The 72,089-nt window shown below is 44.5% G+C and overlaps 2 protein-coding genes across 7 annotated transcripts in view; both read right to left on the minus strand.

Annotated features, from left to right (window-relative positions):
- Positions 1–25,500: 25,500 nt before the first annotated feature.
- NXPE3 (neurexophilin and PC-esterase domain family member 3) lies at positions 25,501–54,108 on the minus strand. 5 transcript variants are annotated; one of them, XM_077821269.1, is made up of 8 exons: positions 53,993–54,007; positions 51,823–51,874; positions 50,683–50,883; positions 49,490–49,709; positions 38,840–39,600; positions 37,622–37,695; positions 30,152–30,358; positions 25,501–28,621 (listed from the first exon to the last, which is right to left on the minus strand). In XM_077821269.1, exons 4-8 carry the CDS (start codon positions 49,580–49,582, stop codon positions 28,071–28,073), a joined length of 1,686 nt encoding a protein of 561 aa, XP_077677395.1. In that variant the 5' UTR covers positions 49,583–49,709; positions 50,683–50,883; positions 51,823–51,874; positions 53,993–54,007; the 3' UTR covers positions 25,501–28,070. The 5 variants fall into 5 exon arrangements, with proteins under 5 accessions (XP_077677395.1, XP_077677380.1, XP_077677403.1 ...); XM_077821254.1 differs by lacking the exon at positions 51,823–51,874 and having other exon boundaries at positions 53,993–54,108; XM_077821277.1 differs by lacking the exons at positions 51,823–51,874; positions 53,993–54,007 and adding an exon at positions 52,082–52,326.
- Positions 54,109–62,641: 8,533 nt separating this feature from the next.
- CEP97 (centrosomal protein 97) overlaps positions 62,642–72,089 on the minus strand; it is a 19,266-nt gene continuing 9,818 nt past the window's right edge. For both annotated transcript variants that reach the window (XM_077821239.1, XM_077821246.1), the window contains exons 8-11: positions 71,933–72,066; positions 70,567–71,344; positions 68,638–68,713; positions 62,642–67,770 (exon numbers count right to left, since the gene is read on the minus strand). In XM_077821239.1, coding sequence (XP_077677365.1) covers positions 67,045–67,770; positions 68,638–68,713; positions 70,567–71,344; positions 71,933–72,066 — 1,714 coding nt within the window. In that variant the 3' untranslated portion in view covers positions 62,642–67,044. The remainder of the gene's footprint in view (positions 67,771–68,637; positions 68,714–70,566; positions 71,345–71,932; positions 72,067–72,089) is intronic.

Raw genomic sequence — 72,089 nt, forward strand, 5'->3', positions numbered from 1 at the left:
CACATGACCACATTTCACATAGAAGTTACAAACTTATCAGGAGTGAGAGGTGCATAGCTAATCTATGTACCTATTTTACATGTCTTTTTCTATGAGAAAGTAACAGAGACCTAATATTTGCTTGTTTCTGATTCCATTGATTTTTTTCTTTAAAAGATCCAAACCTATTTTGAGCCAGTCTCCTCTTTCTGTAAAGTAACTGCCACTTTGTACTGTTCTTTACTAAGTCAAAGGCAAAACTGAGACACAATGGGAACAGAAAACCAGAGAAAAGCCAAGAGACAAAAGGAGAAAAGTTTAAAAAAAAAAAAGTGTCGGGGGGGACTGAAATGGAAGAAAAGATGGATGGTAAGAGACAGCTAAGACAAAAATACGTTCTTACTATTGACAAGAGACACCTCCCTGAGGAAAGATGATTCAAGCAGACAAATGTGACAGAAGAGATTGGAGGTATGACTCAGCCAGCTGAAGGCAGAAAAACTGGGGGTGGAAGGGACAGGGAAGAATAGAGATAAAGAAGACAGGGTGGCAGGAGGAGAAAGGAGCCCTGAACTCCACCTACTTCCGACATTCCACACTTCCGACAAATTCAGCTACTTTCTTTAGCATCATTGCTTCATCTCCCCTATTGAATTCTGAATCACCTGCCCAGTTTTTGGTCCGAGGATCCAGTCCTCGACATTCTGCTGTGCTCCCTGTTTTATGGGCTAGTTAACTTGAAACAGACTATCATGCTGTGGTATTGGAGCATTGTTCATGCACTTCCCACAGCCAGATCATGTCACTAATAACTGGTCTGCCCCCTGCTCTACCAGGTATAGATGTACGGGAGCGGTGGATAGACAAGCTGCAGTGCAGGATCAGGCAAAGCAGAGAAGCATTTCACTGAACTGGTCAGACAATACAAGATGGGTTGATCAGACAATTCAGAAGCTGTGAATGAGTGACAGGGGATGGATCACTTGATGATTACCTGTTCTGTTCATTCCCTCTGGGACACCTGGCACTGGCCACTGTCAGAAGATGGACCTTTGGTCTGACCCAGTAGGGCCATTTTTATGATGCAGATTGATAGGCAAAGGACCAAGTCATGAGGGTGTTGGATGAAACATGCTTTTTAGGGCTAAGAAGGAGGAAAAAGAACAGAAGGTGGAAAGAAAGGGCAAGGAGGAATGCACATGGGGTGGATGAATCATGGAGCAGTGAGGGCTCCTCCTATCCTGGACACACCACGCTGTTGGGGTAGCCTCTGAGACCTGTTCAACTGCGTTTCCCAAGAGCTCGATTCGACTCAAGTCTCATTACTCAGGTTCCTTTATACTGCGTACAGCAAAGCTATGCTGAGTTGATCAGACTCAGGCATAGGGGATGGGTACGCGGTATACCACACATCCAAAGTTACACAGAAGCCCCCTTCCTTTATACACATTTACACTTACATTATATTCACTATACATTGCATCACATTTTGGGACTGGCTTGGTTACTTTGCAGGAACCAATTCCCTTACAGCATGCTCTGTCCATGTTTCACTTTACTCTTTACCTCAACTTTATGATCCCAACTTCTCTTATCCCTTGTTACCTTGTTCTTAGGAAATGGTTCCTGGTTGTTCCTCTTCTTATTTCAGCTAGCTCAGAAATTTTGTGTCTTTCAGTTTACTGACCTATTTACTTATCTTAGCACAAAAATTCTGTTTTCAGCCTGCTCATCTAGTTACCTCTCTAATCCTGTCTTCCAAGAAATGAGACCTTCCCCACATTTAATTACTCATGTCAAGTCAGGCATATACACACTACCTGTTAAACCACTTTCCCACGTGTTGGAAGAATTTTGAGTTGCTTTCTTTGCCCTGAGGAAGTAACCTTCCCCCTGCTTACCTTAGGCTACATTGGCCCTGGGGTGGGAGAGACAGGGCAGAGAGAGGAAGGATGTGCCAGTGGTTAGAGTGCTAGCCTAGGACTTGAATGAACTGGGTTCATGTACCACATACTTCTTGTATGGCCATAGGCAAGTCACTTTGCTTCTCTATGCCTTGCTTCCTCTCCGTGAAATGGTGCTGCTAAACATCCTGTGGCTCAAAAAAATGCTTAACCATTTTGCCCTCAGAATGGGCCAGATTCAACAAAATCCCAGATGAGGATAATCCTGGATAACTTCTACCAGGATTTGACCCCAGCCCCATGTCAAATGACACAATGGGAACACAATACTACACCCCTCCAAATCTAGTCACATGTTTCTACAATGCAGCCTTCACTGCAGTATCTAGGCCCTGCATTTTTTTAAAAAATTAACAAAGTGTAAATAGTCTCACCATTTATTCATTAAGGTTTTACCTCTAAAAAGAAGCTTCCCAGCAGAGGGTGCCTACCCAAAACTCTGGGTATTCTTGACATACATTTAAAAACACAACCACAGAGGCTTTACAAAACATAAGTCAGCCCAGCACAACCTTTTTTCCCCTCCCACTCTGCTATGCATCATAGGGTATGTCTTCACGGCAGAGTTAGCCTAGACTCTTTCTCAGGCGTTGTCTTTAACATCAATCCTCTCCCCCACACAGAGCCCTCTTGCCTGAATTTGGTGGTGCTTTCAAGCCAAGTTCGCTGGCCAGGCGGGGGATGCAGGTTAGAATTTGGGTGCCACTTTCACTTGGGCTCGTAAACTCGCCCACTTTTCACTGAGGGCACAGACTGACTCACTCAAGCACTGATTATCTTCAAATGCCTTCCCACAATTCCCCCAAGTGTCTAGAGCAGTGGTTCTCAAACCTTTTTTCCACGGACACTTGAAAATTGCTGAGAGTCTCGGCGGACCACTTAATGATCTTTCCAAATGTTGTTTGTACCGTTAGCTAACTATTGTAAAGCGCTTTGCATAAAAGCGCTATATATATAAAAAAAACTTAAGTAAGTTTTTTTGTTCTATAAATAAAAGCACACAGCTTCGTATTTTAGTATCAGTAGTCTTACCTTTCTAATGCTATGGATGTGCCCTCTCTCTCCCGCCGCGGCAGCCCCTGAGCAGGGGCTGGGAAAGAGGGGGGGTCTCTCCCCCACCACAGCAGCCACAGAGCTGGGGCTGGGAAGGAGGGCCATCTCTCCCCGGCAGCTGCAGCTCTGGAGCTGGGGAAAGTCGCATCTTACTTTTTCTCTGCTCATCCCAAATTCCCCCCACCCCTTCTTCTCACCTCACTGCCCCCTCCCACCTACCTACTATTCCCCCAAGGCCACTACCTCACCTTACATGTGCGTCTTCTCCAGGGTCCAGGCACCTAATTAGTGGAGACACATCTGTGCAGCTCCACTAATTAGGTGGGTGGTCTTTCATTCTTTCGTGTGCGGCTGCCCAGGCCCGCACCTTAGAGGGAACTGTCCACGGACCACATGAACGGAGCTCGCAGACCACTGGTGGTCCACGGACCACAGTGTGAGAACCTCTGGTCTAGAAGGACAAAGAAATTCTCCCACAATTCACTGGAAAAGAATCATAGTATAAATCAGCTTACTGCACTGCGGCACACAGAACCATGGGATGTGCTCTCTGCAGTCCTGGCAAGCAGCAGTTCACTTGGGTGAAGGCAGTAACACGGGTAGGGCTTTGCAGCATAGCTGCTCTCACCTGGGCTAGGCTAACCTAGGTGCCAATCACCTGAGTTAGCCCACAGAGATCGCCATTCAGCAAGGTATTTAAACACGTGCCTAATTTTAAGCACATGTTGTCCCCAATAAAGTCAGTGGGGCTGCTCACATGCTAAAAAATAGGAAAATACCTTGCTGAATTGGCACCTTAATCACCACTCATGTGACCAAAACAACCGACGTCCCACCTCACTTTCCCGCCAGCCAGAAATCCCACTCTTAACTGCATCACCTCTGTCAATTCCTGCTTAAATACATAGGCTATTTAGCCATTTGGCCAGAAAATGGATAAATTCAGGCTACGTTGGCTCTGGGGTGGGAGAGGCAGGGCAGAGAGAGGAAGGATGTACCTGTGGTTAGGGTGCTAGCCTAGGATTTGAAAGTCCTGGGTTCATCTACCACATACTTCTTGCATGACCATGGGCAAGTCACTTGGCTTCCCTATGCCTCACTTCCTCTCCGTGAAATTGGGATAATAGCTCTTCCCTCCCCCACAGGGTGTAGTGAGGAGAAATACATGAGGCACTCATACTACTGTGGTGATGGGTCCATGTAAGCACCAGAGATACAAGAGCATTCCCAAGGAAAAAGTCTGACAGCAGCTGGCACTAACTGAAAAAGTTTGGCAAATTGTGCCACCTCCCACGCTGGTTATGAGAAAGTGTTTGAGGGAGTCGTTTAATAAATGATTCTCTACCCCTCACCTCTGCAGACATGTGAAACCCTGGTTCACAGATTAAATGTGAACACTTCTGTAAGCCACCCTTGTAAAATATTGTTGTATCAGCCCTGCCATGGAGGAAGGTGTATCTGAGGTAGGGGAGTGGGATAGACCGGGGCAGATATGTGCTTCATATTTTAAGGCATTTGGTAAAAAAAAAATGTTTTGGGGGTGCCATTTCCCACAGGGACACCCTGTTTCATCCAGTCACTAACAGCGTTGCCCAAATCAATCAAGGGCTGCTCTTGTCCTGTGGCACAGAGCAGGGCCTTGGTCTCAGACATTTGCAATCTTCTCCGTCCTCTGCACCCTTTCCCTGTCCCATCTTTCCAACACATTTGAAGGGCCTCTTGCTCTGCAGCTCTTTTAAGCTAAGGGTACGTCTACAGTGCAAAATTATTTCGAAATTATTCTATTCGAATTTTGGGAAGCAATTTTAGACATTCAGTCTTGTGTGCCCCCACTAAAGCACGTGAATTTGGTAGAGTCCGTCCACAGTACCGAGGCCAGCATCAAATGTAGGAGCGGTGCACTGTGAGTAGGTATCCCACAGTTCCCACAGTCCCTGCCTCCCATTGGAATTCTGGGTTCAGCTCCCAGTGCAAGATGGGGCAAAAACATTCTCGTGGGTGTTTCTGGGTGTGTGTCATCAGTCGCTCCTCCCTCCATGATAGCTATGGCAGACAATCGTTTCGTGCCTTTTTGGCATGCAGATGCCATACTGCTTTCAGCAGACGGTGCAGTACAGTGCACCGCTTCTCTCCTGGTACTATGAATCCACCTCGCATTTCCTCTCATCTTTCTATGTAAACTCTATGTAAGCAGTGTCAGGATGAGCTCCACCCTGACATCTGGTGGTGAGGTGTGGCAAGTTGTGGAAAAGAACTTCAGGGGCCGATGTCATTTGCATAGGCACACCCACCACGCCTAGAATGAGACCATAGCTGCTCAAATGGTCACTTTGGCTGCTGTGGGATCCCCAGCGTCTCTGTTATTGGGGCAGGAAGAATAAATTGTTATTACCCTGATTATGGGAACTGTGCTTGGAACTGTACGTGGCCTTTTGTTATGATGGAGGGATTCACCATCAACTAAGTAGCACTCGCTAGGCAAGGGTCATGGGTTCCAAAACTGTGTGAATAGAGAGAGAGGCTGGGGACAAGTATGAATACTTGGTGGCATGGGCCCCTTGCTAAGGGCCTTACATGCTAATTGCACTTCCTCCTCTCTCCACTGTGGAATATCAGAGCTAATTTTGATTTCCTTAGAAGTCTAGTTATAGGCTGCTGAGCTCACTTTGGGCTGACAGTGCACCAGCACTGGGGCTCCCCTACTACAAGCTGAATTCACCTAAGAGCTGAAATCACTGAGTGTTGTGTTAAGTAGTGGGGGAGCCTGAAGATATATTGTGGAGCAGTTTGCGGCACGGCTGGTGAAGCAGTTCAACGCGGAGCAGTGTGTGGATGGCAGGAGCTGCTTGTGGGTCGTGGAGCTGAGCGAAGGAGTTCGTGGGGCAGCTGGTGGAGCGGAGCGCAGTGGAGCGAAGGAGTTCGTGGGGCGGCTGGCGGAGCGGGGCGGAGCGGAGCGCAGCGGAGCGAAGGAGTTCGTGGGGTGGCTGGCGGAGCGCAGCGGAGCGAAGGAGTTTGTGGGGCGGCTGGCGGAGCGGAGCGCCGCTATGGGGCGGTCAGCTTCAGATCATGTAAGGTGCCTTTTATCCCCGTCCCATTTCCACCCAGGTTGGGAGGTAAAGCTCCGCAGATAAACTTTCGAACTCTGGGGCTGCCCTGACCAGGGACAGAGACTTTTGGGGCATTGGACTTTTGGGACTTTGGGTGATTTGGGGTTGCTGGACTCAAGAACCAAAGGGAAAAGGGCATGCCCCAATTTGCCTGGGGTGGGTTTTTTTTTTGCTCATGGGTTGTGTTATGAATCCTGTTGGTGGTGTTTCCCCAACATAATGCCACATTGTTTCTCTCTGTTATTAAAAGGCTTTTGCTACACTCAGGCTATGTGCTTGCGAGAGGGGAAGTATTGCCTCTTGGAGGCGCCCAGCGGGGGTGGTATATATTTGTCCCAGGTCACTGGGTGGGGGCTCGAGCCGGTTTGCATTGTGTTATTGGAATGGATCCCCTAGATATTGAACCCGGCCCTTGTTGCTGCCAACTCTGACGGGCAGAAGGGTTACATCTATAAGTATCTACTCTTTCTCTTCCTCATCGACTGCTTCCGCCGCCAACTCTGCTCTCCCGCTCTTGCCGCACTACCAAGCTGTTCCATGTTGTCTGTCCTGGGCTCCCGCCTCTGTGAAAGCTACAGAAGACAACCATTTCCCACCTTTTTTCAGCTATCATGAACTGAACAGCACCTCTTCAGCTGCCACTCTGCTCTCCTACATTTCGCACCCTTTTTCCAGGATTACCTGTGCAGGCCACAGCGCAGCAAGCATGGAGGCCGCTCAGATCTCCACTGCAGTTTTGATTATTGTAAATACCTTGTGCATTATCCAGCAGTATGTGCAGTACCTGCAAAACCAGGCGAGGAAGCAACGACAGAGCAATTACTATACTGATGAGGACATGGACACAGACGTTCCTAGAAGCATGGCATGTGGCGCTTGGGAGATCATGGTGGCGTTGTGCCAGGTTCATGCTGTGGAACACTGATTCTGGGCCCAGGAAACAAGCACAGACTGATGGGACCGCATAGTGTTGCAGGTATGGGATCATTCCCAGTGGCTGCAAAACTTTCATATGCATAGGGCCACTTTCATGGAACTTCGTGACTTGCTGTCCCCTACCCTGAAGCACAGACACCAAAATGAGAGCAGCCCTCACAGTTGAGAAGCGAGTGGCCATAGCCCTGTGGAAGCTTGCAACGTCAGACAGCTACCAGTCAATCGGGAATCAATTTGGAGTGGGCAGATCTACTGTGGGGGCTGCTGTGCTTCAAGTAGCCAATGCAATCATTGACCAGCTGCTATCAAAGGTAGTGACTTTGGGAAATGTGCAGACCATTGTCGATGGTTTAATTCACTGGGGTTCCCTAACTGCGGCGGGGCAATAGACGGAACGCATATCCCTATCTTGGCCCCGGAACACCGGGGCGGCCAGTACATAAACCACAAGGGGTACTTTTCAATAGTGCTGCAAGCACTGGTGGATCACAAGGGACATTTCACTGACATCAATGTGGGATGGCTGGGAAAGGTGCATGATGCTCGCATCTTCAGGAACTCTGGTCTGTTTGAACAGCTGCAGGAAGGGACTTACTTCCCAGACCAGAAAATAACTGTTGGGGATGTTTGAAATGCCTATAGTTATCCTCGGGGACCCAGCCTATCCCTTAATGCCATGGCTCATGAAGCCATACACAGGCACCCTGGACAGTAGTAAGGAGCAGTTCAACTATAGGCTGAGCAAGTACGGAATGGTGATAGAATGTGCTTTTGGATGTTTGAAAGCACGCTGGCGCAGTTTACGGACTCGGTTAGATCTCAGTACAAGCAATATTCCAATTGTAATTGCTGCTTGTTGTCTGCACCACAATATATGTGAGAGTAAGGGGGAGACATTTATGGCGGGGAGGGAGGTTGAGGCAACTCGCCTGGCAGCCAGTTTCGCACAGCTAGACAACAGGGAGATTAGAAGAGCACAGCAGGGCGCGCTGCACATCAGAGAAGCTTTGAAAGCCAGTTTCATGACTGGCCAGGGTACGGTGTCACAGTTGTGTTTGTTTCTCTTGAAGTTACACGCCCCCTATATATATGAAAGGAAATAAAGTCACAATTGTTTAAAAACCTGTTCTTTATTATTTGTTAGATTCATAGATTCTAAGGTCAGAAGGGACCATTATGATCATCTAGTCCGACCTCCTGCACAACGCAGGCCACAGAATCTCACCCACCCACTCCTGCAAAAAACCTCTCACCTATGTCTGAGCTATTGAAGTCCTCAAATTGTGGTTTAAAGACTTCAAGGAGCAGAGAATCCTCTAGCAAGTGACCTGTGCCCCATGCTACAGAGGAAGGCGAAAAACCTCCAGGGCCTCTTCCAATGATTTGTTGCACAACACACTGAGAGAAATCAGAAGGCAGACCGGGGGAGTGGGAGGGTATTGGGTTAGGGGGGTGGAGGAGGAGGGAAGGACAAGTCCAGAAACCAAATCAAAATTTCAGATACGCCAGCTTTCTGCTGCTTGTGCAATCCTCTGGGGTTGAGTGTATGGGTCCCTGTAGCCTCCCCCTACCCTCTCCCCCGTCTTCTTGAGTGTCTGGGTGAGGAGGATATGGAACTTGGGGAGGAGGGAGGGCGATTATACAAGTGCTGCAGCAGCAGTCTGTGGTCTTGCTGTCTTTCCCACATTAGATCCACCAGACAGCAGAGCATGTCAGTTTGCTCCCCCATGAGCTTGACCATAGTATCCTGTCTGCTCTCATCGCACACGTCCCTCCTCTCTTCGTGTTCATGTAATGTTTTACACGACTCCGCCATTTTTTGCCTCCACGCATTCAACTGGGCCCTATCAGTGCGGGAGGACTGCATGAGCTCGGCGAACATGTCGTCCTGAGTTCGTTTTTTCCGCCTTCTAATCCGGACCAGCCTCTTGGATGGAGTAGATAGGGGCTGCGTTGAAACATTTGCTCCTGCTGCTGGTGTTGGATCATATTAAAGAAGTTCTGTATTAAAATCACAAATGAGTTTGATTCCCCATAGTTTAAATTCCAGGGTATTACTAATAGTAGGTCTCTTGGGTTTTGGTACTGTTTCTCTCCCTCTATGTGTGAAACTTGCAAGCTGCTAATTGTGTTAGTACATTCTAAGACAGAGTCTGTTCTCAAAACAAAACAACTACTCACACAGAGAGAGACTCAAAGCAATACTCTCTAACAACAGAAACAGCACCCAGAGACTCCCCGCCCTTTTGTTGTATTCATCTCGCTTTGTTAACAATTGTGATTAAAATGGAGATGGAGGATGTATGTGGATGGATACTTGGTGTGGATAATAACTGAATGATCAGGGAGGTGCCAGCCTAAGAATCCAGTGTCCATTGGCTGAAGAAGGCATCAAGTGGAAATAACCAGAGGACCCCCGGAGGGCAGACTGGAATCCACCCAACAGCCTCACGGATGGGAGAAGCAAAGAACAAGATAACACGGAGCCGTCAGGAATGTGCCATCTGCTGATTGATTCAACAACAGCATGATGAAGCAATTCCCATAGACTGGCATAGGAAGAAATTCCTATAAAAATGGACTCTAGAAAGTGAGAACTTTGGGGTCTGATTCTGTAAACCAACTTCCAGGAGCATCAGATGAGCATCTGACAAGGCCCTGCTCCCTCCTCATGTGCAGGCCCACCTGGCCAGTGGCTTGGCATGAGCAACTCTAAGGCTGGTAACCATGATAACAACCTTGCAGAACCTGTGTGTGTGTGTGTATGAATGAGTGAATGTGTGAATAAATATGAAATTGAATGGAATGTTATATCTATAACTAATTGCTTACTACGATTCTTTCTGTATTCACAATAAATGGGGCATTTTGCCTTTTCCCCTTTAATAAGATCCTGCTGGTTTTTATTTTATTGGTATAACACGGGAGGAGAAAAAGGGAGGGCTGTATTTTAAAAGATACATTTTAGAGAGCCAAGGGGGCACTCTTTCTCAGTGACACAGGCAATTCATAGTATACAGCACATGTTCTTTCTGTACAAGGTCGCGTTTTGCCTCTTATACTGAAGTGCCTGCCACTTTGATGTGAGTAAACCATCACACGCGGCTGGGCAACAGCATTCAGCTTGCAGGCAGCCATGGTAAGCCCTACGGGCACGTGGGGTTCTGCTTCTTCTGCATTCATTTCAATGCTTTCAAACTGCCGGACCCCCTTTCCCATAGCAAGCAATGCCTGGTGGGTTTGCCATATAAAAGGAGGGCCTGCATGCTCTCTGGGATGATCACTTCACACAACACCCCCTCCCTGCACCCACCACGTGGCTCCAATGAGGTTCAGAGCAGGGATGAGCCCTTTAAACTAAACGCCAACAGCCCAGAGCTGCTGCTTCCCCCACCCCCTACCGCATGGCTCCTATCAGGCTCTGACTCACCAGAAGTGCCTTCTCTAGGGTCATGGTCCGGGAGCCTGCCTTGGGAGTTGGGGGAGGCTATTAGCTCCAGCGTTAAGAATAGTTCCTGGCTAGGGGGGAAAACGGATTCCCCACTTGCCGCCTATGCACTGTCCTCCTCCTCCAATAACTCATCCTCCTCGCTCCGTGCAACTCCCCCATTGCAGGTGGCCATGGACAGTGGTGGGGTAGTGGTGGCGTCACCCCCCGTAATTGCATGCAGCTCACGGTAGAAGCGGCATGTATGGGGCTGTAACCCAGAGCGCCCATTCACCTCCCTGGCTGTTTGGTAAGACACAGAGCAGTGTCGTACAAAAATTAAGGAGCTCAGGCAACCTTGATTTTTGTACAACACTGCTCTGTGTCCCTGGAGGAGCCTCTTTCAGTCATGGCCCTGGAGACTTTAGCATACGTATTTGCGTTTCTTTTTTTGGAACGTAGTTCTGCCATAACAGATTCGTCTCCCCAGCATGCAATGAGATCCAGTACCTCCCGTCTGGATCACGCTGGAGCTCATCTGCAAATCCGGGACTGCGTGGTCTCTTGTGATGGTGGACTCTGCATGGTCGCCTGTGATGGTGGACTGTGCTGATGGTCACCTGTGCTGATGGTAACCAAACAGGAAATGAAATTCAAAAGTTCCTGGGGCTTTTACCGCCTACCTGGCTAGTGCATCGGAGTTGAGAGTGTTGTCCAGAGCGGTCACAAGGGAGCATTCTGGGATAGCTCCCGGAGGCCAATAACGTCGAATTGCGTCCACAGTACCTGTAACCCGGAACTGCGATCTCGATTTTAGCGCTACTCCCATTGCTGAGGTGGAGTACAGAAATTGGATTAAAGAGCCCTTTAAATTGAAAAAAACAGTTTGGTCATGTGGACGGAATCCGTTTTATTTCGAATTAACTCGGCTAATTCCGAAATAACCACATACTGTAGACCAGGCCTAAGTCAGGAACTGCTGGTGCTGAGAGCCCTTCTGCATAAGAAAAGGAGTACTTGTGGCACCTTAGAGACTAACCAATTTATTTGAGCATGAGCTTTCGTGAGCTACAGCTCACGCTCATGCTCAAATAAATTGGTTAGTCTCTAAGGTGCCACAAGTACTCCTTTTCTTTTTGCGAATACAGACTAACACGGCTGTTACTCTGAAACCTGTCCTTCTGCATAAGCTGGTATCTACTTGCTTCAGCTTCCTGGGCAAGAGCCAGGTCTTAGGGAGGCTGGTTGCTGCCTGTCACCTAGTGACTGCTGGGAGGCACTGCAGACAGCAGCAGTTCTGTGGGAGCTCCAAGCACAGCATCCCCAGCACTGCAGAATACAGCAACCCACCTGCTTACAGGGCAGAACAGCTAGGACCATATTCTGCCTTCCCTATCTTCTTCAGACTGGCTGCCTACAATATGGCAACCGCAAGCAGGCTTTAAGCTGGAGGTGTACGTTTTTAAAGCCTTCAATCCTGGAGTCCTATGTTCTATTCAAAGCCCTCTGAGGCTGCATCCCAACTGGTATTCACATTTAGACACCAGGCATCATATGAGAGTGCTGGCACTTGAATGTGAGCATTACGTTTACACCCTGCAGACAGATCCCCCCACTTACCAATAACAAAAACTAAACTGTAAAAACACTTTTCCCAAGCTGTCTTTTCCATTTTAATCTACAGGCGCATTCTGCAAGATGTCTACACAACACAGTGTTTTAAATAAATTACTTTCCAGGAACAGGAAATATGACACACTTACTTACAGAGAGGCTATAAGAACACAAAAGAAAAGTATGTGGAGTTACAGCAAACAAGATAAATTAAAAGGAAAGTAGGAGTTTTAATAATGTGTAAGATTACACTTCTAGCATTAAGAAAAATATACTTCTCTGGTATATTTTTGGTGTCTGAGGTATTATTTTGCTCATATCTAACAAACAGGAAATAGCTGAGCTCTTCTTGTTTGTATTCTTTGTAAGCTTTTCCATAACATATGTATTTTAAACCCATTTAAACCAAGCAACCTTTTTTTCCACCAGTGGGCAGCCATGAGGTATCTCACTGCTACCATCCAACAGATGAGCAACAGACTTAGAAGTATCCTAACAAATAGGCTAGAAATATATACAAACTACACTTTTAAAAGTACTAAACAGGGTTGTGGTTTTATTTTAGTGCAGTGGCCTTGTTTATAAACAAAATTAAGTACATAGTGTGGCTCAATTAAAGGGGACATAACTTTATTCTCTAAACTCTTTGAAGTTACTACATCATAAACAAAAAGACAAATACCTTCCTAGGCAAAACAAAAACAACAAAAACTTTTAAATAAAACTGAGGCTTCAAATAATTTACAGTATAATTTTGCATATAGAGGGTAATGAGTCGTACATCACCCCGAGTGCTTGAAGATGTTATTGCTGAAGATGAGTGCTGCAGACATTTTTTTAAAACCCTACAAAATGGTTATTATAATCTAATAAGGGAAGGATGTCAGAGTGCAGTATAGTGGTTTGAACTAGAGCTGGTTGAAAACGTGAGTGGGGGGGGAGGGAAAGAGTTAACTTAGCTTATGCAGTAACTGGAGTTCTTTGAGATGTGGCCCCCTATGGGTGCTCCACTGCTGGTATGCTTACACTTTTGATTGGAGATTTTTGATAGTAGTGCCTGTTTGACCCATGCATGCACCCTACACATCCTCATGCCCTGCATTGAGGCTATATAGGGCTCTGTGGGCAAACCGTCCCCTTCTCCACTGCAGAGAGTCTCACAGAGGAAACACCAAAGCAGAGGGGAAGGAGGGCGGGTAGTGGAGCACCCATCGAGGGACACATTCTGAAGAACGCCACAAGATGGATACCCCACAAGATGGGTAACCTCTCCTTCCTCAAGTAGTGTCACTATGCATGTTCCATTTCAGAAGTCTCCCGAACAGCATATTCAACAGGAGAAGGAAGCTTTGGACCCAAGTCCAATACTGGAGACAAGACTGCGTTCCCAACGGCAGCATTTGATCGAGAAGAATGAACCACCGCGTAGTGCTTGGATAATGTATGTGGGGAAGACCAAGTTGCTATAGAGGTAGAAAGAGACCTTGTGGAATGGGCCAGTACCCTAGGAGGAAGATGTAAACTGGAGATTCATAGCAAGAAATAGTACATTCAGAAATCCGCCTAGAGTGCCACTGGGTGGAGACTGTGGACCCTTTGGACCTGTTAGTGATTAACATTAACAGTCTTGCAAATTTTCTGAATAACCTGATTCCATCCAACTTAAAGGCTAGTGCCCTTGTAACATCCAGGGTATGGAAGGCAGCACTTTCCCATGTCTGATGTGGTTTGGGGAAGAAAATTGAGAGATGGATGACCTGATTAAAATGAAATTCAGATAATACCTCAGGTAAAAATTTTGTATCCAGACATAATGAGACTTTGTCCTTGAAGAATACTGTAAAGGGGATGGGGGTGTCTGCCATTACAGCACCTAGTTCCCCAACTCTTCTACCAAAAGTGATGGTCACCAATAAGGGCTGTTTTCATGGATAGGTGAAGGAGGGAATACGTGGCCGTCAGTTTGAAAAGGGGAGTTCATAAGACATCTGAGTACAAAGTTTAAATCCCATACGGGGTGGGTTCTCTGATGTGAGGGAAATGATTTCTCAGTTCTTTAATGAATCTCACTGTGGTGGGATGAGCAAATACTGAGAATCCCTCAACCCGGGAATGAAAGGCTGTTATAGATACCAAGTGGACCCTGATGGAACTCCTGGTTAAGGCTAAGATTTTGTCACGGATACTTTTAGTAAAAATCATGGACAGGTCACGGGCAATAACGAAAAATTCACAGAAGCCTGTGACCAGTCCCTGACTTTCTCTAAAAATACCCGTGACAAAATGAGGAGCCTGCGCAGCTGCAGGCTGGGAGCTCCAGGGGCCCCCCACCACCTATGGAGACTTGGGAGCTCCAGGGTCCCCCTCTGCTGGTGTCTCCGAGCTGCGGGGGTCCACCCTGCCTCCCGCGGGCTGCTGTTTGCTCCGGGGATCCCCCCTACTGCCTGCAGAGGCGGAGAGCTGCGGGGTGTGAAGCATGACCAGCAAGGGTTAAGCGTCCTCCAGGATGAATGACTCAAATTCAAACATTAAGACATCAAGGGAAATAATGTTTGTGTTTTTGTATATTTACATATGTATGAGTAGGGTGGACAGTGTAATCAACAGTCCCTGTCTATGCTGTATTCCGTTAATTCAGAGATCAAAAGAACATCGTATCATTTCAATGAATTGTAAACACAGGATCTCTCTGTATTCATCTCTCTTTGAAATGTACAGCCAATCATCTGCGAATGATGGAAAACAGGCAATTGCCTTATGCTAATTCATGTCACTAATTACCAGTGATGGGCCTACTTCAAAGTTGCCCTGATTGCATATTGTTCACCTAAGGACTCCGATCTGTCAAAGAAGACTTGGAATTGTATAAGAGATCCTTGGGTCCTGATCCTGTCATCTCAGATGTGCTTAAGCAACATCGGGGACGTTTGAGGTGCAAGATGAGATCCCACTTAAGCTGGTACACCCTGGATATGGTATTGGACATTGGACTATAACCTATGGACTAAATTCTAAACGAACTCTTTGCAATTATTAAGATCACCATCTCTGTTATGTTTCAGAGTAACAGCCGTGTTAGTCTGTATTCGCAAAAAGAAAAGGAGTACTTGTGGCACCTTAGAGACTAACCAATTTATTTGAGCATGAGCTTTCGTGAGCTTCGAGACACACTGACTTCCTGAGGAAACTTCAATCCATCGGTGATCTTCCTGATAACACCATCCTGGCCACTATGAATGTAGAAGCCCTCTACACCAACATTCCACACAAAGATGGACTACAAGCCGTCAGGAACACTATCCCCGATAATGTCACGGCTAACCTGGTGGCTGAACTTTGTGACTTTGTCCTTACCCATAACTATTTCACATTTGGGGACAATGTATACCTTCAGATCAGCGGCACTGCTATGGGTACCCGCATGGCCCCACAGTATGCCAACATTTTTATGGCTGATTTAGAACAACGCTTCCTCAGCTCTTGTCCCCTAAAGCCCCTACTCTACTTGCGCTATATTGATGACATCTTCATCATCTGGACCCATGGAAAAGAAGCCCTTGAGGAATTCCACCATGATTTCAACAATTTCCATCCCACCACCAACCTCAGCCTGGTCCAGTCCACACAAGAGATCCACTTCCTGGACACTACAGTGCTAATAAACAATGGTCACATAAACACCACCCTATACCGGAAACCTACTGACCGCTATTCCTACCTGCATGCCTCCAGCTTTCACCCTGACCACACCACACGATCCATCGTCTACAGCCAAGCTCTGCGATACAACCGCATTTGCTCCAACCCCTCAGACAGAGACAAACACCTACAAGATCTCTGTCAAGCTTTCTTACAACTACAATACCCACCTGCAGAAGTAAAGAAACAGATTGATAGAGCCAGAAGAGTTCCCAGAAGTTACCTACTACAGGACAGGCCTAACAAAGAAAATAACAGAACGCCACTAGCCATCACCTTCAGCCCCCAACTAAAACCCCTCCAACGCATTATTAAGGATCTACAACCTATCCTAAAGGATGACCCAACACTCTCACAAATCTTGGGAGACAGGCCAGTCCTTGCCTACAGACAGCCCCGCAACCTGAAGCAAATACTCACCAACAACCACATACCACACAACAGAACCACTAACCCAGGAACTTATCCTTGCAACAAAGCCCGTTGCCAATTGTGCCCACATATCTATTCAGGGGACACCATCACAGGGCCTAATCACATCAGCCACACTATCAGAGGCTCGTTCACCTGCACATCCACCAATGTGATATATGCCATCATGTGCCAGCAATGCCCCTCTGCCATGTACATTGGTCAAACTGGACAGTCTCTATGTAAAAGAATAAATGGACACAAATCAGATGTCAAGAATTATAACATTCATAAACCAGTCGGAGAACACTTCAATCTCTCTGGTCACGCAATCAGAGACATGAAGGTCGCTATCTTAAAACAAAAAAACTTCAAATCCAGACTCCAGCGAGAAACTGCTGAATTGGAATTCATTTGCAAATTGGATACTATTAATTTAGGCTTAAATAGAGACTGGGAGTGGCTAAGTCATTATGCAAGGTAGCCTATTTCCTCTTGTTTTTTCCTACCCCCCCCCCCCGCCCAGATGTTCTGGTTTAACTTGGATTTAAACTTGGAGAGTGGTCAGTTTGGATGAGCTATTACCAGCAGGAGAGTGAATTTGTGTGTGTATGGGGGTGGGTTTTTGGAGGGGGGTGAGGGAGTGAGAGAACCTGGATTTGTGCAGGAAATGGCCCAACTTGATTATCATGCACATTGTGTAAAGAGTTGTCACTTTGGATGGGCTATCACCAGCAGGAGAGTGAATTTGTGTGGGGGGGTGGAGGGTGAGAAAACCTGGATTTGTGCTGGAAATGGCCTAACCTGATGATCACTTTAGATAAGCTATTACCAGCAGGACAGTGGGGTGGGAGGAGGTATTGTTTCATATTCTCTGTGTATATATAAAGTCTGCTGCAGTTTCCACGGTATGCATCCGATGAAGTGAGCTGTAGCTCACGAAAGCTCATGCTCAAATAAATTGGTTCATCTCTGTTATAAATCTGAACCTCAAGAATTGAACTCATGTCTGAATGTATAGTGATCTTTTAACCATACTCTCTCTCTTTTCTTTTTTAATAAATTTTAGTTTAGTTAATAAGAATTGGCTGTAAGCATATATTTGGGTAAGATCTGGAATATTCATTAACCTGGGACGTAATGTGTCCGATCCTTTGGGATTGGTAGAACATTTTTATATAAAGAAATAAGATTTGCATTAATCTTCATCATATCTGACCTGGGTAACTAGGTGGAGGCCCGAGGCTGGGTTACTTTAAGGGAACTGTGTTTTGAACTTCTGAGTAACCAGTAAGGTATAACAAAAGCTGTTAGTGCTGGCTTGGTAAATCTAAGCATTAGAATATACACCAGCTTTGGGGTTGTCTTCCCCATTCTTTGCAGTTCACTCTAATTGAGTGACCTCAGCTGGCTTCCCCTAGTCTCTGGTCACATGGGGTCCCCCTGCTGCCCGCGGAGACAGAGAGCTGCAGGGATCCCCCCTGCCGCCCATGGCAGCCAGGAGCTGCGGAGAGTTTCCCCTGTCCCTTGTGGCAGCGGGGAGCTATGGGGGTCTCCCCGCCCCCCGTGGGAGCTCCAGGAGGTCCCCCCCGCCACACACAGAGGCAGCCTGCAGCGGCTGGGAACTCCTGGGATCCCACGGCAGCAGGAAGGTGCAGGGGTCTCTCCTGCTGCCACCGTTGGCCAGGAGCTGCGGGGGGCTCCCGCCACCTGGTAGGGTACCCCCCAACTCCCTGCCTCTGCAGGCAGCAGAGGACCCTGCAGCTCCCAGCCAGCACTGGCTGAAGTCATGGAGGTCTTTGGAAGTCACGGAATCCGTAACCTCCGTGACTAAATTGCAGCCTTAGTCATCGATAATCCTTACTTTATTTCCAATAGATCATCAAGAACAGCGGAGAGTGGATAATGAATAGATGAAAGACATCACAGGGCACACTGATGCTGAAATCTTTTCAATTTTTGCAAGTAGGTATCTTGTGTCGACCTTTTTTTTTTTTTTACTATTTAATGACAGAGGGTCTCTATTCCTGTGCACCTTTGACGAGCCAAGCCTTGTGGTGAAGAATTTCCAAATTGGGATGGTGCGTCCGCCTGGGATTTGGAGAGAAAAGGCTGGGGAATGGACGGAAGGCGTATGGCCACACAAATGGCCAGGTGAATCAGGCAAAGGTTCAAGATCGCTCTCGGCCATGCTGGAACCATGAGTATGATCTTGGTTTTGTCTTGCTCGATTTGTTTACCACCTCCAAGGCATTGGAGGAAATGCATACAGAATTATCGCCCAGTAGGTGAGGGCCTAATCCCCATCTCCAGCAAAATCATCTGCATATCCCGTTGGTAGCAGTGGCAAAGGGATCCATTTCTGGAACTTCCCCAGTCAGGAAAAAATGTGCGTGAGAGTCCAACTCCCATTCATCGTCTCAGGAGACGGGCCTGCGGAGGCCATCAGCCACAGCGTTGTGTACACTTAGAAGGTAGACTGCAGAGGTGAGGATGGGATTGACCAGGCACCAGTATCATAGCTCCATCTCTTTGGCACAAAGAGAAGGGGATCTCACCACCCTCCCACCCCTGTTAATATAGAACATACAGACAACACTGTCATAATTTTTATGGATCTTTTTCTGATTAAAGGCAGGACGTGGATACAGGCATCCCTGACCGCCCTCAGCTCGAGGAGGTTGATGTGTAACCGTACTTTTTTGGCAGATCATTTGCCCTGAATGGCATGGATCCCTAAATGTGCCACCCAGCCCAGAGATGCTGTCATTATGGTGATGGAAGGGGAAGGCTGGATGAATGGAACACCAGTGCAGACATTGTCTGGGTCTTTCTACCGTTTGAGCGTCTCATATTTGACAAGGGACCAATGCCAGCTTGTTCAAGCTGTGTTTGTTCGGGGTTTTTGAGCCAGCCCTGGAAACAACGAAGGAATAACCTGGCATGCTGCATCACAAATGTACAAGCTGCCTGAGTAACTGAAGGAAATTTTTTTTTTATATCTGTGGATGGATTTGAATATTTTTTTTTTAAACATAAAAGGTGTATTAATGTCAAGAACCTCTCTGTGGGAAGGGAAGCTCTGACTGCATCTAGGGAAGTGCCTATGAACTCTATCATTTGCACTGGCCTCAGAGTAGATTTCTTGATGTGGAGCTGCAGTCCTAGTCTATGGAACAAGGACATTGCTGTCTTTATGGCAGAGAGATCCTCGTTGTAAGACCGTCTCTTCAGAAGTCAGTCATCAAGGTACAGAAATACAATTATCCGCAGACATCAAAGATAAGTGGTGATCACTGTCAGTACTTTCAAGAATACTCTTGGGGCAGAAGAAAGGCTGAAAGGAATCACCCAATAATAGACGGGATCCTGACTACTCACTGGAGAGAGGAATGATAGCAAGGAATCACTTCTGAGATGTATGAATGGCAGCATGAAAATAGGCATCCTGAAGGTCGAGGGTCGAAATCCAGTCTCCCAGTTAATTCTAGCAGTGAGAGTCACCATTCTGATGTTTGTGATTTCACAAAGTTATTTATGATTCTTAGATCTAGAATTCATCTTCCCCTCCACCCATTCTTTTTCAGGATTAGAAAACGGTTGGAGTAAAAGCCCCTCCCCATGTTGAGCTGGTACTAGTTCTATGGCTCCTATGCACAGAAAGGGAGTTGATTTCCTGAGTCAGCTAGTGCTCCCAAGAGGGGTCCTTCAACAGGGACTTAAATGGATGCAGTACCCCAATCTTTAACCTCCAACACCCATTTGTCTGATGTAATCTGCTCCCATACGGACTGAAAATGGGAGAGATGGTCTCCAAATAGTTGAAGATGGGTAGAATGGTGTAAATGCAGCTTGGTTTTTGTGTGTAGTTGTTCTGGGCCTTTGACGAGCCCATCAAAGCTATAATTTTGATAACAATGAAGGTTGAGTAGATAGTCTTTTCCTCTGAAACCTTGATTTCTTTCTGGGTGGCTTAGAGAGTCTCTGAAATCCTGATAATGGAGCAGGATGGGATCTCAGTGCCATCTGCTAAACTTGTTTGCTTGCAGGTGTTTCAATCCCAAGCGATCTCAAGGTAACCCTGGAATCATTTAAAGGCGTGTAAGGATTAATCAGTCTATTCAGCAAAAAGTTTGAAACCATCAAAGGTCCTAGACTGTGTTTTAGACCTCCCTTGGGAATCAAGACGTTTGAAACCAGGATGCCCTATGCGTGACTATGGCTGTAGAAACAGAACAACCCACGGTGTGTCAGCTGCACCCAAAGAGGCTTGCGGAGACATCCTAGCTAATAGTTGGCCCTCGTTAACGATAGGCTGAAACTGCTCACAGTGCTCTGGCAGCAGATGTTCAATAAAGATGTAAACTTGGAATAATTTGAGTGGTCATATCTTGCCAGAAGAGCTGAGTAATTTGTGATCCTAAAGCAAATTGTCACAGATAAGTAGGTCTTATGGCTGAACAGGTCAAGACATTTCTGATTCTTATTGTATGGAGTGGATTTTGCATTGCGTTGCCTGCCACATTTATTCACTGCTTCCACAACCAGGGAGTTAGGTACAGGTATAAGTAAATAAAAATTCAAAGTCCTTAGCTGGGATGTAATATTTTTTTTATTGGCATGTTTGTTGGTTGTATCGTTGCTTCAGTCTGCCAGATCGTCATGGCAGGGTCCAACAGGGCCACACTGATTGGCAGCTGGAGCAGAGGGTGTCTATTAAAGAATATCCAGGAGCTTATGTTGTGACTTTCTACTTTCCTCTAAGGGGATCTGTAAGGAGTCTGCAATGTGTTCATTCTGGAACTGTCTGAAATCATCAACCAGAGAAGGTCAGTGAGGCATAATCACCTCATCTGGAGAAGATGAGGAAATATTCCTCTATGGAGTAGCCTCCTTATCTGCTCTGGCCTCCTGCTCACCAAACCATTCCTGTACTTGAGGTATAGATGGAGTTGGGGAATATCTTCTTCTGTGGTCCCCTCAAAAAAGATTAAGGACTTGAGAGAATTGTTGTCAATATGCAGCCCAAGGATCCCAGTGTGGCCACTGAGGTAGTCCATAAGGCATCAGACATGGCATCCATTGGTGCTTGAACCAGTTTGGGTTTTTTTGCGGGGAGGGAATTGCGGGGGAGTAGGAGCTCATCTTGGATGTAACTCCTCTCCCCTCAGAAGTATCAGGAAGAAAGTCCCTTGGCTCATGAATAGGGGGACTGTGCTGAGATTTGGGAGTTGGAGAACTCCTCGTCATCCAAAGGGAGAGCTCTACCAAGTTCAGAACATAGTGGAGAATCAAATGGTACTGGGAAAAAGTCCAATCTTGGTGACCGTCTCTCTCTCTTGATATGGTAAAACATTCGGTACCCACTAGCAGGGAAGACTCCAGCCAATCTGAAATGCAGAAGTCCCTAGAGTATCTGAATTCCTATGATATCAGGTGGGCTTGAGATCACACGTGGTAAGGTTCTGCCATTAGTACCGAGAGCATAGACTGCTCCAGCAAGTCTCTCCTGACAGAAGTGGAGGGTGATGGTCTAGAACAGAGGTGGGCAAACTACGGCCCGTGGGCCACATCCGGCCTGCGGGACCCTCCTGCCCGGCCCCTGAGCTCCTGACCCAGCCGGCTCGCCCCCGGCCCTTCCCCCGCTGTCCCCGCCCTCTGCAGCCTGGCACAATGCTCTGAGTGGCGCGGCTGCAAGCTCCTGAGGCAGCGCAGCTGCAGAGCCCGGCCTGACCTGGTGCTCTGTGGTGCGCGGCTGGCTCCAGCCGGGCAGTGTGTCTGCCTGTCCTGGTGCTCTGGGCCTCGCAGCTGTAGTGCCGTCAGCCACCAGTGCTCCAGGCAGCGTGGTAAGGGGGCAGGGAGCAGGGGGGGTTGGATAGAGAGCAGGTGAGTTGGGGGGGTGGTCAGAGGGCAGGGAACAGGGGGGATGGATGGGGCAGGGGTCCCGGGGGAGCCAGTCAGGAAGGAGAGGAGGGGTTAGGAAGCAGGGGGCAGTCAGGAAACAGGGGGGTTGGATAGGGCAGGAGTCCCGGGGCGGGGCCATCAGGGGGCGAGAAACAGGGGGGCAGGGGCTGGGCCACGCCTGGCTGTTTGGGGAGGCACAGCCTCCCCTAACCAGCCCTCCATACAATTTCCGAAACCCGATGCAGCCCTCAGGCCAATAAGTTTGCCTGCCCCTGGTCTAGAATACTTAGCCCTGCCTCGGTGCAGGAGACTGGATTAGGTAACCTACTGATGTCTCTGAGTCCTACATTTCTATGATTCTACTGATGAGGATGTCTTGGAAAGAGCCAAGATCACATGAGAAGCATGGTGTCTTGCTGGTACTGAGGGTGTCTTGCTGTTTGGCTTAGGTACAGAGGGTACTAAAGGAGTTGTAGGTACTGCCCCCTTAGAAGTGGAGTTCTTAGACTCCCTTGCTGCAGTGTTCTGTTTCTGGGGTACAGAGGGTCTTGGTACAGAAGCATGTCTGATGCCCTTGTTCTTAGAGCAGCTCGGCTCCCTGGGCACCGGGTTAGTACCAATGGAGCCTGGAGCCTCAACTGTACCCATAGCAGGATGTGAGGTCTCCAATGCAGTCTTATTTTGAAGAGATGGAAACTTCTTGGAGGTAGATGGTTTATGAGGAGAACGAGTCCTCTTTCTATGAGTCGTCTCTGAGGATCTTTCCCAAGTAGATCCAGGTGAGCATACTGAAGTTGATGGGGCCCTATGCTCCCTCAGAAACCATTGCCCAGGGGTGGTTTCCTGGTCTGGATCCGCAACCAGATGGAGAGAATGCTTCATCATTAAAAGACTATGTTGTATTTCTTAATTCTTTCCAGCCCTGCTTTTGAATGCCGAGCAGATGGAACACTTGAAATATATCTCCCCCCGCAACAAGCAGAAGATATACTGGGAATACCCATCACTGACCAGGATAGCTTTCTGCCAAGAGAGGGAATTTTTGAAGCCTGGAGACCCTGGAACAATGGGGACCTTGAAAGGAAAGTGCTTCCGTAAGAGGAAAAGAGATTGTAAAACAAACTGTTTTATTTAATTTATTTTATAGAACAAAGAAGAGGATAATTAAACTAAAAGAAAGGCCATAGAGAAGGAACTGAGAGCAGTTTGTCCATGCAGCTCTATACATAGATTCATAGACTTTGAGGGCAGAAGGGACTATCGTGATCATCTAGTCTGACCTCATGCACATTGCAGGCCACAGAACCTCCCGCACCCGCTCCTATAATGGACACACCCCCCCACCCCCATCTCTGGCTGAGTTACTCAAATTTTCAAATCATGATTTAAAGACTTCAAAGTTACAGAGAATCCACCATTTACACTAGTTTAAACCTGCAAGTGACTCATGTCCCATACTGCAGAGGAAGGTGAAAAACCTCCAGGGTCTCCCCCCAGGTCAGTTTGGCAGAAATTCCTTCCCGACCCCAAATATGGCGATCAGTTAGAGCTGAGCATGTGGGCAAGTCCCATGAGCCAGACATCTAGAAAATAATTCTCTCTGTAGTAACTCAGAACCCTCTCCATCTAGTGTCCCATCTCCAGCCATTGGAGATACTGGTTGCTAGCAGTCACAGATCAGCTACATGCCACTGTAGGCAGTCTCATCATACCATCCCCTCCATAAATTTATCAAGTTCAGTTTTGCAGGGCACAAGGATGTGTAGGACGTGTGCACAGGTCAAACAGACACTGTTACTAAAAGTCTCCACTCAAAGGTACACAAGGTACAAGCACACCTGAAATGGTGTGCCCATAGGGTCATTACTTGACAAAGAACGAGAAAGTTTTCAGATTTTTCCCTTTTTCTTGGTCAAAAAATTTCAACTAGACTTTTTCACCACAGGTTCCAAAAAACAGCCTCAGCTGAAATAAGTGTGAGGAGACCAGCGTTCTAGAACCATTTGCCACTGACTCACTGTATGACCTTGAGCAGCAGCAAATAACTTAACGCCACTGTGCCTCCATCTCCTTGTCTGGAACTTGGGGGAAATGATTCTTACCCACCTTTTGTAAAGCATTTTGAAATCTTCAGCTGAAGACCACCATGAAAGTGCTAGGTATTTTTCATTAAAAATCCCTGTTATTTTTAGATATTTACAATCGGGATTAGGGTTTAGGGTGTGGGAAACGGTATTAAAAAAAAAAAACAGTGCCTGCCCCAAAGGGTTTACAATTTAAAGATGTAAATAGATCAGGGATGAGAATAATACACACAAGCACAAGAATGGTGAAGAATTGTCTCAGCTATGTATTGTATTTTTTGTTCCGGTTATGGGCAGGGAGTAGGCAAATAGGGGAAAGAGAAATAGTCACAGCTTCTCACTTGGCTAGCCATTATCAGCAGGCTGGGTTTTGTTGGCATGATAGAGGTGAGTGTTAAGGGGCTAGAAGATAAGATTGTAGCCATTTAAAATTTTATCAGGAAGTTTATATAACCACTTCTCAAACCTTAAAGCAGTTTATTTAGCTCATAACGACAGAAACCATGAAGTAATTGATTTAAAAATATTTTATTACTTATTGTTGTGATTCTGTAGATCAGGGGTGGCCAAACTACGGCCCGCAAGCCGGATCCGCGGCCAATGGGAGCTGCGGGGGAGGTACCTGGAGATGTGGCAAGGGCAGTGCATGGAGCCTTGTGCCCCCCCCTTCCCCAGGGGCCATGCAGGGACGTAGGTCTGGCTGCTTCCCGGAGTGGCGCGGCGTGGGGCCAGGGCAGGCAGGGAGCCTGACCCGGCCCCGGTGCATGCCGCTGCCACCCCGGCACCGCTTTAGGTAAGCAGCCGTGCTGGGCTGGAGCCCGAACCCCTCTTGCACCCCACCCCCCAACTCCCTGCCTGCACCTCGCACCCCTCCTGTACCCCAACCCCCTGCTCTGAGCTCCCTGCTGCACTCCCATACACCCCAACTCCCTGCCCTGAGCCCCCGCCGCACCCCGCACACCCGTGCATCCCAACCCCCTGCCCTGAGCCCCCTGCCACACCCTGCACCACTCCTGTACCCCAATCCCCTGCCCTGAGCTCCCTGCTGCACTCCTGTGCACCCCAACCCCCTGCCCTGAGCCCCCTGCCACACCCCGCACTGCTCCTGCACTCCAACCCCTGCGCCCTGAGCTCCCTCCTGCAGTCCGCACCTCTCCTACACCCCTGCCTTGAGCCCCCTCCTGCACTCCGCACCCCTCCTGCGCCTCAACCCCCTTCCCTGAGTCCCCTTACACCGCCACTCTGCCCCAATCCCTTGCCCTGAGCCCGTTCCTGCACACTCCACCCCCTCCCACATCCCGCACCCCAACCCCCTGCTCCGGCCCTGCATACAATTTCCCCACCCAGATGTGGCCCTCGGCCCAAAAAATTTGCCCACCACTGCTATAGCTACGTCAATATACAACAGGTGAGATCATTGACAACTATACAGATGAAAACAGCATTGCAATTAAATTTTACTGATTTAGAAGTATAATGTGACCACTGTTAAAAATGTTGAACACTGGAAACTCCAGTTTATTTTTCCTTTCCTGTCAATCCCCTTCCCAAAGTAATGAAATATTGGTCCTTAACTTGAGTAAACTGGCAACTTTCTTATTTTAAAATTCATGACTTAAAAGAAGTTGGTCATAAATGTGATTGAAACCAATTTCAATTAGATTTTTAAAAAGCAAAAATACCCCTTGTGGCAGTCTTTCACCCCCTTTTGAAACTGCTAAAATAGGAACAATTGCATACTGGACCCATAAAGGGATTTAGTTTTTCCAATTACTGTTGCTCCCAAACCAAAACTATCTGTGTCACCACAACATCTTGCAAAGGGGCAGATGCTCCTCTTTGCTGGTTTGCACATACTTATGTCTGATACAAGAGAAAAAACCACACCAACAAAGGCTCAAGTTAAGCTGCCATGGCGTAGGTCAGTTATCTGACAATTCAATGGTTATGGTACACATGTATACATTTGTGATAAATGAAGTGTGTGCGGGGGCCGGGGGGGGGCGGTAGCTCCCTTTGATGGGCACCCAGTCAGCCACTTGACTGTAAAATTCCTCTTGGTAGCTGTTCTCTACTTGCTTAACTTGTAAAAGGTTAAAAAGTCCCCCAGGTAAAGGAAAGGGAGTGGGCACCTGACCAAAAGAGCCAATGGGAAGGCTAGAACTTTTAAAATTGGGGGAAAAAAAACTTAGGACTCTGCTCACACCTGTTGCACAGCGACAGGGGAGCAAGACTGTGGCAGAGAAACAGAAGGGCTACAAAGAGAGAAAGATGGCAATGCTCTGTTCCCACTGAAGTCAATGGTAGAATTTCCATTGGTTTCAATGGGAGCAGCCTTCTGAAGATCTCATTGTTAGTGTTTAATCTGGGAATTGAACTTCATCAAGCCAATAAATCAAAGTGTGACTTACACTGTAACCAGATCCAGTCAAAACAGAAAGTGCAATGTGCAAATCTATTAACCCTTTCTCTAAAAGGGCCACTCAGCAATAAATTTTCAGCTTAACATTGGAAATTCAGGTGGGATTTACCAATTACACAGGGCAACACTGAAGGTATTTTGTACCCCATATAGCTGGCAGATTTGGCAGGTCTGGGATTTGGGAACTGAATCAGTGCTGTATGAATAATCAATAATAATAATGAAAATGGTGCAAAGAATGCCCAACCTAAAAGTGGAAGAACAAAGATCAGTCAGAGCAAGAATTTATAGTGACGCTGTCAAGAGTCGTAGGCTCAAAATTTGACTCTCTCCCCCACCTTAGCCGTTTGTGAAGTCCATGTAATTGTGTGTGTTCCTACCCCTCAAAACAAATATATTCCTTAATATAAACAGAAGCCGGGTCCCATAAGCAGCAGTGAAGTACTAAAACAGAGTGAGCACATGACAGGAGGAGAAAACTTTTAGCTCACTGGTTTGAGCATTGGCCTGCTAAACTCAGGGTTGTGAGTTCAATCCTTGAGGGGGCCATTTAGGAATCTAGGGCAAAAATTGGGGATTGGTCCTGCTTTGAGCAGGGGGTTGGACTAGATGACCTCCTGAGGTCCCTTCCAACCCTGATATTCTATGATTCTATGATCTATGAACTGTAAATGTAAGGAAACATTCCAATGAGTTATTGCAAATTTGTTGTTGCTGCTGAAGAAGAAACTACCTACAACTAGTGCTGGCTATTTGTATTATTTAGAAGCCATTCTGTAAACATTGTGGATGACTGATTAACATGCTGGTTGATTAACATCAGTGCCGACACATCCAATAAATATTCTGATAATTCTGCAGGCTTTTTAGGTTGTGCTTCCTGGACTGATCTAGTGGTTTTAGGACATCCCCTTTAGATTCCTGATTAGGACTTTGGAAGAGGTATCCCCAGATTACTTCAATCAAAGAAGCACAATATGAAACGTCTTTGGTTGTTCCAAATACCCAATACAACCTTGGAACAACCAAAGAAAACGCTGTTCCCAAACAATCCTTCCCAGGTTTCACACAGTACTCTGGATAGTAAGAAAGGACTTTGGGAACTGAATCAGTGCTGTATGAATAATCATGCAGTGCAGACAGACAATTAATAAAGCTAATAATTTAAGTACTTCTGTAGTGAGTCTTGTAGTTTTGATTTAAGGAGCACCCTAGTAATCTGAGACAAATTACAAGGTTAAGAGGAACCATCCCTACAGGAAGATATAAAAGTGGTCAGAATTAGTCCATTCCTCCTCACAGTCATCTGTCTTCATGGCCAAGCAACTGAGATCACATATGGGAACAGGAACCATACAGTTTTCATGTAGCTTCATTTTATAGCTCTGACAGAGAATGACTTGGTTATGCTGCAGCAAAACACTATCTATCTCTCTCTCTCTCTCACAGGGCTCCTCTCCACCAATTGTGCTACGTTTCTGAAGGACAAACGAAAGACAGGAATGCGTCTATCTGATTCTTAACAATGATGTCCTGTGGGTGCAAGTTGTGTGGCAAGTAATGGGCCAGAGACATCTCCCAGGCATCCACAAAGAACACAGCAATCCCTGAGAACATCTTCCTCATGACTGTGTCAAGCTGAAAGGAATACCAGTCACTGTTGAAGAGACTCACTTCTGGGCCAAGTTCCTGAACATTGGCTGTTCTGATGACCACTAGAGTTTTGGGGCTGCGATCGAGCAGCTGAATTATGGACCTGCGAATGTTCCTCAGTCTCCGGATGTACACCTCCACAGGGAAGGTGCTGAAGTGGGACCATACGGTGATGGCTATCACGGTGTTTCTTCCGCCTACAATGCCATTCAGCTCATTGGCAATGTAGCGTAGCTCGCTACTGAAGACAGTGGTAAAGCGAATGGGTGGCCCATGACAGCGGAACTTCAGCAGGACATTGTGCTTCACGTCCACGGACAGGAAAGGACCCACGTTTTTAGGACTCCCAAGGTTAAATTCCACTAGATCTGAAACACAAGAAGAAGAAAGGTTTCCTCACTTGCCATCTTTTACTATCCATAAATAATTTGGACAGTATGAAAGTTCTGGTGCTAGAAAAGAGTGTTTGAATAGAATACTAAATGCAGTTAAAAAACACAGATGAATAAGCACATGGTACACTTTCTGAACTCCGATGTTTTGCGACCTGAGCACCGAAACATATACCCACTAAGATTGGCATCTCTCTAAAGCTGAAATGCTATCAATGAAAAGCTATATCTTTGATTGACTTCAGATAAATTGTTTTTCCCCCACCACCTTACAAATAAAGGGATTTTCTGAGCAGATTCTTTCCATCATAAATACCCTGCCGTATAAAGTGCCAGCAGAAAGCCTTCTCTGCCAACTTTTAACCTCCATTTAATTTAATTATCACTTCAGGAGCTACGTCAACTGTATTAAAATGATTTCCACCCTTTATCTAAATAAAATTGATTCCTTTATGCAGTTATGATGGTTAATTCAATTACTGGCTGTTAAATTATGCCATCTAATAAGGAAGGTCAAAATTCTGAGTGAAATGAAAGAAGGAAGAGTCCAACACTGACACACAATAATTGAAAAAGTTACATTACTGGGACATTGCAATTGCTACCATGTCTTATAGAAGCTACATCATGCCCCCTGGTGGTTGTATATTAACATGCTCGCTTATCTCAAAGTAATAGAAATGGTCTTGATAGATGTAAGCAGAACACACTCCATGGTGCCGGTTTTGAGGGTGTATTGCAGGAGTAGGCAAACTTTTTGGCCCAAGGGCCACATCCCCAAACAGCCTGGCCCCGCCCCTATCCGCCCCCTCCCACTTCCCGCCCCCTGCCTGCCCCGCTCAAAACCCCCGACCCATGCAACCACCCCTGCTCCTTGTCCCCTGACCGCCCCCTCCCGGGACCCCCACCCCTAACCACCCCATCTAACCCTTCCCGCTCCCTGTTCCCTGACTGCCTCCCCCCAGAACCTCTTCCCCAGCCAACCACCCCCTGTTCTCCGTCCCCTGACTGCCCCCCCCAACCTCCGCCCCATCCAACCACCCCATCCCTTGACTGCCCCCCCGGTACCTCCTGCCCCTTATTCAAACCCCTGGCCCCCTTACCATGCCACTCAAAGCAACATATCTGGCTGTTGCACCGCCCGGCTGGAGCCAGACACGCTGCTGCGCTGCTCTGCATGACAGCGGGGGAGGGGCCGGGGGCTAGCCTCCTGGGCCAGAAGCTCCAGGGCTGGGCAGGCACATCTGGCCCGCAGGTCATAGTTTGTCCACCTCTGGTGTATTGCATATATATTTGTTCACTGGGATTTGGTCCCATATATTTCCAATCTTTACTAAGGAATTTGGATGACTCATCCTGTCAATGACTATTTATTGAAAATCCATTTGCCCTCCATCCCTCTTTATTTCTTCCATTATTTTGATATTAGGATATAAAATCACTATGGAGTGAGAGACGTAAAGACTTTTTGAAAGCAAATCGGCACAAAGCAAGAAAATAACCAACCTGGAACAAACGTGGTCAGATATTCAAACCACTGTCTTATTGTAGAATCTCCAAACAAGTGGACTACTTTTCCTTGTAAGCATTTGCTTATATCAGCTGTCTTGTTAAAATGACGGATCCAACGTGTTCTTGGCCTCCACTCGTCTTGGTAATAGTAACCCAAAGGGAAAATATCTGGGCCTTGAGATCTGTCCAGATTTGCTGATTCTGGAAGAAGAAAATGATTCCAAATTAATACACAATTATAAAAATAATCTCGATAATTTTCATGGAAGTATATCCAACCAAGCAAAAGCATCAACCCTTATCCTAACGCAAAGCAGCATGACAAAACAAACTGATTAAACACCCCAATGTAACACATTTTTTCCTCCTTCTACAACAAAAGACAGTTACAGACATCTCTACCAGCTTCACCAACAGTTAAGGTTACTTAAGCATACTTCACGTTAAAAGGCCCCATTGTAAATTTCTTGTAACTTTGCCCTCCTTTAACGGTTCAGGGTGAAACGTTCCATGCAAGCTGTCTGCCTGAGGATGGATTTTTTTTTTTTAAAATGTTTCAGCAAAAATGGTTCAGCTATTTCTGAGACCAAGATTAGGGAAGAATAGTTTCTCCCAGGTTTAAAAAAAAAAAAAAAAAATCTTACAATCATTTAGTTGATAAGCTCTAGAATCTCCATGCCTTAGAGAAAGGAACTGAAATCTGGATGAGGGGAGGTTATCTTTGTCAGGGATGTGCCATGAAAAATCATCAGACCAAAATTGGCCAAGTTATAAGCCTTTGAAAAATCTCAAATTTGCACATGTGCAGTAGAGACTTGTTTGAGTTTGGCAGCTAAATTCTCCTAAGATACCATTCCTCGCTGAGCATGCCCCATCCCGGGGCTGCAGGGATGGAGCTGCAATTGCTCCTCCCAGCTGTTGTGGATTGCTGTGGTACCAAGCATCAGAACCGAGGGCAGGAACCTGTCTCTCCTGTGGTCTCAGAGGTCCACCTGCTGGCTCCCAGTTAGCATGGAGAAGGAAGCAGCCTAACTCAAAAACAAAGAAGACTGGGAGACTGGGACAAGGAGCTGCTAGGATGGGGAAGGAGCGACAGATTGGAACTGGCTGGGCAAGGCGCCTGGGACTGGGGCAAGGAGAGACTGAAGGGAACAGGAGCAAACAGGGTCAAGGTTGGAGGGGGGGGAAACAAGGGCAGAAAGGTCTGTGCCCACTACAGCACACTTCCCTCCAGAGTGGAATAGAACAAAAGATTCCCTTGTCTCACCATTTCTCCGCGGTTAGCAAACACCTGTGAAACCCACTGGGCAAAGTCTCTCTCTCTCATCCCCCTCTAGTGGCTGGCAGGGACACAGCTAAGGAGCAGGCCCAGATTACTGGCCAGCCACACCAAATTTGAGAGGTGCTGTAACCTGGTATATGAGGTCTCAGATTGGATCACAAATTCATTCCAATTGCCTTTCACCTCAAAGCACCTTCATGGCTGGCCCATATAAAGGATGACAACCTAATATTGCTGTCAGTTACTCCATTAGCTTAAGTGGCAGAGGTCACTTCTGCAGTGGACAGAAGGTTCCAACCCTTGAGGACCCATGTGGGTGTCAATATTATGCCACATGATAGTACTGTTTTTTCAGTTTGTTTTTTCCAAAAAACTAGGAAGTTACATATAAAAACTGTTAAAACAACATTTAAGTTGCAAAGTCAAGCACTCAAAAGTTAGGAAATACCAAAGGTAAAGTTGCCCATGCGACCTTAAAGTTGCAAGGGCAATGTTAATTCAGCCCTCATGTATGCATGCATTATGTTGCAGTCTTTAATTACATGATCACATAGTATTCTTTCCACAGGACCCCTGCCTCAGTCCGCACACAAGATGAACTATACTTCCAGATGAATCAAGATTGTGTAGTGAAGGAAAATGTTGTCTATAGGATCCATCTCATATCTAGGCCCCTAGGTGTCACTGAATACTGACAAACATATAGGTGGAAACCAATCTGGTTTACCTGTGTGAGAGTGTGGGATGCTGCATGTATTGCAATTAATTGTAATATCTGCATGTTATGAAGTAACATTGAAATGTTGGCTCTAGAACTATAAAAATGTTTGCTAAGGCTTTGTCTACACCGAAACTTAGTCGGCAAAACTTTTGTTGTTCAGGTGTGCTAAAAAACACCCCCCCCAAACAACAAAAGTGTTACTCATGAAAAGTGCTGGTGTGAACAGCACTTTGTCAGCAAGAGTGCTCTCCTGCCGACAAAGCTGCTGCCGCTCGTTGGGGATGGCATTTTGTCGTCGGCAGGAGAGCTCTCTCCTGCCGACAAACAGCAGCTACACTGCACGTCATTTAGCGGCATGGCTAGCAGCACAGTCCTGTCACTAAAAGCTGCATAGTGTAGACATAGCCTAAGACTATAAAATTAGTCGGAGGAGGAGCATTACCAAGTTTGAAATTCTAGTTCACCACAAGAGGAGTTATCTTCTCCCTGACAAAAGATGGTCTACAGACATCAGCGAAACATTGTGGACAAACGACTTTGCAGCTTGCTTCCCCACACCCCTGAAGAGGGTACATGCAACAAGCCCACATCCCATCACAGCTTGAATGCTGGAGGAAGGAAATAAAAATGCCTGTTAAGGAGAAATTGTTATTCCTAAGCTGCTTGAACTCTGAGGGGTGAGGATTTCTAAGCTTAAGCAAGTAGTCCCCAAGTGTTTAGCTTGGGTTAGCCCAAAAGGACACAGAGAGTTTGCTTATGAGAGAAGTTTCTATTATCTTTTGAAATCTAAGATTAAGTCATTTGTGTGCGTAAATTTATCTGCTTTAATCATGTAAATAACTCTTATATGCTTTTGCCTAGTAATAAGCCTTTGGTGAGTTTATTACAGGGGTGGCTACAAGTGTTGTCCTTGGCTTACAATCTAAATACAAAAAGAAAAGGAGTCCTTGTGGCACCTTAGAGACTAACCAATTTATTTGAGCATGAGCTTTCGTGAGCTACAGCATCTGATGATGCATCTGATGAAGTGAGCTGTAGCTCACGAAAGCTCATGATCAAATAAATTGGTTAGTCTCTAAGGTGCCACAAGGACTCCCTTTCTTTTTGCGAATTCAGAGTAAACGAATACAGACTAACACGGCTGTTACTCTGAAATCTAAATACAGCTGAGCTTGGGTAAACGACTGGTCCTTTGGGACTAGGAGTAACCAGATTACTGATTTGATTTTTGGTGTAAGCTACCATCAATCACAAAATTCCAGCTTGCCTGTGTGCCAAGATAGACGGTCTCACCTAAGTGATCGTTCTGGTTACAGTGTGTATGGTAACACGCATTGTTTTATGTTCTCTATGTATATAAATCTCCCCACTGTATTTTCCACTGAATGCATCCGATGAAGTGAGCTGTAGCTCACGAAAACTTATGCTCAAATAAATTGGTTAGTCTCTAAGGTGCCACAAGTACTCCTGTTCTTTTTGCAAACACAGACTAAAACGGCTGCTACTCTGAAACCATGGTAGGACTGTTATACTGCTTTAAGAAAAGGAGCACTTGTGGCACCTTAGAGACTAACCAATTTATTTGAGCATAAGCTTTCGTGAGCTACAGCTCACTTCATCAGATGCATTCAGTGGAAAATACAGTGGGGAGATTTATATACATAGAGAACATGAAACAATGGGTGTTACCATACAGACGGTAACGAGAATGATCACTTAAGGTGAGAAATTACCAGCAGGAGAGCAGGGAGGGGAGAGGGGGAACCTTTTGTAGTGACAATCAAGGTGGGCCATTTCCATCAGTTGACAAGAACGTCTGAGGGGTGGAGGGGGGGGAATAAACATGGGGAAAATAGTTTTACTTTGTGTAATGATCCATCCACTCCCAGTCTCTATTCAAGCCTAAGTTAATTGTATCCAGTTTGCAAATTAATTCCAATTCAGCAGACTCTCGTTGGAGTCTGTTTTTGAAGTTTTTTTGTTGAAGAATTGCAACCTTTAGGTCTGTAATCGAGTGACCAAAGAGATTGAAGTGTTCTCTGACTGGTTTTTGAATATTATAATTCTTGACGTCTGATTTGTGTCCATTCATTCTTTTATGTAGAGACTGTCCAGTTTGACCAATGTACATGGCAGATGGGCATTGCTGGCACATGATGGCCTATATCTCATTGGTAGATGTGCAGGTGAACGAGCCTCTGATAGTGTGGCTGATGTGATTAGGCCCTATGATGGTGTCCCCTGAATAGGTATGTGGGCACAGTTGGCAACGGGCTTTGTTGCAAGGATAGGTTCCTGGGTTAGTGGTTTTGTTGTGTGGTGTGTGGTTGCCGGTGAGTATTTGCTTCAGGTTGGGGGGCTGTCTGTAAGCAAGTACTGGCCTGTCTCCCAAGATCTGTGAGAGTGATGGGTCGTCCTTCAGGATAGGTTGGATGATGCATTGGAGAGGTTTTAGTTGGTGGCTGAACTTTGTGACTTTGTCCTCACCCATAACTATTTCACATTTGGGGACAATGTATACCCTCAAATCAGCGGCACTGCTATGGGTATCCGCATGGCCCCACAGTATGCCAACACTTTTATGGCTGACTTAGAACAACGCTTCCTCAGCTCTCGTCCCCTAATGCCCCTACTCTACTTGCACTACATTGATGACTTCTTCATCATCTGGACCCATGGAAAAGAAGCCCTTGAGGAATTCCACCATGATTTCAACAATTTCCATCCCACCATCAACCTCAGCCTGGACCAGTCCACACAAGAGATCCACTTCCTGGACACTACCGTGCTACTAAGCGATGGTCACATAAACACCACCCTATACCGGAAACCTACTGACTGCTATTCCTACCTACTTGCCTCCAGCTTTCATCCAGACAACACCACACGATCCATTGTCTACAGCCAAGCTCTACGATACAACCACATTTGCTCCAACCCCTCAGACAGAGACAAACACCTACAAGATCTCTATCAAGAGTTCTTACAACTACAGTACCCACCTGCTGAAGTGAAGAAACAGATTGACAGAGCCAAAAGAGTACCCAGTAGTCACCTACTACAGGACAGGCCCAACAAAGAATATAACAGAACGCCACTAGCCATCACCTTCAGCCCCCAACTAAAACCTCTCCAACGCATCATCAAGGATCTACAACCTATCCTGAAGGACGACCCATCACTCTCACAGATCTTGGGAGACAGGCCAGTCCTTGCCTACAGACAGCCCCCCAACCTGAAGCAAATACTCACCAGCAACCACACACCACACAACAGAACCACTAACCCAGGAACCTATCCTTGCAACAAAGCCCGTTGCCAACTGTGCCCACATATCTATTCAGGGGACACCATCACAGGGCCTAATCACATCAGCCACACTATCAGAGGCTCGTTCACCTGCACATCTACCAATGAGATATAGGCCATCATGTGCCAGCAATGCCCCTCTGCCATGTACATTGGTCAAACCGGACAGTCTCTACGTAAAAGAATGAATGGACACAAATCAGACGTCAAGAATTATAATATTCAAAAACCAGTCGGAGAACACTTCAATCTCTTTGGTCACTCGATTACAGACCTAAAGGTTGCAATTCTTCAACAAAAAAACTTCAGAAACAGACTCCAACGAGAGTCTGCTGAATTGGAATTAATTTGCAAACTGGATACAATTAACTTAGGCTTGAATAGAGACTGGAAGTGGATGGGTCATTACACAAAGTAAAACTATTTCCCCATGTTTATTCCCCCTCTCTCCACCCCCTACTGTTCCTCAGACATTCTTGATAACTGCTGGAAATGCCCCACCTTGATTATCACTACAAAAGGTGTCCCGTCCCGTCCCCCCCAACCCCTCCCCGCTCTCCTGCTGGTAATGTCTCACCTTAAGTGATCACTCTCTTGTTACAGTGTGTATGGGAACACCCATTGTTTCATGTTCTCTATGTATATAAATCTCCCCACTGTATTTTCCACTGAATGCATCTGATGAAGTGAGCTGTAGCTCACAAAAGCTTATGCTAAAATAAATTTGTTGGTCTCTAAGGTGCCACAAGTACTCCTTTTCTTTTTGCGAATACAGACTAAAACGGCTGCTACTCTGAAACCTGTTATTATACTGCTTGAGGAGTTCATACTTGTTAATGGGTTGGAGACATCTAATTATAGAATATACAACCAGACTGGGGGTTTTGCCCTGCTTCTTGACAGTCTGCCCTGAGGTTGGCACTCACAGTCGTGAGCCACTCTGGACAGCGTGACAATTCCTTCATTCACTGCAGAAGTTGGAAGATGCATAGCGAATGAAGCAAGGAATTGCAGGAAGAGAAGGATGGTCTCATGATTGAGTCAGTTTTATACTGCCCTGGAGGCTTCTAACCCTGCCTTTGCCACAGAGGTCCAATTTGATGCTCATCATATCACCTAAACCAAATTTTTCACAAGTGGTCACTAACTGTGTGTTCCTCATTTTCTAATGCCCAGCTTGAGACCCTGAGTCTGAGTATTTGCAACTGAAGTCAATGGGAGCTGTGCAGTGAACATATAACAGGGGTGGCCAAACCGCGGCTTGTGAGCCACATGCAGCTCTTTTACAGTTAGAGTGCAGCTCTCAGAGCCCTCTGCCCCCCCCTTCCCCATTCTCTGCCCACCAGCCTGTTTGGAGGAGCTTCTGCCTGCAGGAAGGGAGATCTTGGGGTTTCTGCCCCACAGGAGGTGCCCCAGTCTGTCCTCCCCCACTAGACCTTATGAGCCCGTCTGTGAGCCCCAGCAGCTCCACGCTGTCTGTCTCCATATCCCCCATCTCCTGACCTGGCCTGACAGGTGCTGTGAAGAAGGCACTGCAGGCTCCCTCTTTTCCCTAGCTGGCAGGAGAGTGGCTACTCTGTTCTCGTGCCATAGCACCCTCTGGTGGGCAAAAGGTGGAACTGCAGCAACTTTCTGGCAGAGGCTATTGGTGGGGGGGGGAGGAGGAGGAATGGATGGGGATTAAAATATGCGCAGCGCATTAAATATGCACATGCGCAGTGGAGCAGAATTCCCCCAGGAGTAACAAATCCTAGTAAGAGAGAGTTTGTGACACGAAAGCTTATGCTCAAATAAATTTGTTAGTCTGTAAGGTGCCACAAGTACTCCTTTTCTTTTTGTGACAGAAGAGTGTACGATCAACTGATGACTCCATTCCTAGACGACGCCTCGTTAAACAAAAGCTCACAGTTGTAAGTTGTTTAGTTTCTATTTACATGGCAAAGATTTGTAAACCTGTTAATACTTCCTAAATAAATAGTTTTTTAAAAAAGAGCTTTACCATCTAATTGTATTCAATGCATAAATTTAAAAAAATATTTTTGCCAAATAGCTGGGAAAACAAAGTCTCCAGTATTATTTAATCATGCCTGTTTCCCTTTCTATTGATTTCACTATGATTTACAAAACAACAATATTTAAAAACACACTTTACCTGTAAATCCTAAGGGTTCCACAGTTACTGAATCAGGGCCACTGGGAAGTACTGGCACTTTGATATTCACATCACTTGAAGAACAGTAAGAAAAATATAAATGTAATAAAGCAATGCTGGATATTTCAAGTTCATTTTTAGCATTAGTTTCTCCTTACTTGTGTGTACACACCGCATGTGGGATACATTTTTTATTTCTAAGACGCAGCCTACTTTCTAAAGCTCCAATCAGTACGTATTAATCTCCTTGAGACAACTCTCTTAATCCCACTTAGCCAAAGATTTAACATTTTGGTAGTCCTAGGATATTAGATTTGACTTTATAAACCCATTTTTACTTGCACAAAGCCAGCAGGGTACATTACTTCTAGCAATCAGAAGTCTGTACAAGTCACTAGGGGAGCTACCTCACAGATTCCATGGAGTCCTTAAGCCATGATGGGATTTTCCTGGCTGAGACCCACACATTCTTGTATTGGGAAGGCAGAGCCATAGATGCTACACAGTAACCTCCAGTTCTACTATAGGAATAATTCATAATTGAAGACTATCATGCACCCATTTGCTGTCATTTCAGGCCATGGTGATTGAGAAGGAGTGAAGAGCACAGTGGGCAATCAATTTAGCAACAACATGCTGATTTTCTAAGAAAAAATTACTGTGACTGAAATCACCCTTGTATTCACACACTACTGAAATATTTTTTGTACAAAATATGCCTTGTGAGGTATATGAACACTAACAACACTGATCATCAATATTCTTATGTAATGTATGTACCAAATGCATATTAAGAGTTATGAACATAAACTGAAATTATGACTGAAATAAATGGACCAACAAAACAAAACAAAACAAAAAAAAAACAAACCCAACCACCATCACAGTGGCAGTAACACTCATCAGTGTCAGTAGACAAGCCTAGTACTAACTTCAGGGCACAGAGACTCCACTACCTCTCTCCTAGTTTCTTCAGTTTAAGACTGAAGCATGCAGGCTGAGCAGCATGAGGAAAACTTTCGCTGCTACTACTTAAGCAGTATCTGTTTCTGCAAATAAAGAGAAGATTTTGATCTCCAGAAATGTCAGTCCAGCACCTTTCATCAACATTACAACTAACTTGTTGCTTGATCTTGTCAACATAAAGACACAGATATAACTTAAGGACCATTAAAAAAAAAAGTGTGTGCTTATGCATATATTTAGGAACATACATACGTTTGGAAAAAGAGACTCTCAGAAGGTGTCAGAAGGCCCTTTTGATATCCTCCCTTGGCATGGTTGATTCTGCTGGCACAGGACAGTTTTCTTGGCTTGTAGCAGAACCATGGCTCACCAGTGAAGAGGTCTGTGAAGTTACAGACAGGAAGCTCTCCAGGCAAACACACATTGCATACAGTGGTTTCTGAAGTACTACCAGACCTGAATAAGCTTTTAAAGAAGACTCTGTCTGGCCTTTCTTCCCGTAAGCGCTGCAGGACTTGTATCCCTTCACTGGGGTGGACCAGAGACACAGAGACTCTGACATCCCCTGGCCAAAGTAGAGTGAAAAAGACTTTGTAAAACCCATTCTGATCATCTACAACCCTTCCCGTTGCTCCAGCTTTCAGTAGCGGAGAGTGAATTCTTGCCTGTATGTAGTCTCCACCATACTGTTTTGGTTTGCCTTGAAAATCCTTCATGTGGACAAGCACCTCTAACTGATCTCCCACCTTGAAACGCACATGGGAATTCAAAATCACAAAACTGCTGTGGGCAGGATCAGTGCTTCTTATAAATGGGATTTTACCTAAAGGGGGGTTTGGCCACTGTATAGCAGCAAATAAGGATTCCTCCTCAGCTTGTTCTCTTTTGGACAAAGTTTGATGTTCATAATCACAGTAGTGCCTTCGGGTAGTTTTAGTTGTTGGCAATGAAGACTGCTGGTCACTGGTCTCTATTATCCAATTTAACCCCGAGACCGTGTTGTGATCCAAGTGCTGCAAAGGAAGAGGACTATTAGAAAATAGGCTATTAACATTACAAGTGTTTTGTCAGGATATAAAACCATAAAAACTGTGCTTTGTTTTGGATCGTGTAGGTGGTGATTAAATATCTTAGTTTCACAGGAACACAGAAGATGATTATATTCACCTTAGGATTTCTGAGAAACTAGGTGCCTGATTTTTCATTTGCACAAAGGCTCTGAAAATTAGGCCCAGAGATTTTATGGTTACATTTTGAACATCCATGCAGCAAAGTATCAGTAAGGTAATCATTATAAGGCTTCCTTCCTTTGCCTAAGAAATAAAGGTTATCTAATGTTTTATTTTAAAACTAAGGCACAACAGGCCAAATTTATCACCAACATGAAGCAAGGGAAGTTGGTTACATTACTCCAGAGACAAAACTGATCCTGCACATTGCATGCTTTTTAGACTGCCCACTGCCTTTGGCGATCATGCTGTATTTGTCTAGTCACCCCACATTACTTTTCATCATCCTTGTGTAAACATGCATCTCCTTGTTTAAAGTCAAGAATTAAAAGAAGTTACAGAAATTCAAAAAATGATTGAAAGACATGACTGAACACATGAACTGGTTAGTGGTTACACAAATAGAATAGTGAGTGACAAGCCCCAGAAAGCATTGATCAGGACAGACTATGATTTCACATGCTGCTAAAGCTCTAAATCAGTAAACACAACATTGTAGGGGAGAAAGTAGCAGAGATCAAGTGTTCCATCAGCGGGTAGTGATCCATCTATTGGGGATCGATTTATCGCGTCTCACCTAGACGTGATAAATCAATTCCCGAACACGCTCCCCATTGACTCCAGAACTCCAGTTTGTGAGAGGCGGAAGCGGAGTCGATGGGGGAGTGGTAGTGGTGGACTTGCTGCCATCCTCACGGCCAGGTAAGTCGACCTAAGATACTCCGACTTCAGCTACGCCAGTGTAGACCAGGGCCAAGGAAGTTGCTGGAATTTCAGCTATCAAAGTATTCCCAAAAATAAGTTTTAGGAAAAACATTAAGACACCAGAGAATTCATGGTGGCTTCTACTTGCCAAGTACACCCTCCAGCTTCAGACCTCAGTTCAAACATGCATCAAGTCAGGGGTTATGGAGATATTTTCCTGTATGTGACAGAACCTCGCTAATTGATACACAAAATAGGGAAACCCTTCTTACTTCTTGGTGAAGGCTTAACGTGAGATCTCTTTACCTTACTTACTAATGCCTCATCAACTTTACAAAATATCTGAAGAAGTGGATTTTTTACCCACAAAAGTTTATGCCCAAATAAATCTGTTAGTCTTTAAAGTGCCACCAGACTCCTCGTTGTTTTTGTGGATACAGACTAACACGGCTACCCCTCTGATACTTTATAAAGTTTCAAAAAAATAGATCTACAGTATCCAAAAAGAGATAAGATACAATAGAAAGGTTTTTTTATTAAAACAAAACCAAATATTTTTGTTTGCTTGCCCAATAATTCACAAGATTCAGAAATACAGTGGATTTCCCAGTAATTGATGAGAATTAGTGAAGTTCTAATGTAACTCAATCCTCTACATGACATGGTAGCACAGGACATTATTTTGTATCTTTATTCATCCATTCCCAATATGTCTCCCCACACTATCATTATTTAAATTTTCAACTATTCCAAGCAGGGATTGTGTCTTTATGCTCTTAGAGGTGCTTATGTGCTTCTGGGTACTAGATATTTTTAAGAATAAGAATGCATGGAATACACTTTAAGTCATTAGCAGAGGGTTTTTTTTAGTCTCAATGTAGTGCTGGCGGTGTGCAGTCCTGGGAAGTCTTATACTTATCCACACAACAGGCATTATACAGGCACTGCAAGCTTCCTCACACTGCCCCACTAGCGTGCCACAGTACTATCTTGGAGGGTACACTTTTCAAAATCAGAAGATACCATGCCCTTTCAGTGTCTGGTCTCTGCCATGTTTACCAATAAATGTACAAAGCAGTGCAAAGCGCGTTAGTGTCAGATGGGACATCTTTTGTGATGTGGCCACTTTCCACTAACAGTTGGACTGAGATCAATTTTCACCCACACAACCAGAAAGCCATCGGATAGCAATGGCTTTTGGCTTCCACTGACCAAAGATGGATTCAAACTGGAAACACAGAGGTGAAATGTTCTATGTCCTATTGTCAGTGGTCTGGGAGACAGTTTTAAAAAGTTAATGACTTTCTGGATTGCCCTCATGTTTAATTTCAGGTGCTAAACTCTCCAAAAACTGGCCAACAATGACAGCACTGTGAAGGCAACAAAGTTGCTTCACAGTTTCCATGAATAAATGACCCAAAGCTGCATCAAAAGGCCTGAGACATACGCTACTTGGAGGACGGATTAGTTGACCTCCTGTGGAGCCTCTGAGGAAGGGTTGGTGGGGAGGAATTACAGTGTGGGAATAACCCTCTCATGTACAAATGAAAACCTGTAGTTGACCATCCAGGTAAGCACCCAATACAGGGCGGAATAGAAAAGTTTGAAAAAGATCCTTTTAAAATTTCAGTATGCTTCCAAGCAGATGAAACTTCAACTCTGTTCTAATGCCCATAATCCTGTTTCAGTTATAATTCTTAGCACGTCTTAACATATCTGGATGTCTCATTGTTGCAAACCAGCATTCGTCACAATAACATTAAAAGCAACAAATCGCAATGGGGAGGAAAAAAGTGTCCAAATGTTAGAGACCAATTCTGAACAAGTGTGGAGAAGAGTAAACACCCTACTCCTTCCTTCAAGAGATTTTTATCCCCATAAAAATATAGAAGATACTATATGGAACAAAGCATGCCCAACCCAATAGCTTAGTCATCTTATTTTTATAGTATCATATCCTTTGTACCTTGTGCCTACTCACTGCCGGCTTAGACAGGAACAGGTCATTTCTGACATCACAGCACATGGCTGATGCTATGTAAATAAGTTTTTCTAAATGTTGAAGACAATTCTAAAAAGCTAACACCCTATAGAAAAAACAAACTTTCTAGAGCTGGTTGGCTGTCTTGGATGTTTGGGAACCGTCGGCTTGACCTAAGAACACACGAATGGCCACACTGGGTCAAACCAATGGTCTATGTAGCCCAGTATCCGGTCTTTTGACAGTGGCCAATGCCAGATGCTTCAGAACAGGGCAATATTGAGTGATCCATCCCGTTGTCTAGTCCCAGCTTCTGGCAGTCAGAGGTTTAGGGACACCTGGAGCATGGGGTTGCATCCCTGACTATTCGGGCTAATAACCAATGATAGACTTATCCTCCATGAACGTATCTAATATTTTTCTTAACCCAATTATACTATTGACCTTCACAACATCACAAAGACTTGCCTAATTTGTAATGACAGATAAGGCAACTTCCTGGACTAACCTTACTGAATTAGGTTTAAGTCTCTTAGGAGTTCATTGTTTGAAGGACTGATCCTGCACAACAGCTCTTATTGAAGTTGGGAGTGATCTCCGGTAAGCTTATTAGCATGAAGGTAGGTTCTTCCATTGTTTTAATATGTTTTCTCTGTAGCGCTTTTACCTTAATATAAATTTGCTTGCTTAGAAAGAGCTGTGTGGTAACACAACTGTGAGCAATAACTGTCTCTGAGAAGAAGGCAGAGCAGGACTGCTGAGGCAGTCTCACTTGCTGGGTAATTCACAGTGTAGGCAAGGAATAGCGTAGCCTGGAAAAATCCAGGTCTCGAGGGGGAAGAGATATTTCTCTGCCCAAGAGAGGTGATGGATGGGGTGTAGAAGCCTGGGAGCGGGTGCCTTTGCTGGAGCAGAAAGGGGGAATATGGACACAGCTGCCCTGAACAGTGATAAATGTTAAAATCTAGGAGCAGGAAAATAAGTAGCAGCACTGTTTAAGACTCTGCACTGCAATATTATAGACCCAGACAACAGAAACTTTGTACTTTATTCTCATCCTTTCAGTAATTGTTATGTTTAATCATGCTTTATGTTTCACTTGGCACATCCAGGGCAGGGATTTGCACATACCTAAAGCAGCTACCACATTATTAGGTGTTACATAAAGAAATACTTGCTTCACTACGTTAGTCCTATTGGATGATTATTTCCCTATGCACAAACAAAACCAAAATGTCTGCACAAGAAATTGTTGCCAAAGGATATGCGCACTTATTGAAAAGTAAAACACTTTTGGACAGAATCATATTAATAGCTTGGTGCAATATTTAACCCAAATGGTACAATGGCCCCAGCAGTATGGTAAAGATTCTGGCTTTGATTCTCCAGATCACTGGAAGTAGTTAGGCCAAATACACATTTATCTCCAAATGGGCAAGACAAAACTCTGTTTTAATATCTCTCTCCATGAAATAGAAAACCTGATTCCACACCAAACATTCTGCTTATAGGGCTGAGGAAGCTATTTTGGATTTTTCAAAGGGATTTCAGCTCTGAATCAATGGAATGACAGCAGAACTCCTTAAGCTTAGGTATGGCCTCATTGCACAGTGTCATTTTAGCATCCCTGGAGAGAAATCCCAACCAGAAACACTGTGACCTGATCTACACATGGGGCTTTCAGCCCTGCCTACACTCTTGCTTATCTGCTAAGGTGGCTGTGTGACTATTCAGGTGACATTTCTATTGTAACAAAGAAGAGCTGCAGCACACAAGCACCGTCTCTACAGCCAACTGAGCCTCCTGTATGCCAACAATACTACATAAGGTATTTGTTAAGTTTTGCAGACACATACTGGCATTAGTCAGCCTGAGGTAACAATCAGTGCACTATGCTTTAAAGCTGAGAAGTCTGAACACAGAAGAAAGGCATGTTATCCTTGTTCACCAAGGACCACCATAAGCCTCTAGTATGCAGTGTCCTGGATGCCTTACCTCACGGGTTTTAAGTCACTACTTTTAGACTTCAGGTTTGTTGGACACTTCTTTCAAAGAAATTCCAGTCTGACTCAGGAGAATATCAGTATCCCCAGGGAAAATTTTCCTCCTCTGCTGCAAAAGCTCTTCAAAGGCAGGTAACCTGAACTGACCACACTGAAGACTCAAATGCTTATTTTTTCCTCTCCTCACCACACCACAAAGTAGCAGCATTAGATGTCCCTAAAACAACCATTAGCTGAGTGGGGATAGCCATTCTCTTTCCCTGGCATTTGCACCAGCTATGAAAAAGGAATGTTAATGTAGTTATCTTGTTATGTTTTCAGCTCTGTCTCACTCCACATACCAATGAATCAGGTTTACCAAAAGGAATCAGTCGTCTCTCATCCCTGCAGAAGCATTCTGCCCCCCCACTCCCTATTCTCCATAAAAATCTTTTTCAACAAGCTTAGGAAGGTTTGTTACTAATTTATATATAATGCCCAGGTGAACTTAACTTAATAGAGAACATATTGCAGAATCCCTGTGTCAAAGCTTTCACAATCTAATTCATACAGATACAACACCTGGTCTAACAGATCAAATGACGGAGAAGCACAGATGGTCATTGAGGAAAGCAATATATAACAGGAAGGCATTACAAAAGGTGTTCTCATAAAACAGGGGTGGGCAAACTTTTTGGCTCGAGGGCCACATCAGGGTTGCGAAACGGTATGGAGGGCTGGGTAGGGAAAGCTGTGCCTCCCAAAACAGCCTGGCTCCAGCCCCCTATCCATCCCCTCCCACTTCCCGCCCCCCCTCCACCCCGACTGCCCCCCTCAGAACCCCTGACCCATCCAACCCGCCCTGCTCCTTGTCCCCTCACCGCCCTCTCCTGGGACCCCCCGATGCCCTCCCCAAAACCTCTGCCCCATCCAACCGCTCCCTGTCCCCTGACTGCCCCCTGAAAGCCTGGGAGGTGGGTGGGTGCAAGGTGTGCTGCCCGCGCGGCAAGCTGAGACTGCGGTGGAGGGGCCGGGAGTTCAGGGCCAGGCAGCACAGTCCCACAGGCCTTGCCCACCTCAGTCATACACACACAGAAAATTGGGAGATATCCACACATAGTGGGGCACCCAAGGACATTCCTAACCAATCCTGAAGTGGCTCTGTTGGTCCACGTAACATTTGGTATGTAAATATTTGTTTGCTTTCTATAAACAAGTCACCTCTTTGATGCAACAACCTAATGCTCCACAGAAGACAGTTAAGAATATTCTTTCATTCTGTTTTATCTTCAAGAACCACACCACATCTGTTACTATAATACAGCACTTAACCATGGATCTCAATATGGGAGCAGCTCAGCCTTAAGAAGCAAATAGTCTATCAAAACACTTAATGGGCAGCTCGAGGTCTTAACTGAAGCTAAAAAGCTAGCTGAAAGAGTTCAAAGAGAAGTGACATTTCTTAGCACTAGACTATTAAACAATAAGTGGTTTGCATCTGCATCCACATTTTAAACAGTAATCAGTAGGAAAGGAGACTTCCAGAATAAACTGCATTCTGACTACCTCTGATTCTCTAAAAGCTCTCTCAAACCAGATCTTTTCTGAGAGCATTATTCATTTGAAGAATATCAACATATAAACCTGTGCTAAACTGACTGGAGGGCTATGCCCCCAAAAAAGAAACAATGTTGCAGCAGATGCATTTAGAGAAGTCAAGGACAATAACAGAATCAGAACCTTTTGAATGTATCTGACATTGGAGTGATTTAATAGCAGCATATAACTTGGTTGGGGAATGTGGGATTTATACAATGTGGTATATATATGAGAACATACCTCCCCCCAAAATGTATTTGTGAATTTGAATCCCCAAAAATAAGAGTCAGAGCATATATTTCTAGGACAAGTAATAAAAAATTAAATGTGTTGCCAGAGACAAGAATAGCCCAATATCCTACTGTAAATGAAAAATCGGTAAGAGATAGCAACAGGAAACGAAAAGAAGAAACAAAGACAGATCACCAGTTTTCACTACGAGCAAATGCCATAGGAAAGGTACTTGACACTCCCGAGACAGTCTGCCTAACCCACTGTGTTGTAAAAATCAGTTATGATGTCAAATTCCTATTTGGTAGATAACAGAACTAGTTGCGAAGATCAGCAAAGGAAACCTATGGTGTCCTACTCAATGTCAGACTGTGTACTAAGTGTCCATTTAAAGATAATACTTGAATTAGATGTATTCAGCATTTAGAAACAGCTGTTAGTGTATCTCCCCAACAAGATTTGGCTTTAGCACAATCAACTGAAACTGTGTTAATTTCTAAGAGCCCCTCTTAAAGACTAACCTTAGTCTTCTACTAAGCACTGCATATTTTTTACACACACAAATATGCAGTGCTTAGTAGAAGACAATGGAATCCACAGAATGAAAGCCGAAAGGCTCGCTCTTGATTTTTGCAGCCGTTTGTGGGGAAGTTGCCAAATGCAATCATCCAAATATCTATGAAAACAGGAAGACATCTGCTTTGTTGAGAGTCAAGATTAGGCTGCACAGTATCTAACTATGAAAGGCAGTGCAGCCTCCATGGCCAGAAACTTTAAATGCGTCTGCTCAGAGACAGCCTTAATATGTGCTGACTTTCAAAGCTGGAATATTTTAAAAACTTTTTATGATGCTGTTTTTATTCCCCATATGTAACAAAATGTGTCCCAATATTTGATGCTCAAAAGCATTCACCAAGCTGGCAAGCAACAAAATGTTTGTAACACAAAAATTCTGATGTAAAACAAAATGAACATATAACTTCAGAAACATAACAAACATTTATTGCAAGATGCTGTTCAGTCTTCTTGAGAAGAGTACTACATATTCAACAGATTGAATAAAAGTTGAATAAGCATTTCCAATTATACCCGGCTAACAGTTATTTAATATAAAAAATTTCATTTCTCTTCAGCGCCAGAATCCTAAATTTCAAATTGCTGGGAGATTAATACTTTCTATCCCTAACGCACGCACGCGCACACACAAACCCCTTTGTTGTAGCAGTTCTATTCTGTCAAATTAATGTATCTAGATAGCTGTGTATGGAACAATGGAGGATGGGAGAAAGAGGGGATGAGATGGACTGAACTTGCTGGATATAACCGATAAACATTATTATGAAGCAATTCTGGATGAAAGGAGATTAGGATGTAAACAGAAGAGTAGACCAACCGCTGTCTCATTGACCTCTAAGAGCTACCTTAAACAAGAACAAAGCCAAACACAAACTTTCACTGGTAATATGATTTTAGTATGAGCTACACAAGGACCTTTTGGGGCATCGGTCACACACCCACACACAAAAAGACGTGGACAACACTCTGATAAGAGAGCGTTAGCACACGTAAAGCCAGAGAAAATGTATGTACAAGACCTATATATAACACATGAAGAATGAGCAGTGCAACAGGAAATGGACACATTATCGTTTAGTGGGGACCAATTTACACAGAAGGTCAAAGCGGAAGTACTGATACTACAGAAAGAGCTTACTGGCAAAGTGATAAACAATAAGAGCTGGCAGATAGGAAAGCACCACAGCAGGAAGTTGATACATAAAGGTAATTCAGGTAGTATTGTAAACTAAATGAAATAATGTTAATTAAACCAGTTATTTAAAGTGTTATAGGTTAATGTGGTTTGAAAGTATAGTTTGCCTGTTTTATTTAGTCCAAACACAGATTTGGGGAAGAGAAATTGTATATCAACTACAGTTAAGCCGTAGTCAAAACATAATATTACTCCTCAGGGAATTCTGCACCAAAAATTTAAAAATACTGTGCCAAAAAAATAAAAATTATGCGCACAATATGTTAAAATTCTACAAATTTTATTTGTCAATAAATAAATGTGGCTCCAGCATAGCAGTGGGGAGCACAAGCCACCGGTTGCACTGAAGTGGGAGATCACCCTAAACCCCCACCTCCCCTGGTACAGGGACTCGACAGCGAGGCTGCAGCCAACCCTGACACAGTGCAAGGGCTGGGTCTCACCCAGAAACACCCCAGGATCCTGACCCTCTGCACCAGGCACACCAGGTGTTGGTGGGCAGGCTCAGCTCAGCAGGATCCAAGTGTGGAGGGGCTTAGTGTGGGGCAATCTGGGTGCAGGCAGCTCAGTGGGGGATCTGGATGCACAGGGGCTCATTGGGAGTTCCAAGTGCAGGGGCAATGGGACTCTTCAGGGGATCCAGGTGGAGGTGGCTGGGGCTCAGCGGGGGGGGGGGTGTCTGGGTGTGAGGAGATGGGGTTCAGCGGGGGGGTTGGGTGCTGGGGGCTCAGTGGGGAGGTCTGGGTGCTGGGTGAGTGGGCTTGATGGGGTGGGGGGTCCAGGTGCAGCTGGTTGGGCCTCAGTGGGGTGGGGGTCTGGGTGAAGGGGGGCTGATCGGGGGTCCAGATGTAGGCAGATAGGGCTTGTCAGAGTGAGGGTTTGATGCGTTAATGGGGAAACCCCAGCTCCTGCCAAGGGGACACCACATGCCGGGCTCCTGCTTCACCCCACGATTCCCCTATCCCGTTTTCTTCCCCATCTCATCCCTCTCCCGCACTGCCCCATGCCCCTCCCTTCACTCCCACATTTCCCCCACCCCCACAGCCAGCACTCACTGTTTAACAGAAAACAGGAAGGCTCCCAGCACACAAAACGGGAGCTCGACTGGCACTAGGACCCAGGAGGCAGCATTCAGCTGCAAAGTCAGTGGAGTGGAGATATGGCTCGCTTCTGTTTAGGGGGGCAATCCCTACCAAAAAACTGCACCCATGATCATTTCCCGTCCCCCACACAGTTTCCCTTTGCTTACCTGCTGTTTTCTGCAGGGAAGCACAGGAATTCTGCAGGGAGAAGTGGCGTTTTCTGCAGCATGCAGTCCCACAGAATTCTCCCCGAGCGGCATAAGCTAAACAGGAAGACTGTTACTCAACCTCTTCCACTGTTAAAGAAAACTGCTTGACTCACCTCAAACTGATGGAAGTTGTGCACCAACACCAGAACAGCCAGCACTGCTAGGCTCATGCAGAAAACCTGTAGTCTACAGAAACTGGGCCACATTGTCCACTCATGTCTTTCTCAACCATGTTAGTTGCCGTCATGATTTCCATATCCCACAGGCACCAATGTCATCGTGTTTCAGTATTACACAAGAGATTCAGTTGACTTCTACTTCATTAGTCTCTTCCTGTGAATGCATTTACAAGGATTTTACTAAGTCCCTAGATATATTCGAGAATGTTGGGTTTAACATTGAATTAGGAATGTCTAAACGCTGAACCAAGGAGAAAGGGAAAAATAGACTAGATAATATATTTTTATGGCACTATTATTTTACCTAGACAATACTCACAGTTACATTACTAAGTTACGCCCTTCAGTGTTTAGACTCACCATCTTACCATAAAATCAAACATGGCCACCTATACTTAATAGCATCACCCATAGAAGAGCGTTGCACGATCTCTTGCCTGTAACTAACAATAGAAATTGTACTCATAATGTAGGTTGACTCCAAAGCCACAATCCATCCCAAAGGGGCCAAACTTTCAGCAGTGACTGGTGACTTAGGTTATCTCCATTTCTAGATGTCCAATCTGAGACACCTTCATAGGACCTGATTTGCACAGGGCAGGTGTTCAGCACTTTCTGAAAATCAGGCTCCTTTAAAGGTATCTCAGATTGGGGCACCAAATGATTACTAGTCTTCTTCAAATCCGGGACAGACTGACCAAGACAGACTGCTGCTCCAATCTTTCATCTATTTTCAAACAAAATTCCCCCCCAACTCTGCCAGAGTCCAGGATCGGAACCTACATATTTCCCCATACAAACATTGCAAGTTAGTTTTTCCCCCAAACATAAAGGCAACTATAAAAGCTGATAATTAGACAAGTGTCATCTGTATTAATCAGAACTTCTTGTCTTAGCATTAACTGAAAATTTATGAAACAAAGTACACCATTTTTTTTTATGTTAAGCTGCACCATCTTTTAAGTTTCTATATGAGAGACACAGTCTCCATTCACAGGGACATGAAAAAAGATAGAAAGATGTTTAAGGGGTGCACTGAAGATCAGGGAGGATTATTTTTATAACCAATTACTATGAATATTTCTTTTATAATAGTTCTTTTAAGGTTAAACAACATAGACACTTACCTTTTATGAAATGTAAAGAGCTTCCTCAATGTTGTTAGATTTTTTTAAAAATGTTATAGGGGCAGGGATTTATCCACAATTGTTGACAAAATGCTCACAGCCTGACGCATCCTCAGTTTTACATCATTCTTTCTCCTTTGGGATTAATTTTGGGAGTCATTTTTGCATACAAGTTCACCATTCCTGTAGTGCAACTTGACACTTGAAAACAGAGAGTAGTCATTAAAAAAAGAGGAGTCAAAAGACATTAGCTTCTTAAAATAAAATATTCTCAGTGCAATTTGACTAGTATAAACAACCACAAAGTATCTCAATAGAGTTATACGATTAGATCAACTTTGATTGAGAAGTCAGACTATTTGTTAAAAATTTAAGTGAAGGATGCTTAAATTGAAGATTGCATGCTAAACTGGATAACAGCTGTACAGTTACGGTTTTTAAATAAGTCACTACATGCACATAGAATAAAAGATTCCTGATTATATCGGTAATATTCTGTAATAATAAAATAGAATGCACATGGAATTGCTTTACAAGCACTCCTATCGAGATTATACTTCAACTGCTTTCCAAAGAGATTACAGAGATCACACTATATTTTTGATTGATGAACTATGACTGCCAGGGCAAAGTATCCATTTAAAAAAAAGGTTTTAATAAAGTTTTAATGACTGAACATACAAAAAGCTGCAGCTTTGTTAGAACTATCTTTACAGTAATCTGAAAAACCAGAGCTCAAGAGTCAACTGCAGTACAATACAATAATTGCACTGTTTTTACAGCAACAAGAAAATCTGGTTTGCATATTTAAATCAAATTACAGCACCTGCTCTCTGCACTCTGACATGCTTTCAGTGCAGTAACAAAAAGCAATTTAAATGGACATGGGCAAAAAAAGACTCCAAGCTACACCCCATAATTTGTTTAAAAGTAAATATTGTGCAACATTCCTGAAGGATGCTTTCTATATATTTTCTAAACAAAACAAAGAGACACTTGATTGTTTTGATCCTGAAATCTTTTTTAAAAATACAAAGGTATAATACACATACTAGTATAATTGAAATGGCAGGCAAACACAAATGATAGTCATACAATAAATTGATAAGAGATTTATGATTCAATGTATTTATCAAGCACCTTTGAGTGTATTCTTCCATCCCAACCATCTGAGAAACTTTAATGGACTGCTCTAAAAAAAAAAAAGTCTCCTAAAGAAATGTCCTCCCAACAAATTCTGACTAGACTCTTCTCCCCCTGACCCAAGTTATCGCCATTTGAGGTCCAATACAGTTAACGTTCAACCCTGGGCCAATGATGGCTTTTCTATGCATAAAGACATGCTTAAGGTCCCATGTCTTTTGCCATTAGAGGGATAGAAACAAATGCATTATTATACCATGGAAAAGAGGATATTTCCAACATTCTGATGGATGAAGAAGTACCCACTTCCAGTCGTTAAAGAGCCCACGTTTTGGTTCCTTGCAATGAGCTTTTTTTCAGGGAAGCATGACAGCTTTCACAAATATGACTCAGCTAGTGTCTAATCTCATTTTATAAGGACACGGTCCATATGTGCAGTGGGTGTGAACTGGAAGAAGGAGCCACTGCTGCTACCAATTTAATTAGGGCTTCAAGATTTATCTTCTTTTTTATCCCACTCATCATTCCCGGAGCAAGCATATAAATTCATTGCTATAAGGATACACAGGCGAATTTGCATACATCTTGTGTGCTGGTAGGTTTCCTCATTTGCACACAGAATAAAACCCTTCAAGAGGCTGCAAGTAAATTTCAACATCTGCAGTAGCTGGAAGCACCTTGCAGAGGAAACTGGGATGAAACTGACAGGTACTCAAGTGCACCTGCTAAAACGCATAGGCTTATAAATGGCAAGTCTGAGCTGAGCAAGAGCTGAACTGCAGAAGTGGATACAGACCCAGACCCTAGACACACACTCCAACCCCACAGACCCAGTGCCAGGTTTACAATCGCATCAGTGGCTCTTTGGAGCCGGGCCCAGGCTCAGAAGGGGCCCCAGCCTACTCCACTTGCACTGTACCCCGAGACCCCGATCCTCCCCCTGCCTACCACTTGCTCCTCTCGGCCTGCCTGCTGGCCGAGGGCTCCTCTACTCCCCTGGCCCACCCCCCTGCTCCTCACTGCCCCCTGGCAGGACCCCAGTGCACCTCTGGCTCCAGACCTGTGGGGCCCCGCCTGTCTCCTCGGAGATGAACTGCCTGGGACTGGTGCAGAAGCCTGGCCAATCTCAGCCTGGGGAAGCTGATGGGGTGGGGAGGGGGGGACGCGCTTGGCTGGGCCCCTCCAGGCAAGTGCATCTTGAGGGAGCCCGGCCAGGGCAGGCCTTGGCCGGCTGATCACACCACTCCTGAAGGGACGGAGCAATTCCTGGCCTTGGGACCAGCCCTGGCTGCGCTGCCTGCTCAGCCCAGCAGACACAGTCACCTCCCAGCAGGGCAGGGGAGTGCAGCCAGGAGGCAGGGCATGGGGTCTCGGGGTTTGCTGGGCTGTGAGGGGGCAAGGAAGATGTATGTATTGGGGCAATATAGGGGTTCTGTGCTGGGCAGTTGTGGTGGGGCTGTAGGTAGGGGAGGTGTTGTGCAGGGTACTGTACATTTCTGGGGGAGCACTGGACATAGTGGGTCCAGCGGGGCTCTAGTCACAGGAAGTCCAGGGGTGTTGGGCAGTGGGTCTGTGGCATGGGCCTGTCCCCCTGAGGGGAAGGGGCATGCTGGCATCACAGGGCCACTGTGCATCTGGCAACTGCCAGTTGGAAATAGTGCCCTCACACTGGGCTGGGCAGAGCGGGGCCGCCCTTGCCATGCCCCTTTGCCTTTGGCTGGCCCCTCGGTCTGGGGGCTGACCTCCCCGCACCATGCTCCACTGCCTCAATGGGGGCCCACAAATATGTTTGGCGCCAGGCCCACAAAAGGTTAATCTGGCCCTGCACAAACCCCACTCACTCCAGCACCCTGGTACCTCATCATGCACCCTACCAGCTCACCCACTGTCACCCCTTGTCTCCCCACCTCTCCTAAACCCCACTCCTAGCCACGCACCCAGACCCCACTCCAGCCCCCGCCAGCCCAGCGCTAGTCTCCCCCAAGACGGCCCGCCAGGCCCAACACCAGCCCCCCTGAACCCCACTAGCCCAGTCCGCCTAAGCCCTGAAGCCACCTCTACATCCCCCCTCCGAGCACGCCGGGGGGGGGGGGGGTGGGGGGGACTTCCTAGAGCCTCCGCCGCAAGGGGAGGCTGCACTGGACCCTTGCCCCGCTCGCTCGCTCACCGGCTCCAGGGGTCCCAGCCAGCGCCGTCCCCGCCCGACTCCCAGCGCTCCACGGCCCGCGCCCCGCCCCCGCGCGGCGGAACAAACACTGGCTGGCGCCGGCCGGAGGCGGGAACTGGGCGGGACTGACCCTGGGAAGGAGGTGGCTGCGGAAAGCGCGTCAGCAGCCCTGCCCCCACCTATCCCCTATTACACCGCACCACGCAGCCCCCCTGCAGCTTGGGCAGAGCCCGGCGCGCCCCTCCTGCACAGCAGCCCCCGGCCCCACCGCAGCGAGCTCCCGCCCGCCCGCATCGCTCCGCCTCCCCGGCGCACGGTGCCGACAGCTCCTGAGCGTTGCACGGGCCTGGCTGTAGTCGTTTTCCAATGAGGCGTGCGCAGGCTGCCTGTGGGCTCGCTATGGCTGCCTCTACCCTGGCATCGTCTCCCCTCGGCTTCGTGCACCTGTCCCCCTCCACTTGCGTCCTGCACGGGACGTCCCCTTTCCGCTACATTGCATTCTTCATAGCCCCTGGCTTCTAGTGCTGGCTGCGGCTGCCCTTCCTTCAAGGGGTCTCCAACAGCCACACCAAGCGCTTTTCAGGGGCTCTGGAAAGCGGTTTCTGTCACAAGAAGAAAAGGAGTACTTGTGGCACCTTAGAGACTAACCAATTTATTTGAGCATGAGCTTTCGTGAGCTACAGCTCACTTCATCAGATGCATACCGTGGAAACTGCAGCAGACTTTATATATACACAGAGAATATGAAACAATACCTCCTCCCACCCCACTGTCCTGCTGGTAATAGCTTATCTAAAGTGATCATCAGGTTAGGCCATTTCCAGCACAAATCCAGGTTTTCTCACCCTCCACCCCCCCTATTACCAGCAGGACAGTGGGGTGGGAGGAGGTATTGTTTCATATTCTCTGTGTATATATAAAGTCTGCTGCAGTTTCCACGGTATGCATCTGATGAAGTGAGCTGTAGCTCACGAAAGCTCATGCTCAAATAAATTGGTTAGTCTCTAAGGTGCCACAAGTACTCCTTTTCTTTTTGCGAATACAGACTAACACGGCTGTTACTCTGAAATCTGTCACAAGAGCGTAGGCTGGACCAGAGATCCAACACTGACATCTGCCGCTACGTGCAGCCCTGTAGTCCCTTCGGATTTCTTTCAATCTCAACTAGGAATAAAAACAAGCCCGTTTCTGGACCCTGCAGAGCTGCTTCGTGTATTTCTTTCCCATAAGTTTCTGTGCTGCGAATTCAACTACAGTGAAATACGCAGATGCAACAGAAACTGGGTATCCTTATGACGTTTAGCTAACAAACATCCTCACTTGTAGTTCCAAATTTTCAAAGTGACCTCGGGAGAGGGGAGGGGGCTGTAACTCAGGCAGGAAGATTTGGTAAATAGGAATTCCTACATGCTAGAATAGAAAATAAGGGACCCAGATATATAACAGGAGAGGAATGTAAGTAAACAGCTAAAACCATCCTCTTAAGGCAAGTTAATTTTAACTTTTCTATCTCCCTTGTAGTCTCATTCAATTATTTTTTCATTTAATAACCAAGCAGGAGCTGAAGTCTCTGGGTCAGATTTTCGAAAGAGCTCAAAGCCACAGTTTCAGGTTCTCAGCATTCACAATTTAGGCCAGATTCTCCAAAACTGTTCAGCATTCAGTAGCTGCCATTCTGACACTTGAAAACTTGGCCATAAGAATCAATGTGAGGAATTATTTTAAAAACAGCCATTTATTTAGGTGCCTAAATGAGAGCTAAACTCTTCTGAAAATCTGACTGCAACTGAGAATGCTGAACACTTTTTGAAAATTTGGCCTTGTGAGAGAATTACAAAAGAGAACCACAATATGAGAACATTTGAGAGCCACCAACCCATTGTGGCAAAGAGTCCGGTGGCACCTTATAGACTAACATACGTATTGGAGCATAAGCTTTCGTGGGTGAATACCCACTTGTCAGATGCATGTAGTAGAAATTTCCAGAGGCAGGTATAAATATGCAAGCAAGAATCAGGCTAGGGATAACGAGGTTAGTTCAATCAGGGAGGATGAGCCCCTCTTCTAGCAGTTGAGGTGTGAACACCGAGGGAGGAGAAACTGCTTTTGTAGTTGGCCAGCCATTCACAGTCTTTGTTTAATCCTGAGCTGATGGTGTCAAATTTGCAAATGAACTGAAGCTCAGCAAAAAGAAAAGGAGTACTTGTGGCACCTTAGAGACTAACCAATTTATTTGAGCATAAGCTTTCGTGAGGTACAGCTCACTTTATCGGATGCATCAGTTTCTCTTTGAAGTCTGGTCCTGATGTTTTTTTTGCTGCAGGATGCTACTACCTTTAAATCTGCTATTGTGTGTCCAGGGAGGTTGAAGGATTCTCCTACAGGTTTTTGTATATTGCCATTCCTAATATCTGATTTGTGTCCATTTATCCTTTTACATAGGGACTGTCTAGTTTGGCCAATGTACATAGCAGAGGGACATGGCTGGCACATGGTGCCATATATTACATTGGAGGACGTGCAGGTGACCCCGTTCTGCTGTCCTCAGCATCCATTTCCTGTTGATGTGGCAATGTAAACAAACACTTCTTTCTCCACCCAAGAAAGCATTTTTATTATTAATTTCCACACATCCTGTTTTTTTTCCTATAATGAGCATGTTCCTATAATGAGCATGTTCAGCTTACAATGTGTAACCACACCAGAATAAACTGAGGGAAGCAACGCTCGCAGTAAAGTTAAACCATAAAAAACAAGGTAGAGACAACAGAGAATGGAGATTCAATTTTGAAAGGGAGAGTTGGCAAGATGTAGCAATACCAGAAGGCTGATGCAGATAAGAAAGATCTCACACCAAAAATGATGAAATGTGGAATGAGGTGTAGAACAGGAGATACATGTTGATTTAATCTGAAAAGAGGTCTATTTTTGTTCTCTATCTTAGGATCTAATTATTATTATATAGCAATGGAGTTGTACACAGGGCTGCCCAGAAGGGAGGGGGGGGGGCAAATGGGGCAATTTGCCCCAGGCCCCGCAGCGGCCCCCACGAGCATTTTCAGGGGCCCCCACGAGACCCCGCTGCTGAAGACCCCAGGCCCCTGAATCCTCTGGGAAGCCCTGCTTGTACATAGAACTTTACACAAAATTAGAGATCCTTATTGTTATGATTAAATCTTGTTAGATTCTCTATAGGTTTGGTGTTAGAGATTTAGCTAAGAGAGTTTAGGGGAAGATTTGAAACGGATTTCACAGCAGATGAGGTCAAGAAGTATAAATCAGGGATGGGGCTAATGTGATGATTCATCACGGAGAGACACAAAAGATCAATATTAAGCATCTTTCAAGCCATGTTGCTTTTGTAAGTTGTTCTACCGATTCAGCCTTTGGATACTAGATTGCCACTGTCAGAAGCCTGGATACTGAGCTAGATAGACCTCTTGTCTGACCCATTATGGCCACACTTATGACTTATTAAAGTCTATTATATCACGAAAGCACAATGCTTGCAGTCACTATGACATCTCACTACCCAGTGATCATTCATGTAGCATTTATCAATTTATTCTAAACTGTCTAAAATATTAGATTTATAGGAATGTATTATGTTTTTCTCCAAAAAAAAAGGACATATAAAGAGGCTGTCTTGTGCCTAGTGAGGACGTAAAGGTTAGAGAGCACAAACCTGCAACTATTATTCATGTGACTAGTCACTAGATCGTGAACATGTTAGGACAAGGCCTGTATTTTATGTATTTGTACAGATATGCTCAACAGGGCCTTGATCCTAATTAGGGCTTTTTGATGCTATCTCAGTACAAATAAATAAGTGATTGGGGCAACTCATGTATGTAAGGATGCATGTTAACAACTTCCCCACCTCACACACATGTACACACTCTCCTATCTTTCCTTGCACAGATCCTGGTTTTGTGCAGGGCACCAATGGAAGTACTCCCTCTCCCTGCATGCTTTTTCATGGACAGAGGTTGATCCCTGTAAAGGGGGCATATGATAGGAGGCTGGGCTTACCGCTGGTGTCCGTTCCAGGGTGCAGTTATGATTTTTTTTTAAGTACAGGTTTTTCTGCTCCTGCCAGCTTGCCCCCACACCTACTGGCATGACCTTACATGTATGGGGCACATAGAGTCCTGCTTAACCATTTTTCTCTACAAAGTGTTATCCCCCATACAGCATGACCTGACACACAGTGTACTTGTGAGGTCATGCCATGTGAATGATGCCTTTTTGTTTCTGTATAATGCTGAAATGGCAGTCCACCACATTCAGGCCCCACTTTACCCGGTGCCTTTCTTCAGCATCTTCTCTGATAACATGACAGCCAGCCTTTAGGTGGATGACAAATCAGCCCTCAGGCCAGGTTACCAATTTGGTTCACCCCCTTCCAGCCTAATGAAGTCCAAAGTGATACAAAGAATCCCACATCCTCATAATAGGAAGGGTCTGCAGCCCACCTTTGGACCCTGATGGGTGGCTTGCCCTCAGCTTGGGGCTCTGGATGTCTCTATTCTTTCCTCATTCCTGAGAGGAAGGGTCAAAAAGACAAACATTGTTCAAGAGCTTTGGGGAGAAGTCTATCCTCCTACCCTGCCTGCACCCTTTTGAGTTATCTGGCTCCCACTTAAGCTCCTTCCTCCACCTGGAGCACACCGGGGACGGGGGAAGAGCTGGGTGTGACAGCCTTTATCCTTTCCTCCCCCTTCGGCCTTTTGCCCCACCCCCAGGCCAGATTGGGCTACAGCAGGACAGAGCAGCTGTGCAGACAGGCAGCCAATCAGCCCATCAGAGAGGGCCTGCGGGGAGCCAATCATGGCTGAGCAAGAGGCAACCAATCAGGGCCAGGCTAGGCCCTATATAAAGGCTGCCCAGGCGAAAGGCAGGCTGTATCTGCCAGGCCTTTGGAGGGTGAAAGTCTGTCTTCTGTGTGAGGAGACTAGCACTAGGAACAATGCAGTACTGGTTAGGTCAGGGAAGCAGAAGGGAACTCTAGCCTGGTACCTGCTAGGCTGCGAGGAAAGGGCCTAGCTGGTGCAAAGGGAAAATAGCCCAAGGAGAGAGATGGACAAAGGGAGAGAAGGAGGGCAGACAGGAAGGCTGCTGCCAAAGGGTCCCTGGGTTGGGACCCAGAATAGAGGGTGGGTCTGGGTCTCCCCCCCCAGCTTGCACTTACACCTGGCTGTTAGGAGTAGCTATCATGGACTGCACCAGACCCCTGCCAAAAGGGGTTAGACTTTGGGGGGTGTGGTTGGCTGCTGGGGCAAAGTCAAAGGACTGCTGTTAACACCCCTGCCCCCTCTGGAAGGGGGTGAGCATGGACTAGGGGGCACTGCTGGAGAGCAGTGTCCTGAAGAATAGGCTGTGAGAGAAGGAAGCAATGTGGGTCCAGATGCCAACGGAGGGCAAAAGATGGATGGGATACCACCAATGTAGTGCGCTCCATGTGGACTGAGCTAATTCCTGGATGTACCAGCAGGAGGTGCTGCAGTGGTGAGTCCCAACCCTGTCACACTGCCTGTGAAGAAACCTTTTATTCTGCATTCATACCTTTAACCCTTCCTGAAATTCTTAATTCTTTCCAATACATACCACAGCATTAGCAATATATGAAGCTGGTGTTAACCCATGGAACCCCCTGGGGGGGGGGAGGCCATCTTGTAACATAGGGGTGGAGTCACATGGTTTCACAACTGTTCCTTAACCCCTTCATACACTACATCACAGGATTCTTTACAGAATGCAGAGGTAGGAAGTAAGGAATGGAAAGAGAAGGATTAAATCAGTTTATCAGAAGTAGCACAACAGGGATGTGCACTGTTCTAGCTACATAGCAGTATTACATCTGTGTATTGCACCACTGAGCTTCCCTATAGAGGAAGGCCTATGAGAAGGAAATTTGCAACCTAGCTCAGGTTTCTATTTATTTACCAGATACTTTTCTGCTTTCTAAATGAGACTTTGAAAAAGAAATCCACTGCTGTCAGCAAGTTTGAACAGATTGCTATCCACAAAGATTACACCAGCGATTTTCTGCATGCGGGTAGTCATAGAATTGTCTCTGAGATAGTAATGCCTTTGTTTTCCTCCTGTGTCTGAAGATTAAAAGGTCATTCACCTCTATAAACATGAAAGTCAAAACATGGACATGACTGATATTGGAACTAAGCATTTGCAGTATTAAAGCCACATTACTTAAAGGTGGCATTCAAACTCACCCCATACTTATTCTAAGAACCCAACAGGGGCCCCCAAAGGCTTTAGCAATATTCATTTTTTCAGTATCAGGATTGACAAAAGGGCTGGGTCTTTAACTGGTGTAAATTTAGCAAAGCAATTCTATATGGCTCTGCACAGTCCTGAGCTGCTAGAATATTTTGAAGGAGGTGGGTTGGCTGGTTTGGTAAAATCCAAATGACCTTTAGAATTTTTTTTGAATTGTGTGGCAGCCACCTGGCAGTTCTATAGTACCAGGAGGGGGATTAATTTACCCTGTAATTCTGTATCTCTATTTCCTGGCAGGATTCTTATTCCTGGACCTTGTGCCCTAGCTCAAGGAGGACTGAAATCCCCATCTCTGAAGGTTCTTGGTCACTAAAGGCTGCAGTAGTGAATCAAGAGACACTTCTCTGCTAATGTGCCACCCAGAGTACAGCACTCTTAAAGCTTAGAAATGGTTCCTTAACCACTAAGTGAAAACTCCACACTGGAACTATAATTTTTCAACTGCCAGTCTGGCTCTTCAACCTAGTCAGAGTTGATCTTGCTCTTTTTCATTAAAAATATTTCTAGAACCTTGGTATGATGTACTTCAAATAAATCTTGGCTGTGTGCCTGTAGCCAGACAGCCAGCCCCCCCTGCCTCTCAGACCAGCATTGCTGGAAACACAGGAGGAAGCCGGCACAGGGCACTTAACATATATTCCAGCACAGCCTTTGAAGCTGTGAAAAGCACAGGTGTGCTGCTACAATGTGCCTCTGGGAACACATACAATGATTAAGCTCACAGCAGGCAGAGGCCCTGTGACAGACATGGCTCTTAGCCTGATGCACACACACCAACATCCTAGGTGGGAAAATATTTACCCTGATAAAAGAAATGTCCAGTAGTTGAAACTTATTGTTTCTCTCCCTTGCAAGTGTAAACTACTCTTGCGAAAGCTGGCGTCACCCAGACAGACCAGCCTCAATTTGGCATAAGAAAGGAGAGAATACAGAGGTATAAGTAGGGGACCTACAGCACCATGATTTTTGAGTGCTTTTCACTATATCTGCTGGTCAGATAAGTGACAGCCTCCCAAGGCTTCTGCAGCTAAGAGGGTCCCTACGCCTTGTCCCTTATTTGTCTTTCTGCGGAATTGAGTGACCGATCCTGGCTTGGCACCGCTGGAATCGAGAGATGCAAGGAGGGTAAGCAGCACCCACACCTGATCTCCTATCTTTAGTGTACACATTTTGAAATAGAGCTCTATACTTTTTCTTTCTTTGGGATTGTGGCTTCAGTTTTGTAACTTGTTTGTGTGTGTAACATCTCTACATTTAAATAAGTAGGCACTAGCAATTTTGTAACCACATGATTAGAATCTAGCTTAATAAATTTTGGTAACCATTTGTGCATAAGCCTGACTTGTTTTCTCTGGTTTACTGTAAAGCAGCCAACACAATTAAAGAACCTCAGCTGTTTTGGCTCTAAAGCCTGGCCATTAGGTGAGAGTATTAAGAGCCTAGTGTTGAGTTGTGCCGCCTCCACGGGGCAAACTCTTGGGGCACGTGTCAGTCAATCCTGGCTGCCTGCTGCGAAGGAGCTCTGAGCTCTAGCAGTTAAAGTCACGGGTGGTTAGGACCTTGGGGCATCCGTCAGCCTAGCCCGGGCTGCCTGCCGTGAAGGGACAGTGCGTCCTAGCGGTTAAAGTCACGGATGGTATAAATGGGCATAGCTGGCACCTCACCAAACATCCTTGGCCGTTGGCTAACAGTGCCCCAGGATTTTGATTGGGCACTAACCATCCCACTACCCTTTCCCCCTGTGCAATTGCCTTTTCACACCTTATATTCACTTTGAAAAAAGCAAAGTCTCATGTTGCTTTGACTCTTTAGCTCTCTGCACTTCTAAATTAATTCAGCTCAACAGCTACTTGCTTCAACTGTTTAAGCTCTGCTTTTTTTCCCCCCAGGATGTCATCCATTGCCTTAGTCCTTTGTGAGGAAAGAAGATTGTGCAGGGACAACCAACAATGTGAGGCAAAAGATCTAAAAATGGAGGAGCAAATTTGTTGTATCCTCTGCCCAGAAATCATGGTTTTGTGCAAAACACCTCCAAGCCCTCCTAATCTGATCATAAGACAACCTGAAAAACAGTTTGAAGCAGGGGACTGGGAGTCAGGACCCCAAAAATCATGGCTGTCAATTTGATTCATAACTTTAGGCAAGTCACTTAAGACCCTGTCCTGCTCCAATTTTCATCAGTAGTAAGGTGGGCCCTTAACCTCTTTACCTCTCTGCATCCAAGCATAAAATACCTACCTTACTGACTACTATGATTTATTGATTTTCATATTTGTAAATCACTTAGAGCTTCAGATTAAAGGCACTACAGAAAATGTGACTAACATTTGTATAAACTTAACACCAAGCTCAAACATCCAATCAGTGTACAAATTTATTTAAAAATCAAAACTCAGAGGTACAAACTAAATATCAGAACCAATAAATTCATACATGTAAACAATCATAGAAAATATACAAATTGTACCAGTTTAACCACTCAACATTCTTCACAGAAAATAGTGAAGTATAAAGACAAATCAAGGCCTAATTGTTTTTTTTAAGACTAGGTTAGAGGTAGAATACTACTGTGAAAGATTCAAACTTAAAATTAATTTCAGAGAAATTACACTAAGGGTGAATTTGGCCCACTGAATTTATATGTAACCAAGCCATAAAGTAGTCTCCTATATTACTATTTACATCTATTAGTTCTGTAAGTTAAGATTTGGTATGGCACTTATTCACGGTTAAAGCACCTCTTATTGTAATACTATTAAATAGTTTATAAGAGTTAAGTGTCTTAAGTCCTTTACTTTTTGCTGAAGTGATGTGAACATTTAAGATAGCATAAGTCTTGGCCACCAAGACAAACCATGGGACCAAAAAATGTTGTGTGAAAAACTTCTGAGAAAGTTACAGTAGGAAAATGGTCTATTAAAATACTTTTTTGAAAAGGCTTCACTATAAGTTTACTTAATTGAGTGGCACAATCCTCAAGGAAAAAATAAATAGTGTCTCCTTTCCACTAGTTAAAGCAGAGGAACCGACCGGCTTTATACTGCATTTTCATTCAAGTCATCTCCATTTCAAATTAGACATTTTCAACTCAAATAAAATGAATTAAAGTAGATTCAGAGGAACACATCTTCCATTTCTTCAGTTTGGCCAGTTCCCCAAACAATCTGCCACAAGTGGTAATAAGGCTTGGAGTTCTATAGACATTGTGTACAAAGGTCATAAGTCAATATACCTAAAATAATATAATCATGAACAACTTGCAAGCTCAATGGCATTCTATGTTGTTCAGAAAAATGAGCTTATTTGCATACATACACAGATTGGCTGATAAGTACATTTTCTTATTAGATGTAGCATGCATGTTATGGGGTCTCCTAGAAATAAATCTAAAAAAGTTGTTACACTTGCACCATTTAACTTATCAAGGGCTTCCACAGCTATTTGTCCAGCGATACTTATGTTTTAGAATGATCAAACCAAACTTGTAATCTTAATGTTTTCGCTGCACTCTGAGAAAAGCATTTCTGTAACGACGATAAACTTCTAGGGTGGGATTTGCAAGAGCACTCAGTGTAAGCCTAACTCTGCTTCCTTTGAAGTGAATGAGAGCGGTGTTAGACCACTGCTTCATGCTTTTGGAAAGCTCTCCCTTAGAGCGCTCATTCATTTTGTTTACCAAACAGCATAAAGGGTGGGGAGATGTAGAGGACAGATTAGTCACCACTCAAGTATCTACAGCAACAGATTCTAAATTCATTATATACTCAGAACTCCCATTGATTTCACTATTTCATCATGCTGTTTGCTATTTTTCAGCTTTATCTTTCATTATCTCTTTTCCTTTCCATATTTAAGGTATTATTTAGCCTTTTATTTCATGCTGCTCAACACAATACTTTTGCTTATGTACAACTAATTACTTCTAATCCTGCAAAAGTTATTAATCCAAATCTTTCTCTGACATTTAAATATGCTAAATTTAGGCAATTTATTTTCTACACATGCAAGATATCGAACAACAACATAAGAGATATTGTGCTTCAAAGCTTTTGAAAAAGTAAACAAGATACAGCTGAATATTATAAGTTGGTATATATTTTGCTAAATCTTCACAAAATGAAAGATTTTTGGATGTTATATAGAGAGTTGGATGTACAGGTTACAAGTAACAGTTGATATAGATATCAGGTAAAATAAAAGTCTTCGTGCATTTGTGTTTGCAAGTCCTACGACTACAGGGAATACTATGAACTTCTATGGCTTCCATGGAAAATTAGTTTTATGAAGGTATTACCTTTTGGCACTTACACAACATATGTTGACTCTTCTCAGCTTAGTTCCTGGCAGCAAATGAGGCACTTTTATATAAAATAGCAAAATTAAAGTCTTCAGTAATTGATACTGTTCTTATCCAAAGAAATTAAATTTTCAACATGAGATCTATTACACTCTCATTCTGTCACTAGAGTGAGAACTTAGTGATTCCTTTCAACATTTGGCAACTGTTTTGTGTACTGCAGAGAAATCTTCTCACACTTAATGGAATGCTCCAAGTCCCTTTAAAGAGATACCTGACAGTTCCACACCAGATTGATACAAAATCACCAACCCCCTAGGGGCCCCATCCTGAAAGAGGCAGAGATCCCCAACAGCCATTGATTTCAATGGAAGTAGAGAACTCACATCTCCTTAGATCATCTAAATGCCAACTCAATTACACTACAGATATGTTTTAACTAGCATTAGGTGGCAACATGTATATTTAATATATTTCAACCTCAATTATCTAAATATTCTCATTATTCAGAACAGAGTCAAGTGCCCTAGCTTCTTAATTACAACAAGAATTCCCAGATTACCCAATATGTATATAACATCCCCATGACTTCTAGAAAAAAAGAAGGTTGTACTATATATAAAGATAAGCTTTATTCTTTCAAGGTGAAGTTCACGCCTGTGCACTGGGCTGGTAAAAGGCCCATACACTACTTGAGTTCCATTTCAGCTCTATTTTGGGGACTTAAGTGGTTCAGTGGCTTTCTGCCAACTGTCTGCACGGGGATGAATTCCATCCTTAGGACCTAATAGGGACTGGGAATCAAGACTTTTAAAAAATAATAATCTCCAGAATTTAATAGGGTGACATGTTTGGAAAAATCACTTTATATTTGAAGAAGCAATAGCTGACCTTGTGAAAATTATCTTTGTTCATGTGATTAGTTGCACTGACCTCAGAGAAATTCACACACAATTCAAAGAGCATTGATCTCTCATGTTGCAAAATGCAAGACTAGTGATTTGGAGGTTCAGCCTCGCAGTGCGTTTGCTGATTTTTTTATTTTACTGATGACCTTTCCAAATTACATGGCACAATAATTTTCTATTGCTACTTTTGTGCCATACTGAAGATTTTATTTCCCTGAACAAGGTATAACAGGATAAAGTGGGGTTTGCATTATGCCTAACTGCCATTTATACTTTATCTGCTGTCACCGCTTCCCCAGAGTTTAAAAGGAAGGTGAAGCAAAACTAAATCAGCACATTGAGACACACATGTTTACAATTAATTAAAACCAATTAGTGTCAAATGTTTAATGCTCCTTTACATGGGAAAAAACCCACTAAGGGGCAGGAAACAGTTTCAACTCATGGAATTTCCTTCTAATATTTACACCTGAGATACCAGCAGATAACAGGGCCATCTTCGTGGAGGTTCAATACTTCTAATTAGGTAATCAGGCCTCCATTTTAACCACACCAGTATGGCTCCCTCCAAAACTATGTTTTCATCTTGTTCCTACCACACATTGCTGCGTTTCACTTGGCAGAGAGGGACACTGCATATGCTTATGTTACTAGATCCTTTTGGAGCCCTAACTCACGAAATACTGCCATTGACCCTACCATGAGTCTTACCTGAGAAAGGACAGTACGATTGGGCCGAACGGGAGACAAGGGTCAAGACTTGTTTTAAAGATGCATCCCTAAAGTTTGACTCTCCTAAGTCCATATTTAGGCTTCTAAATAAATGGCCTATTTTCAAAGGTTCAGAGCACCCAGGAGCTTCAATTGTCTTTAAAAAAAAGACCTAAAAGAATCTTGTTTTTCTGCGGATGCAGCTGTCTGTGGCCTACTGCCCCATCACTTGCAACCTGTCCTGTCAGTGACTTGGGATTCAAGTTTTAGAGCACTTATTTTTGAAAATCTTGACAGATACCTAAGTTCGGGTCCACAGAAGCTCTATTAAGTGATTTCTGTTATCCTGTTTCCTGTCAGTTTATATCAATACATGCAGAGATAGTCTTCATTCTTCCTCTATTCCTGTCTTTTCCCATGCTGTTTCCTTATTTGCACAGAACATGAACTTAAGCTCTGACTTTTAGGAAAAATAAAAACTTACTAAAGCTTATCTACTTTAGCTGAATTGAGCCAATAGGAAAAAATCATAATCCTTTGAATTATACTTTATGAAAACCAGTTATTAAGCTACAAGAGTCATTCAGAAATAAAGTGCATTACGTCCACCACAGAACTTTGCTCATTTCAGTTTAGCATAGTTAACATCAACATTCAATAAATATGCATTTTAGCATAGTTAGCATCAACATTCAAGATGCTATTAAAAGTTAAGCCTTTCCGGTAAAATGGGTTTGGGAATCCAGAATAGAATATATGAAAAGAATACAAATTCTGTATAAACGGCAAAAAAAAAAGTTAACTGTATTCCCTAATTTTCCATGGAGCTAAGCCCACTACACAGCTATGCCAACATGCAGTTCCTGAAATGAAGCATCACATTCTGTTTGCTTCCCTTCCACTACTCCTGAATTCAATTTGTAACTTTCTGGTGTCTGATTAATTTCATTTTGTGCAGGTGAAGGTACATCTTGAGAGACATTTACAGAAACAGAGTCTGACAAAGAGTCCTGTTTTTCTACTGATGCAGCTGTCTGTGGCCTACTCCTTTCTGTCCCATCACTGCAATTTGTCCTGTCATCAGCCTCTTCGAGCTGCTGAACTGACGTCAAGTATTGTTGGAGAAGACTACTGTCCTGCTCACTATTTGAGCTCTCTTGACTCCATTCCTCATGGTCTGCCTGGACACCCTCTGTATCTGAAATACATTCTGAGACAGGATCTCCACACGGTTTGCCTGTTTCTATAGAATTCCCAATCAGAGAGCTCTCATTTCCTTCTGTGGAACTCTTTTCAGAGCCATGAGAGTCATTAACATGAGTTTGGTCAGTTATAGAGGAGTGAAAGCCAGAATCTGGGAACTCAGGTAAAGTTTTCTCATGAAGAGCTTCAGTAGCTGAAACCAACCAGGTAGAACTACCAACAGGAGAGTTTTCTTGATTGAGCCCAGATGACTGGACAGATAGTTTGGATGGACACAAAGTACTTGATGCAGAAGCACCAAGCTGCCAAGTGCTAAGGTTTTGGTTCACTGAAAGTTGCCACTGCTGAAGGGATCTAACCTGTAAACCATAGGGAAAAAAAGATTTCATGATGGAATAACATACTTTGCTTCTTAGGAATGTTTTGTAAATTGGCAGTCAATCTAATATTCAATGTAAGATATAAGAACTAAATAAAAAGTAAGTGCACTTTGCCTCAAAGAAGGGAAAGATGAACTTCCCACTGTTGAACAGAAGAGGGGAGGGGACGGGATGAAAGGGAAAAGAAGCAAAACCATTGAGGAAGATTTTAAGAAAGGACAAGACATGTTTAAAAGAATATAAAGGTTTCACTGTCCTGGTACTACAACTACAGAAGTACCCAACTCTTTGAAAGAGGTCCACCTATAAGATGTAGCATCAACCTTTCAGAGTTAGAATTTAGTTAAAGAACAATTAGTATGGCTTCATAGTCTTAAGTCACTCAGAGAATAATCTGGCAATAGCCAGTTATTCTTTCACTAAGCCCAATGTGGATTTCTACACACATTTTCAAACTGCTAGTGGCAGACAATATAGCTATTAACAGAACTTTCTAGTAAGGGATCCACCATGCCAAGTCAGTTTTGCTTCCCGGTTTCACCCAGTTGACTCATTTACCTTCTTCTGTATTTTCTCCTTACTTCTATTCTAAACTGATTTTTAGTTATTAGAACATAGTTAAGTTTCTAATGTTGCAGACAGTTCTGCGTACTTTTTCTAGAGTTCTAATGGCAGGCAATATAGCCAATTAGCAGATAACCTTCTAGTAATGCATCTAGCATGCAAGGTCAGTTTTGCAAGGATGAGCTATACTTTTCATACTTAAAAAGAATATGTATTTAGAAGCATGCTTTTTAGTTAATCTTTAAATAGGAAAAAGAGGGAGAGAGAAAGAAAGAGGCTTACCTGGTTCCAAAGGTATCTGACAGCCTCCTCTTGTACAAGTTTTTGAATCCTCTCTTCTTCTCTTTCTTTTCTTAATCTACACACACACACACCCAAGATATTTCACTTTAAATACTGAAATAAAGCAGTGGGTTTTTTTTGGTTGAAAATACCAGTACATTTGTATAAATGTATAATTTTATATGAGGCTATTCTTGAAAGATACTACAGGGCAAACATTTAAATATTGCAACTTGACTTATCAGCATCTTTTAGCTGCTGAACAGACTTCAAATACTGTTGGAGAAAACTACTATCCTGCTCACCATTAAAGCTTTTTGTACTCCATTCTCCATGGTCTACTGAACATCCTTTGTATCTGAAGGACACAGGGTCCTCATACTGTTTAACTGTTTCTATAGAACTCCCTATCAGAGAGCTCTCACTTCCTTCTGTGAAACTCTTTTCACAGCTTTCAGAGTAGCAGCCGTGTTAGTCTGTATCCGCAAAAAGAAAAGGAGGACTTGTGGCACCTCAGAGACTAACAAATTTATTTGAGCAAATAAATTTGTTAGTCTCTAAGGTACCACAAGTCCTCCTCTTCTTTTCACAGACACATCCATCATTTTGGTCAGTCATGGAAAAAAGTGAAACCCACTGTGGGTTTCTACACACATTTTTCAAACTGCTAGTGACAAACAATACAGCTATTAGCAGACAACTTTCTAGTAAGGGATCCGCCAGGCCAGGTCAATTTTGCTTCCCATCAGCTTTAAGACATGGGTAATTACAAACAAACGACTGTGAAGTGTTTCTCTTCTGTAAAGTACCACTGAAAGTGGCATTATGAGGTCGTATTTTATTGTGTCTCACTGGTTTTGTATAAAGTTTGCTCACTTTATCCAATGCTTTTCTAACTTCTAGCTCCATAACTCAAACTGAGCTCCAAGAGCCAAGCTGAGATATTTCCCTTTTCATGCATCAACATCAGTAATAAAGGTTCTGCATGAACCTCTTCAAACCCAACCATAGGTTAATGGATTGCACCTATATAACCATAGGCATCATCTGAAAGCAATGGGATTTCAAAGGTGTCACTGAGGGTCTAATTTGACTCACAGAATCTTTATTACTTGTAATGAGATAGAATGATCCTAGATCTTCACTCAGATCCCAGGTTGAGTCTGCAGGGCTGACAAAATAATCTTGAAAAAAGAAAAGGAGTACTTGTGGCACCTTAGAGACTAACCAATTTATTTGAGCATGAAGCTCATGCTCAAATAAATTGGTTAGTCTCTAAGGTGCCACAAGTACTCCTTTTCTTTTTGCGAATACAGACTAACACGGCTGTTACTCTGAAAATAATCTTGTAAACTGAGCAACTTTGAGATGAAATCATACAAACGTTGGACTCCTATGATGCCTTGTTACATAGCCACTTTTCAGAGAAGAACCTCATATTAAAAACGAATACCCCAAACATTGATTTACTGTGATCTCAGCATGGATCCTGGACGACCATCTTTCACATTCAGAACCACTCATACTCTTGCTGAACTTTAAGAGAATGTCAAAGTATAGTTGCTTTATGCTCCCTTATTTTGCCTTAATATTAGAGTCTATTGTCCTGAGTGTGGGAGGATGAAGAAGAGAGAAAATTTCCCTTTAACCAAACGCGTGTAGATAGAGCTATAGAGTGAAGAGAGGGGAGTTACATACATGCTGATAAGGGAGATGGAAGAGAAAGCTGACTCCTGCTGTGATCATAGTAGTTCTGTGTTAGCATACAAAAGAGCTACTGTGCATAGAGTCACAGCCATAGAAATAGTTCCATAAGCCAAGATAAGTTTATACTCATTCTGAAATGCATTAGAACAAGTTATTTTTTCTGTTCTAATTACATTAATTCAGTTTTGAGAATAAGAACATAAAATAAAACTTCTGACTTACTTTCTTACTTCATCAGTTAAGAAAACAATATGCTCTTGCATTCTGCTTAGCCGAATTTCGTAACGCACTTCCTTGGCTCTGGGATGGTAGTTTCTTGTGTGGAATCCCCTCCAACAGGCTTGAAGCTTGGTGGCCGCTTTGTTCATTCTTTGAAGTTCAGCATCTTGGTCAACAGCAGCTGATGCATCAGTAGAATTTCTCTCTATAGTTTGCTCAGTATAAAGATTTTTAATTAATGGTTCATCATCAGTTAATGGGGGCTTGAGGTGGCTGCACAGAACTTGGTCAACAGATGATGCGAAACAGTCATTAATACTCGCAGTTGGGTTAGCAGTGACTGTTGCTGGACTAGGGGAAGGCAATATTCCATCCTCATTATCTTCCTCTTGAGTTTCCACAATTTCTGCTGTTTTGATGGAACACTCATTTGTAACCCAAGAAGTCTTTTCCTGCTTATCATCCTCATCTTTATTGACCTCCTTCACAAATACAATCACTGTATTATCATCTTCTTCTAGGTTCAAATTGATTCCATGTAGCCTTAATTCTGTAGTGGGAGATACTGGAGACAGTCCTGAAGCTACTGGCATAAAAGTAGACTCTGAGGACAGAAGGCTGCAGTTCAGTTTGTCCTCATCAGTCTGTATGTCCTCCAGGTACAGCTCATTGTGACAGCTTCTTTCAGCTTGCACTGAAGCCAGAAAGACATTCTTAACTGCATAGGAATGGTCATCACTGGAGCCTGGCCCAACCCAAGAATTCCTTTGGATAACAGGTTCTAGATGATCAGAAAGCCAAATTTAGACTACACAGTATTTAAATATATAATTTGTTTATTTAAATCAATAGGTATTTATTTATTTAAATCAACCCAAGTACTTACTGAATAATAATAGTATCTGAAGTGCTAACAATGGCAATCATATGATTATTTAACATAGATATTGCAGTAGCATTTGGGAACCCCATTATATGCCAGGGTGCTGTATACTATAGAAAAACAGTAAGAAATTGTCCCTCCGAAGAAGAAATGTCTAACTAGACAGAACAGTCAAAAAGTAGTAGGCACATAACGGAAGTAATGAGCTAATAGAAGGTATTATTATTAGTTACTTATTAATCTCATTAGTGACTGTTTTCAAGATCTGAATAAGTGATGAAAGTGGTATTAGACAACAAAGTATATCAATACCTGTATTACTTAAGTTAAAAACAATCCAAACAAATACAATAAAGATCTGAAGGATCTGTTCCAGAGTAGCACTACATTGCCAATTTTCCCTTCACAAAGTTATTTGTGTGCAAACAGCTATTTTGTTCATTTCCACAGTGAACAGTAGCTCACAGTAGCAGATTTGGATCTTACCACTTTCAGGAATTATCTGGGGCCTTTGGGTTGGACTGTTGTGTTCATACATAGCAGGCACCGCTTTGTTGGGAATAGAGGATGTAGGCAGCCCTTCATTTTGGCTTTGGTACATCAACTGCTTCTGGTGGAGCCTAAACAGAAACAAAATCCAAGT

The sequence above is a fragment of the Eretmochelys imbricata genome, chromosome 1 (genome assembly GCF_965152235.1).
Source record: "Eretmochelys imbricata isolate rEreImb1 chromosome 1, rEreImb1.hap1, whole genome shotgun sequence".
NCBI classification, from domain to species: domain Eukaryota; kingdom Metazoa; phylum Chordata; order Testudines; family Cheloniidae; genus Eretmochelys; species Eretmochelys imbricata.

Bases quoted from the DNA above. Each gene is read 5' to 3' on its own strand.
- NXPE3 (XM_077821254.1), bottom strand. From the start codon at position 49,582: ATGTGGCCCAGTTTCTGTAGACTACAGGTTTTCTGCATGAGCCTAGCA. The intron at 37,696-38,839 runs GTATGTATGTTC...CTGTTCTTCAAG, and splicing joins GAGAGTCTCTTTTTCCAAAC to TGATGTGAATATCAAAGTGC. The intron at 28,622-30,151 runs GTTGGTTATTTT...CTTGTGTTTCAG, and splicing joins TCTGACCACGTTTGTTCCAG to ATCTAGTGGAATTTAACCTT.